At 35.5% G+C, this 53,648-nt stretch overlaps 4 protein-coding genes and 1 long non-coding RNA gene across 5 annotated transcripts in view; 1 reads left to right on the top strand and 4 right to left on the bottom strand.

Annotated features, from left to right (window-relative positions):
• The window catches only part of LOC116207657 (FRIGIDA-like protein 4a), a 3,621-nt gene extending 2,190 nt beyond the window's left edge, over positions 1-1,431 (bottom strand). Inside the window, exon 1 of the mRNA XM_031540707.1 lies at positions 386-1,431. Within this exon, the coding sequence (XP_031396567.1) occupies positions 386-1,304 (919 nt within the window). The 5' untranslated portion in view covers positions 1,305-1,431. The remainder of the gene's footprint in view (positions 1-385) is intronic.
• Positions 1,432-17,450: 16,019 nt separating this feature from the next.
• Positions 17,451-25,478, bottom strand: LOC116207589. The gene is made up of 3 exons (XM_031540601.1): positions 24,596-25,478; positions 20,259-20,566; positions 17,451-18,038 (listed from the first exon to the last, which is right to left on the bottom strand). The coding sequence occupies exons 1-3, from the start codon at positions 25,396-25,398 to the stop codon at positions 17,686-17,688; spliced, it is 1,464 nt and encodes a 487-aa protein (XP_031396461.1). The 5' UTR covers positions 25,399-25,478; the 3' UTR covers positions 17,451-17,685.
• A 9,238-nt stretch (positions 25,479-34,716) lies between these two features.
• On the bottom strand, positions 34,717-37,336 carry LOC116209715 (imidazoleglycerol-phosphate dehydratase 1, chloroplastic). Its single transcript, XM_031543449.1, has 8 exons — positions 37,070-37,336; positions 36,862-36,986; positions 36,296-36,400; positions 36,044-36,136; positions 35,826-35,900; positions 35,557-35,619; positions 35,331-35,440; positions 34,717-35,175 (listed from the first exon to the last, which is right to left on the bottom strand). The coding sequence occupies exons 1-8, from the start codon at positions 37,296-37,298 to the stop codon at positions 35,148-35,150; spliced, it is 828 nt and encodes a 275-aa protein (XP_031399309.1). The 5' UTR covers positions 37,299-37,336; the 3' UTR covers positions 34,717-35,147.
• A 1,856-nt stretch (positions 37,337-39,192) lies between these two features.
• Positions 39,193-40,725, top strand: LOC116207244. The gene is made up of 2 exons (XR_004156892.1): positions 39,193-40,009; positions 40,105-40,725. It is a non-coding gene; the product is annotated as an uncharacterized LOC116207244 (long non-coding RNA).
• A 3,985-nt stretch (positions 40,726-44,710) lies between these two features.
• LOC116207759 (probable serine/threonine-protein kinase WNK9) lies at positions 44,711-49,013 on the bottom strand. The gene is made up of 7 exons (XM_031540845.1): positions 48,651-49,013; positions 48,503-48,540; positions 47,793-48,020; positions 47,446-47,666; positions 46,902-47,059; positions 46,280-46,691; positions 44,711-45,900 (listed from the first exon to the last, which is right to left on the bottom strand). Exons 1-7 carry the CDS (start codon positions 48,711-48,713, stop codon positions 44,978-44,980), a joined length of 2,043 nt encoding a protein of 680 aa, XP_031396705.1. The 5' UTR covers positions 48,714-49,013; the 3' UTR covers positions 44,711-44,977.
• Positions 49,014-53,648: the final 4,635 nt, after the last annotated feature.

Here is a 53,648-nt window from a genome sequence, read left to right as displayed (position 1 = left end):
ATGGAAAAGAGATGCTAATTACGGATTGATATAGCACAAGCAAGTCATCTTCTATCCTGCCTAACTTTCCAGCTTGAAAACGCGCCTAAACTCATTTCGTTATATCAATGGCTCCCAAAAATTCCACACTAGGAGCCCCTACTGTCGACAGAAAATCTCTGCTTGCTCTCCAATTCAGTGTAGACGAATACTCCCCATCAATTTTAACACACTTAGCAAAATCCTCTCAATAACGGGCCAGAAAACCAAGCTGACAATTGTCGGGTACTAACCGAACATCGCTAAATCTTAGCCCAAGTACTTTCAGCTAAAATTGATACACTGACATCAAGACTCCATCGAAAGTAGGGAACATAAGAGATGAAGAAGAAGTGAAATGACATACCGGGCATCTTATCACCTAAACCGAGGGAGACCGCAAGCTTGGGCATCTGCTTGCGCCAAGCAGACCCGATCACGAGTTTCCGGTAGAAGTCCACATCCTCCTTCTTCACAATTCCGAATGTCACCAAATGCTGCAGGAAAGTATGGACATCGGGCGTCTTCACGTTCTCAATCCCTCCTCTCTCATCCAAGCTCGCCTTCCATGTCTCTGCAATCTCCTTTGCCCTCTCCTTCACACTCGGAGTCACCAGCAGCCTCGATTTCCCGATCACGGGATCAACCACTACCGGTATGAGCGACTCGAGAATCAGGACACAGGCCCACCCCAGATCATTCCCCCTATCGCTCTTGTCCCGGTCTCCTCTCTTATCGAGCGGGAAGACCTCCGATATAGACTCCAGCACGAACCTCGCTGGATCAACGCAGTCCACCAGAGAGAGAGGCATCTTCTCCCTCAGAAGGTCCAGCTCCTTCTTCTTGCCAGTGACGAAGCTCCAGAACCCCCTGGCGTCCATCTTCAGGCAGAAGAACCTCAGCCTCGCCAGCAGGCCGTCGCCGTCGTCGACCTCGCCGGGGGAGTCCTCCGAGTCGGCCTCGGAGTCCCGCTCGAGGGCGGTGAGCGCGGCCTCCTTGCTCTTATCGACTTTCTTGAGGGCGATCTCCACACTGCCGTCGATGGTCGTCTCACGCTTCTCGAGGACAGTGAGGGACTGCTTGGTCTGCTCGTCGAGGGCCCGGAGCTTGTGCTTGAGAGCCTCGGACTTGCGCATGAGGTTCTGCTCCAGCGAGGTGAAGTGGTCGGAGAGCTCCTTCCACAGTAGAGTGCAGCTCGTCATGAGCGAGGTCTGCCTCTGGAACTCGTCGAAGCTCGGCTGAGTCAACTCATGAGTCAACTCGCCCGGATCGGGGATCGACCCCATGGCCGGCTGCTTCTGCTGCTCTCCTTCACCGCTGCCGTGACTCAGTGACTCAGTGGCGGAAAGGTACGGGGAGGAGGGAAGGGGGAGGGGGACGATGGACGGGGAGGGAGGGGAGGGATTGAAACCCTAGAATCGTAGAAAGTGGGAGAAGATAAAGATCAGAGAGGGGAGGAGAGAGAAAGCAACCTGTGTGGGTGACGTGGACGACTCTGACAGCGACACGCGCAGTTCTGTCTGAGGAAAAGTTGCTGGCGGCTTTGTCTCGGATACGCCCGGGGTGCGCAGGTTAAGGGGGCACTGGAATGTGCTAAAGTGAACAGTGGCGTGACTAACTGCGCACGCAGGATAAGAAATGGGGGCTTAGTACTTCTGCAAATATTTGCAGTTTAGCCCCTCATTTATTAGAGTCGAACAAATTACGTTTGTTATTCTCAGAAAGGACCAAATTCTGACAACTCGCATCATTTTTCTCTCTCTTTCTTTGCGTATATTCATATATACATACATATATATACATATATATACATGTTAACAGAAACTTTCACGTACTTTGTGGAAGGGAAACAGCGGCTGGGCTGAGCTCATTGATGGAACATCACCACAGCACAAGATTCGTTTTTACAATTGATTAATTATTTATTGCTTATTTATTTTCATTTATTAATTTAATTATTTATTTTATAATAAAGAGCATTCGGATTACTACCGACTAATCAGTAATTTACGTGACCATTTTACAGACTTACGGGACAAGTAAGTCCCGTCACACATGCTATATGCAGGCAATTAAGAGAGTATTTGTCCCATATAATTTCACGGTAATTGGAATTTAAATCTTTACGAGACAAGCCGCGCCGTTTAACTAACATGCCGACTTATTGGGTGTATTTATTTATATTTATCTGTAAAAATACACAATAGCAATCCAATTCAACCCGGGAAAAAACAGAAAGAAAGAAAGAAAGAGAGAGCTCAGGCAAATTTCTCTGCTCAAAAGGGGCAACACATGATGGTAGTTCTTGGTTTTGTTCGATGCATCTTGACATTTTCCCCGTAGCTTCTCTTAAACGAAAAATAATAATAATAAAATATATTCTAAGCGATAGATATAAATGGTAATTGAAGTTCTAATCCTAATATATGCACATCCACATATATATATATATATATATATATAAATTTTTCTCCATATGGCAACTCGTCCATGGACAGTTTACGTAGCTTATCAAACATATACTACGAGCGAAATAGGAACGTTTCGCATCATGAAAATGTTGTTTAGCTTGTACTTTCAATAAAACAGCTTCATCTTACTAATTTGAAAAGTTATCCTATAGATCGCAACCCGACCAACTATCTAACGAGTAAACTATATATTTGGGTGTCCGATACTTGGAAGTTAATGGTGATGTTATATGAATAGTATAACAAATTACTATTACTAGATCGAAACTCGCATTGTGCCACGAAATTTATGGAACTTATTATTACCTTAAAAGATCCATTATATATTTTACGACCTTGATTACCTTAAATTATATATTATTCATTACTTTATATTATCTATTATAGATGTACCATGTGTATAGTATGTTATGTACGTATTTGTATAACTAAATATATATATATATATATATATATTCGGAAACTATGTATGTACCATTTAGATTCATTTTACTTGTTATGCATGAAATAAGTTAATTTAATGTTCTTAAGGTTACTTGACAGAGGATATATTGTTTTAAGATAAATAGTAGATTGGAAGTATTAAAAGAAGTTCAGGAACGGTGTAAAACATATATACAGTACATTGAATAATTACAATTCAGCTTTTTTGACAGCATAAATAGCACTGCCGATCAAAGAGTATAGTAATGACGTATATTTTCTTTTGATAATCAAAATATTTCATCGTTATGGGATTATCGTATCACTTTATTAGCTATTATGCTTGTTATATTATTATATTATAGTCATGAACTACTTTTGTAATCAGAAAAAATAACATTGCTATGTTATAGAATTAATTATTAGGAAGATGTGTTGAAAAAGTTTATAAAGTGAAATATCGTATAATTTGTAGAAATTTTTGAAAATATAGAAAAATTTGAGAAAATTACAGAAAGAAATAAAAATAAAAATAAAAATAAAAATAAAGAAATTTTGTGAAGATACGTGCCCCCACAAGGTTCTGACGGACCTGTTTTAGTTTCTTTAGTTATAATCATAGTTATAGTTAAAGTTGACAGTTAATAATTAATAGTTAGTGGGTTTTAGATGATTGTTTGCGGAAGCGAACATAATGTATTCGCTGGTTTCTTATCCAGTATTTTTTATTAAGATAACAATTATGTCCGTATTGCTATATTAATTATGTTTTCCATGATAATGTAACGTATTGACTGATTGGCATTTAATCCAACAACATATTGTTGATGGTTATATCAACAAGACACCGTGATCAACAACAAATGTCTTTGCGAAATCATGTTAGCTTATTATTTCACAATTGTAAGTTCACAAACTCGAAATAGCATCAACCAAACGTATTCTCTTCAATGAGTAAGAATGATGATTATGTGACGTATATATTGATTAGGTTCAGTGCTTCTAATTTACGTACAATTGTCTTGCAAAACTTGAGTGTCGCATGTGTAGATTTTCCCTACAAATTTGCCTCGTATATATGTCTACAAATAGTGAATGAGACTTAACTATACCCTCTACAAAACAACGCTATTCTATAAATGACTCATTGTAAAATAAAATAACATATATAAAAACATATTAGATACTACAACCGTCTGATTTAAAAGGTTAATATTGTTAGATACGGTGTGGTTTGTATATTTATTATTCAATACTCCCATTCACGCATGGGCTAGATTAGTTTTGAAGGTCATTCGCCTGGAATTAATTAAATGGGGGCAAACGCTTGCGTGGCGTATCGAACTTACGCTGTGATATCATATTAATGCGTCATTTGAGAGTGCGGTGGCGATTGAATAAGTGTTTATTTTATTGAATTTTAAGCAGAAGCAGTGCTTATAAAAACTACATCTATTTATTCTCTATTTAAGCATTAATTTTAATTTCAACAGTCTCAAATTATTACCTCTCAAATGCTTTTACTTATTCTAAAATTAACATTTATTTTTCAGTAATTATATTTCAATACTTTTTATTTTAGCAACAACACTCCCAAATCAAGCCTAAATTTTCAATGGGCTTATACGGATATAGGTATATTTCCACTTAAAAGTTTAAGCTGATAAATGATGGTACTCATACCACATATAGACTCGTGATTTTCGTCTTCATTTTATAATGTGGGATAATAATTCCTTACACATAAAAAGGAGAGATGGAAGTAGAGGAAGTAGAAATAACGAGAGGAAATACAAGATTGTGCTTTGCCTATGAAACTAAAAAATGGAAAGAGATATAATACACGTAAGAAATACGAATAGTAGTTTATCTCATACGTTGCACGGCTTTGTTTTCATATGTTAATTATAATTTTTATTGTAACTATTCACATTTTCAAAGACGAAACATTCATTAAAATTTAAAAAATTATTAATTTTAAAATTCAAATAATCAGTTTCAATAAATTATAGCAATATGTCCGGTAATAATTTTACAATTATGTCCCATTTGCTATAAATAACACATTCATTTAATTGTTAATCCAGAACTATCATGTATATTTAACTCAAATTAACAAAGAAAAATTATTTTTTCTATTTTTTAAATAGTGATTGTGACATTATTATGTTTAAGTACATATTATATAAAACCATAAGTTCGTAGTGACTAGTGATAAGTTTTATTTTTTCATCAAGATAATAGATTTTGGTAATTTATTTGAAAATTCTACATATGATTATTGTCTTTTTATTTCTATCCTTTGCATTGGATGAATTCGTAATCTTACTTTTATATTATTTTTATAATAATTATTAGGTTCTTGGAAATTATATATATACTTCTTAATAACAATAGAAATTTTTAGTGGTTCATTTCAAATTTCAAACAATAGTTGTAATCATGTGAGACTAATTTGAACCATCTATTAATTATTTTGCAAACTAGCAATAATCATTATCTTGTATAAAATATATTATTAAGATGAATTTATAACATATATTCAATTCAAAACTGCTTTAGACGTTGCTCTCCCAAAGAGTTGCTCTTAATCATTATCTCTGTCTCTCTCTCTTCGCCCTCTACATCGGAATCAAAACCAAGAGCTACTCCTCCCATGTGTTCTATCCTCCCTTAATTAAATATGACCTAGATTAAGTTTATATTTGTTTGGACTTAATTTTAAGTGTTAAAAATTAAGTACTGAAATTTTAAGCATTTAATCAAATAAGTGTTTAATTGATTAAGGAAAAATTGTTTGATAAAGTTAAGTGTTTAAAGTCTAGAGTTTTTTGTGCAGTACTTACATATCAGCTCACTATTTTCTTTCTTTTCACTTTTTACCCATATCTTTACTATTATTTTATTTTTATAATTTCTCAAAATAATAAAAATAACTTAATTTTAGAAAAAAAGAGACAGCAAATCGGGATTTGAGGAACGGGTGGTGGTGCCATCGATTCTGACCACCACCGCTACCAGTATCTTAAAATGGACCCCACTTGAGTGAATTAAGTGAAGAAATAAGTAGAAATTTTCTACTTAATTGATTAAGTCATGATCCATAGAATTTTTTACTTAACTTAATCAATTAAGTCAATTTGAATTGCATTTACCAAACAAAGTGAATTGAATTAAGTGCTAAAAAATTAATTTCAATATTTAATTTTGATTATCAAACATAGCCTAAGTCAGAGTTAAGTCGAAAATGGCCATATTTAAGCCAAGATGTTGCTCTACCAAGAGGATGGAGGGGCGCCAGTCCACAACAAATCAAGGGCCCTTCCGTTGGATTTGGATAGGACTGAAGAAAATTTATCTCCTCGTGTTCAGCAAATTTTATATTTTACTAAAAACTACCATTCAACACAAAAGTTTTTTCATCGGGAAAATGAGAAAATATTTACTGGATATAATTCGACGATATATATATATATATATAGAGAGAGAGAAGCACTACACACGCATGTCATATGAACACACAAACGCGCTCATACACATCATGCACGTAACATTATCATATCAACACATCTGAGATTTGGTTATAGAATAAATCGTTGTATAAACACACGATCGCACTCTCACACACATGTTGCACGTAACGTAGAACATATGGATTGCTGGTAATTCTCAAAAAGAGCTTCCCATATTTTGGATGGTCGGTTCTAACCTTTGTGCTACAAGTTGAATGCTAAAATCTAGCACCGCATGAGAATGGGAAACGCTAGGTATGTTCTCTCTCTCTTAACAGTCAATCGCAGCCTAAATCCTAATCCTTGCATATTGGTCCAACTCCAAGCATATTATCTTGCCATACTCAGTTACTTCCCTAAAATTTAAACCCAATCCGTCAAAGAAGAAGAATAAACACTCTTTAACATATAATTCCACTCATCGGAAGAAAAATAACACTCTTTAACATATAATTCAACTCAGCATCATCATCATCATCGCCATCATCATTATTTTGCTTGAATGGTTAAGTAGATTCATTAAAAGTCCACAACAAAATAGATATAGGAGGAAAATGCCCAATATGATATTACGATAGTGGAATAAAACGATTTATCCGTTAGGCAAACAACAAAAAATAATAAATGAAAAAAAAACATTTCAAAGAATAATAGATAAAATTGTCATTTGTTGCCATCTTGAAACCATAATTTTGGTCACGATCTACTCTTATTATTAATTAGGGGTCTTTTCTTCTAACAAACATATATGTAAATCAGGAGGCATGGTACCGTTGACAAATTGCGTTATCGATCAATGGACTGATTTTACTTGTATATTTTTTTTGGCAGACCCAAAGGTGCCTAGGCTTCGCCCGATTAATTCCTAGGGCTCCGTGAATTTCCAGTGGCGTGCACAGTGGTTAATCACGCCCTAATAGCCCCAAAGGGTTTTGAAACCGAGATCTGATGAATACATGAGCTCCTCTTTAACCGTTAGAGTAAACCCCTTGAGATTGATTTTTGCCGGTCGCATTCTAGTTACTAGAAGCATTTTCGGGCTAGATCATATAAAACTTTAAAATGGACTTAATCTTAATAAATAAAATATGAGAATAACTCATCTTTTAAAAAAAGAAAAACTATATGCAAGTAAAAACAATGATGGGAGAGAGAAACTATCTATCTGTCTGTCTATTTATCTATCTATCTAAAACTCCAGCCTTGCAAGGTCTATTTTTATTCCTTTCTAAGAAATTGCGTGCAAACATTTTTGAGTCTTTTTTTTAATATAATTAAACTGTAGTTTGGCTTTCCAAGGTAGCGAGTATTATAATATCGAAATAGAACTTCAAAGACTCCTCCTTAGGAATTTGAAAACGTTAGTACCATTCTGATTGCCGGACTAATATGTACAGTTGTCGGAAACCCCAAAACAACCCACCGGCCCCCTCCCCCCTCTCTATCAGAGTCTCATACCTCCATTATTCTTATGTGCTTGATTTTAAAGTTAAGTAAAGTTAAATTTTAATTTTAATTGAGTTGTAATGATTATGTTGTTGAATTATGAGAAAAAGTAATGAATATTTGAGAGAAAATAATTATTGTGTAGTATTTTGAAAAAAAGTAATGAATAGTTAAGAGAAAGTAATGATTAGTTGAGAAAAAGTAATGATTTGTATTGTTAAATTATTGAAAAAGTAATGAATAGTTGAGAGAAAGTAATTATTATATTATTAAATTGAAGATAAATGGAATTAAGTGGAGTAGAGTTAAAATTAAAATTAAAATCTATTTGTAAAACCAAACAAAACACTTGTATGTTTGGTTTTAGAGTTAAGTAGAGTTGAGTTTTGATTTTAATTGGGTTGTAATGATTATGTTGTTGAATTATAAAAAAAAGGTGAAAAAGTAATGAATAGTTGAGAAATGATAATGATTGTGTTGTTGAATTGTGGAAAAAATAATGGATAATTGATATAATTTAATATTAAAAATTGAATTGACTGTTTAAAATATTGAAGAAAAAAATAAAAGTAATAATGGTATTGTTGATTTTTATTGTGTAGTAAGTATAGTTAAAATTAGAGTTAAAATTTTAAAAATATTATTGTAAAACCAAAGGGAGTTAATTCTTTTGAATAAGGCTTAAATCTCTATTCCAGTCAATACCGATTAAATCAAAATACCTTAACTTACAGATGTAGGTAGGGAAGTTGGTATCGATGTAATAATACTTCGTCACACTTGAAATAATGATCCGTCCATATGATTTCCCTCTGCCCTTTATCCTTATTTGTCTTATAATTAAGACCCACTAGCCCTAGAATTACCCCTTCAAGCAAAGAAAAACTTGCCGTAAAGAATATAGACACCTCATCCACCCTCAAAAGTATCACCTTAGGGACTCACAGTAAGTTCTCTTAACCACCTAACTTCGTATCACCCATATTTGACCATGATTTTATATAATAGTTCTTTTCGGCTATAAAAGAGGTCTAGAAGGCATAAATATATAGAAAAGGAAAAGAAAAGAAAAGAAAAGTAAAGAAGTGCGAAAATTTCACTGATGAGATTTGAATCAAAACCTCTCCAAATTGAAGTCGACACCGCTACATCAAATTCCGTTTCTCCATATATGTTAGTTTAACCTAATCTTCTACCATGAGTTATCAGGAAAAAAAACCTAATCTTCTACCATCATTATTAGATCATACTTTATGCAAACAAAGATTAGCTTACGCATGTTACCAAACAAGACATAGCTCATATGAGGGTGTAATTTTCAAATGATTTGGACCTGCACTTTTTACCTAATCTTTATATATATATATTGTCATAAGAGTAAAAATAATAACGTCGTAGGGTTAGAAATGTCATCTAAATAAATAAATATATATATAATTAAATACGAGATAATCAATAATGGCATAATAGTAAATTTAGATAGCCTTAGAATTAAATTAGTTAATGTATATAAATTATTAAATTCTTAATATTTTAATATGCAAGCACATTCTGGATTTTGAAAAAAAAAAGAATTTCTCAAAACTTATTTATAAAAATTCAATTTCTGAAAGTTACATATTTATAGAAAACTTTTTTTTACATAATTAGTAATTAAAAAATTACTAATATACAATAATCATATTCAAATATTGAGTACCTTTGAATAGTAAAAGATAAATTTATTTTTAAAAAAATTAAATTATGAATTTGTAAAAAGAATTTATGATATTATATTATTTGCATTTCTCTTGTTGCAAAATACATGAAAATTATCTATTACAATATGTTATCTAATTAATATCATTTTGTTCATGCATATTTGATATTATAATTCACTTGAATACGTTATTGTATGAACTAATATTTGAATTGTTTCAATTTAAGAATGTATGATGTCAAATTTTTAAAAATCCCCCTAAAAATAACAACTCTAGCAAAAAAAAACCCATGTATAGTATGGGTCAACAATTATTTACTCTTCGTTTTCTCAAAATGAAAAGTCTCCTGCTAAAGAGGAAAATGTTTGGTACAGTGGCATATTTCTAGTCGAGTGAGACTCTCATGCCCCTCCATTTCTCTTATGTCTACCTCTTCTAGGGATATATGGGCTCATTTGTAACTCGAGAGAAAAAAAAAAAAAGCCCCCTGCTAGATGGGGTTATTAGTAAAAAATATTTCAAAATTATTACATTTTAACGATTTTAGTATGAACTTTTTTTCTTTAACCAATTAAATCATAAACTACCGATTAAATAACAATGTTAGCACACCATCAATTTCTCCGTTGATTTTAACCCGAATTACTGTACATGACTGTACCACGTATCTCATAGTGATTGGCCGAGTAAATCCCATGTTTTTTTAAAAATAAATAATATTCTGAAAATTTTAAAAAATAACAAAAATGGAAAAAGAAAAAAAAGGAAAAAAAAAGGCATGTAAGGCTGAAGTGAGGAAGAGGGGAGGTGGCAGGCGGTGGGGGTCTCGATGCCGGCCACCACCCCCCGAATTGGGGTCGCCGGCGACCTCTGCTCTGGCGACCCCATATGGGGCAGTGAAGGCCAACATCGAGGCTCCCACCGCCAGCCACCTCCTCTCCTCCTCACTTTTGCCTCACCTGGCCTTTTTTTTTATTTATTTTTTAAATTTCAGGATATTATTTATTTTTAAAAATGTGGGACCTGCTTGACCAATAACCGTGAGACACGTGGCACCGTCATGTATTAATCAGCAATTCTAGTTAAAATCAACGAAGAAATTGATGGTATGTGAATATTATTATTTAATCGGTAGTTTTTTATTTAATTATTTAAAGAAAAAATCGTACTAAAATCTTTAACATTGTTTGGGATTTTTTTTGTTATTAACCCCTACTAGATGTAATTTTAAGTTGTGTTTCTTTCAACTTAATCAAATAAATATTTAAAAGTTAGTTATAAATTAATTATATAGAAAATGAATAGGAGGAGGAAAAAATGAAAAATGAGTAAGTCTATCACTTAATGAGTAAGTTAAAAAAAAAAAAAGGAGAGAACACATTTTACCCAGGGAAAAGGAAAAAAATGAAAGAAAGAAAAAGATAAATCCACCTCAACCCCTTAAAATGGCAGATTTTACGGGTCTCGTCACCCATGGTTTGAGTGCACATAGAATTTTTTGTGTTGCTGTCATATCTTCTATTATGTGGAAGGGACTTTCGGCGGAACCCGAAGATGAATCAGATTTCTATAGTGTATTTGGTTTTAGAGTTGAGTTGAATTTTGATTTTAATTGAATTGTAATTACTGTTTTGTTGAATTATGATAAAAGTGTGAAAAAGTAATGAATAGTTGATAGAATTTAATATTAAAAATTGAATTGAGTATAATAGAGGTGTATGTAAATTTATGTATGGGCCCCACCTTTTTGACTTTGAAGAGTTAATTTTTGTTGTGTAGTGAGTAAAGTTAAAGTTAGAGTTAAAATTTTAAAATCCGATTGCGAAATCAAACGGAGTACTAAGGTCGATTTCACTTTAGAAATTTTTTTTAACTCTACTCAACTTAACTCCACTTATTTTTAATTCAACAATATAATAATTATTATTATTTTAAATTTTTTAAATAATTTAATTCAATTTTTAATATTAAATGCTATCATCTATTCATTAATTTTTTCACAATTCAACAACACAATCATTACTTTCTCTCAACTATTTATTATTTTTTCTCATAATTTAACAACACAATCATTACAAACCAATTAATATTAAAATATAACCTTACTCAATTCTAAAACCAAATACAACCTAATATTTTAATAAAAAAAATTGAAAACGGTACAGTTAATGGCAAATTGAGCTGTTGGCGAATGAATCTTACCAGCATTGCTCCGATAAAGCATCTTACAGTCGTCAAAGTAACACTTCGGATTAGTTTCAACAACTCGAAATAAAATAGAAAAGCAAAAGTAGAAAAAAAAAAAAAGAATTTCAAAGGGGGGAGAGGGAGTGGGTGGGGATAAGTGGTGGGCCCCGGCCCACTGACCCCCACATGGGCCGAGACAGAAAAAAGTGAATACACTTGCCTCCCCCGTTGAATATCCATTTTTTTTCTTTTTCTTTTTGGCACCAAGATATTAATTTATCATTATATTATAATAATTGTTTACAGTGAGTAATGCATGTGGGCGAACATTGAGAAAAGTTGTGTCTTAGGTTTAGGCACGCCATGCTATTTGGAATTTTAATTCTTTTTCTAAATAAAAAAAATACTCAAAAAGTGTCAAAGTAATTTCATCCCTCAATCGAGCCAGAAAAGCTGAACCCTTTACTTTTCCCAATTTCTTTTTTCATAAATCATATATAACCCATAATCTGTTAAGTGAAATTTACTCCAAGTTACCACCCTGGTCAGGTAACATGGTAATAACACCATGGGACAGTGGCCTTGAGGTTCCAAGTTCAAGGGCTCTCCCATACGACTGCAGTTTTCGTAAGGTGAGACACCATGCGTACCACGAACATTTTGGTGTGCGACTGTATCGTATGAGAATGGTTATGCCGATCAAGTACCGGTGTCTATGGAAAGGGGGGAGGGGGCATGACTGCCCACTATTCTTAACAAACCCCACCCAAAAAAAAAAAAAACCTCCAAGTATTACATTTTTTTTTTGTAGAAATCTCACAGGTAACAATAATAAATCTACTTAAACTTTTTAAATTTTCTTTACTTGGAAGAAAAGGGAAAAAAATGATTTCCTCAAATGTTCTCCTCCTTTTGCTTGCTATTGCTATTGCTATTTAAAGTAACCCGTGATCGTGCAGTAGGAAGACTAGTAGTTGAAAGAAAATTTTTTAAATGATTGTACTTCATAATGATTTAATATGATGAAAAATCAATAAGATTGCTTCAATTAAAAATATTCATCATAATTAATCGAGTGATTAACACTTATTATTTAATTTATTATAATTTAATTGATTATTTCTCATGTCACGTGATGAGACATGATCACCGAATAATCAAATTATCCAATTAGACCAATGAACATGCACTTGACCTTTTCCCTTTTCAAGTGATTATATTAGCTTTTAAATATTCGAGTTTCCAACTTTCCATATAAAGCCCGAAACTTCTCAGTACAGGTTAGTTTTTAAAAAATAAAAATAAAAACTGTCGGTAATCCAAGGCGAATGAAAATTAAAATCTTCTTTGGTTTCTGAATATAATATAATCTTGATAAGTTCATAAACTGACTCGGTGAATCTAAAACCATGCGTTGTAAATCTCGGATTTTGCAAGTGAATTAAGATAAATGACAGATCTTGTCTTTGATTTTCTTGAATACGTGATGTTTTCCCATTTGCTATCACCAAGAAACAACTAGTCAATCATATTCTGGAAAAAAAAAAATATGAAGAATACAAGACGACACTACCCCACTAAAAGAACAACAGAAATTATCGCCCCGAACAGCTTCGAGGAGATGGTAGCTGAACAACGGATTTTTTTTGTTTGGTTTTATTTATTTTAGGAACCCATAAACCTATTTTGGATTTTAATAAAGTCATTGTCATTTGACAACATATGTGTGTCCATATATATATATATATATTCATTTAAATGGCTTATCCAAAAGCATCATCATGAAAGTAAGATCAATGGAAGAATAACACTTGGCATTTCGGAGACGCAAGCTACAAATTAAGATTTGTCTACTGGCAAAAGAACCAAAAGATTATTAAAAGGAAAATCAGCCTTTTAAGTTTAACGATACAATCATATGACATAAAGACATTAGAGAGTCCGATTCCACGATCTAGTTTTAGCTGTGGTTCCGAGCCCTGGACCACATCTAATATATATACATATATATATAGAGAGTAGGTTTCCGGGACGTGGCACTTCCATACGTCGCTTCGAGCTATTCCTCCGCTCGTGATCCTCAATCCGTGTAAGATCAATCCTTCGGGTGGGTGCCCCGCTAGTACAACATATATGAGGAATTTTTCGAATGTGTGCAATGAGGAGGAATCTACCCACCGAAGAATAATATGGAACAGTAACAATTAGAAATATGAATATTTATAGGAAAAATTGCAGAAAATCTATTTTGACGTTTCAATTGTTGTGATAAAAGGTCAAATGATTTTAAAAATTCTGCTAAAATGAGACTTGGATATTGTTTGCTTTCATTGATCACCAATCTATGCCAAGGTCATCGTCAAGGTCCACTGTATTCAAAATCCTTTTCCTAAGCTCCTATTGAACACTAATCTGCGATCTGTCTATTTGAACTCTGTAGATTATGAAATCGGTTACTACTCTTGATGATGATAATTTGAATCGATGAATAGTTCAATTTCTATAACTGATATTACTTAATTTATCCATAGTATTGCACGGTTCCAACTTTTAAAGAAGCTTGTAATCTCCGTTTTGTTTTATGATATTCTAGAGTGTGTGACCCGTGTTATGTGCGAAATAAATATAACTTTTATCAAATCTCGATTTTGATTTCACGAAAAATTTGTTAGATTTATGAAATTTATGATATATTTTTATAAGCATTTGGTAGTTTTGTAACTAATTAAGTGTGGTATGTTTTTTGAATAGAAAGAATGTGTTATAATTTTTAAGAATTTTATTTTTTTCCATAAAAATGGGAGAATAAATGTGAGTACGGTTTTGCAATGAAATCAAACTATAATAAAATTGAAGCTATTACAACACAAAACTCTCGTTTAAATACTAATAATGCCAAACAACATAAGATATATACGGTGTTATATTATTAAAATGCTGAGAAAAGTGGTAGGGATTGACAAAGGTCAACAAGGTTCCATATGTGCAAAAGATTTATAACCGGAGGCCTTCTTTTGTAACAAATAAGACGTCAGGATTACGCAATTATCTCTTGTTTATAAGATAATAGTTAAAAAAGAAGGTGTGACGCAATGAGACACGTCCTCGCCTGTTGATTTAGAAATCGCACGTTGAATACCTAGTTGAACTGTCTGTATCCCTTTATTAGTTATTTAAGATTTTTCTTTGATTATATTAGACCTAGAGCCTCTTTTATAATGAAAAAAAGAAGACATGAGATAATATGCAACGTCTGTGCGACAAAAGGGCTACGGCTCTGTTTGGTTTCAGAGTTATATTTTAGAATCACAATTCTAACTTAATTCTACCCACTACAAAACAAAATAACTCATACAAAGTCAAAGAGTGGGTCCCATTTATATTACTTTTTTCCACAACAAAACAACATAACTCTTACAAAGTCAAAGGGTAGACCCCATTTATACCACTCAAAATCAAAATCAAAATCACAATTCTAAAATCCTACTATGAAACCAAACACCACCTACATACTGGAGTTTCTAGTTCTGGGAACCGGGGACCTCTCTGCGAGTTCATGCACAACTTTGGTTTCCATAAGCTATAGCATGTCAATGTCACGATAGGATGGATGCGGATTTTATACGTAACGAGAATACGACATGCCATTGCATAGAATCGACCGGGATCAGCACGGCCGAACACGTCGATGGAGTTGGCGCGGTCCCCACGCAACTAGTGGACCGGGGAACAGGGGACTCAAATAATGGAAGGGAGGCGGCCCATCCGAATTTTAATCAAAGATTCATTTCATATAAATAAACCATAACAAAAGGTTGTCCCCATAAAGAGAGTGGGGTTGTGGGTTCGGTCCACAGATACGTCGGACCTTTGACAAGGATTTAAATATGAGTAATGATGGAGATTGAAGTCCATGCAGAATTTTTTTTTTCTTTTTTCTTTTATTTTGGGTTAAAGTCCATGGAAATTGTCTCTCATAATGCATGTTTGAATAATATAAATTCATAAAAACAAAGTTTATATATATATATATATATATATATATTTGAACGGCAATAAGGTGGCATCAGTGCTAACATGCACAAACAGTATTAATCCATTCACTTTCTCGATGAATCAAAAGCACGTCATCAAAGATTATAAATATACTCCTCAGGAATTTAAATATTATCTTGAGAGACAAAGATTGTGATGTATCCGCGTCCCACAATCATGACGTAACAGAAATGCTAAAATGCAGCAATGCAATCAATGTTGCTTAGCTTCCTACCTCTAGGTTTAATCAATTCAACCCCCCTGCCTTTGAAATCATGTTACCCATAAAACACCTTCGATTATTATTATTATTATTATTATTATTATTAAAATATAAGTTAGGGAAGAAATAATCGAGCCCCGATCTCGACTGGCAGTCATGGTGCATAAGTCGGGTTTGAGGGTGACCGCCCGGGCTGAAGTCTTCCATTGTTACGTAATCTTCCCAACAACAAAACCGTCGCGAGGCAGCAAATTCAACATATGCAGAAAGAGCAATTCAACATATGACGGTCAATACGGTCAAGGATGCATTCGTACATTGCATCTAGAAAATGAATGGCCCATCAAGTGGCCAAAAACTATATATATAGGCTATCAAAGAACTGATCCATATGAATCGTTTCTCCTGTTTTCTTCCTATTACCTAGGGGAGGAAGAAATAAAGGGACAACAGCACAAGCGCCTTGAACCAGTACAAATTTGAACTCAACAACAGAATGAATATTCCGAAAACTAATGCTCGGAGTTCATCTCAGCACCGGAGGAAAGCCAACATATCTTCAATAAATCAAGTCCGGATATTCACCGCCACCCTCTCTGAGAAACTATAAGGATTTCAATGCATTGCTTCTCTCAGAACGGACTGGCTCGCTAAAATCTCTCTCTCTCTCTCTCTCTCTCTCACACACACACACACAAAATGAAAACACGATGTAAAGAAGAGCTGCTATCGCAGCTTCTCGTACCCATCAATATTCCCTTTATACAGAGCAGCCGGTTTTATGAGCAAGCAGTTCCTATTCCTCTCCTTGAAAAATCCAGGACAGAAGTCTATGACACTGTTTTCCTACGAATGCTTGGCCTAGATGAAATGGTAGCGATTCATTTAAACTGTCGAGACATACTAATCTCGTACTCTTAGCAGAAATATCTGTAAGTTAAACTGGTGAAAATCCTACACTTACAACTCCCTTCCCAGTGCAACTAGACTCCATCAAGAAACGAAGAAATTTGCACTAAATACCCGTCAACTGGCTCAAAAATATCATAGTATAAATCATTTAATCGATGAGCAAACCGAGAGACAAGTGACTTAGACAAATTTAACATATGATTATTACTTGCAGCACGTAGGAAAATATCCATTAAAAAGTATCAAAGAGCAAAAGATATAATAAAAATTTGTTTATACATATTAACTACGGCCACGCTGCCATACCCTCGCTTCGATATATACGCGTATATATTTATATCTATAGTTTAAAACTTAGAAGAAAGCCACAAAGTCCCAAGGGGAGAGAAGGAAGACTTCTCTCTTATCATTTTTCTTTTTCATTTTTTTTCTCCCACTAAATTCTACCACATGCATTTTCTCTTATATATTTCGAGAGGTTTCATACGCATAACTCGGACAACAAGCCTAAAGGCAAAGCAGCTTGGCATCCAAATAAGATACTCTACTACCCAAAGGGGAAAAAATAAAAAATAAAAAAATAACATGCTGAAAGCCACTTAATATCGACAACCATCATCAGGTGGAAAGAAATAATATTTCATCTAAACCAAGCACTATGAAATAATCTTCTATGAAAACAAAGGGGTTAACACATTCTTTGGCTAAATCACGGAAAAGAAAATGAAGAATACCTTGTTTTGCTATCCAAATAGATACTATGAAGAAAGATGGTCCTCTCGACTCTCTATTGTGACCTTCTTTCTTGTATCAAAGTCCAACTTATCCAAGTCAGCTACTATTCCAAGATAACCGTAAAAGATCCTCCTTTTATCTCCTGTTCTCCCGTCCACTCTGACGAGGTTTGGGTTGCTCTCATCGTCCTTGCCCAAAGTCACAGGATGTAGGCGGGCCCAGCCCTTGCGCCCATGATTCTCCTTCTCAAAATGTTCTGCTAGCTTCATGGCCTCTCTGAGGCCTGATTCGTTGGCAGCAAACTTAATGAGAGTGATACCTAGGAGGCCGTCTCTTCCGTACAAGGACTTTGACTTGCCACCCGGAAATCCAAGTTCTGGAAATCATTAACAATGAGTGAAAGGAACGTTAAAACAAAGATCACAAATCTCAGGTTGAAATCACTGGGGATGGCAGAACTCCTATAGGACTGATTTCCATAATAGCAACATTAAAGGGAGATCCTATCAGGAGGAGTCATTAGGGCCATAACCACAAAAGAGATCAGGATCCTGAATTAGATAGAGGACCTTGGAGGAGCAAATAAGGGGAGACAATGTGAAATTGTGGAGAGGACTTGGACAATCTGCTAACATTTGAGAGGCATAAAAGTTGCATCACTTTTTACCGAGAAATAAAATTTCAGGGGTCTCTCAATCTTAACCTCCAATGATGCTCAAATCTAGAAATCATCTGAAAATAGGAACACAATTTTTCCATTTTTAGACATCTAAGAAATTATTTGAAGAGATGAACATAGTTTTTGGCAATTTGAGACAATCGACTTGAAGGTACCCTTTGGTGTGAGAACTCACAGCCAGATGAATTTTTCTCTGAAGAAATACTAATCAAGAATAACTTGCCTCTACTCCCAAAATGGCCAACCATCTCCCATGTTATACAAAAAAATCATGCTATATTGCTATGTCTAGTGGATTGTCCCTTAAAAGATTGAGAAAATCAGTTTCTGAAATCCGAATAGTAGCAAACAATATATAGATGAAGCTTAAACAAATTTCTATTTGCCCCTTAAAATGTTGATAATGCTCATTGGCAAGATTTCTCTGAACCCCATATACACACATTCAAGAAAAGATTTATATACTTTTATGTATAAACCATATGGAATTCAGCTGGACCATTTAAAATGCTCTGATATGGATATATCTGGATGAACTTATGATGATTATTTCATCTTGGAACATATAGATGATGATCTCTGCTGACCAAGCCATTCTACAAAATTGTATATTCTTCAACTGCCAAGGCACTGCATTTCCCTGTGAAGGAGCACTTAATCCTAAAGTCATCTTTAGACATGACTAGAATGAATATTGAGAGCCAGCAAGTCAGACAGCACTATCCACCACATCTTATCACCTAAAATTAACCCAAACTGCAGCATCATAAATGCCCAAAGATGCAGCCGTTTTAAGATGAGATCCCAGTATTTGGTCAAAACATTAAAATCAATTATTTATTTGAGAACTAAATCCTAACCTCATGCTAATGGAAGATAACAATGACTCGTTACCACCTATCCAACAAATTCAGATGCATCTCTGGATGAAAACTAGGAAATGCTTAACAGTTCACAATGGTCGAAGAATAATGGAACAAACTATTTCTAGAAGGTAGACATTACCAAGTGGAGATACTAAATAATGCATACCAGTAAAAGTTATTGCTGCGCTTGCTAATGATCTCACTTCTGGTACCGATCTACTCAGCAAGGAGAGATCCTATTATACATACTAAGGAAAACTATTGATTCTGTTTCCATTGATCTCATTTGTGGTACCCAATTACACCCAGATGCAAGCACTGAATTAGAGTTCTAAAAACAAATTCTAAAGCAAAGCTACAGATCATGGGACTGGGTGTGGAGTAAAGGAGGAAATTTCCAGAGTCATAGAAACCCAAACAACCATAAAGGCCAGAACAAATCATAGAAAGACTAATAGTGGACTTCAATCTATCAGGAAAACATGCACCTGTGCTCTTGTAACTTAGAAAGCTGTTTCAACATAAATCCATGATAAGTTCTCCTACTTAGGGTAGAATTGCCCATAAGAAAAAAGAATAGGGAGGAAGACCAGAACATTGTTCTCCTGATTTCATTTCCCCTTGTCCTTTTAACTGAGAAAGCTCATACATCAGTTCATAGAATCAATTCAATCAATATCAATTACGTAATGGAAATAACTGGAAGCTTTTCTGCACATTCTTTGTCACACTGTAAATTATATGTAACATCTTCCAGAAATTTTCTCCTGATAATATGATGTCAATGTTTAATATCATAGTTTCACTCCTTAAGTGTAATCCAAACCTTAGACTTTCAATATCAAAAGAATGAGACCTTTCAAAACTTCATCCAACTATCCCTGGTCATATCCCATAGATATCCTGCTAGATAAGGGCTCTGACTCAAAGAACAAAAATTAGCAAAGCAAGAAAGAAATTGCCTCAGTGGAAATATAGACACCAGACAGTAAATATTATGGAACATAAGAACCATAAAAAATGATAAAGCATAACTGGCTGCATAATATACCTCTAACTATATTATCCATCGCTTTGATCCCCAAACCTTCCATGCGCCCTTCTTTACCCTTCCCTGTAATTGTATTATGAATAATCACTGTGGGAGGCCACATGATGAGATCCTCCTGATTAGCTGCTGCTTCACTAGCGGATAATGACTGATACATCCTTGAGTTATCAGGAGGTTTCGAGTAGTTCCAACCCATTAAGACACAAAGAGCTTTATGCAACCCCAAGTGATCCACAAGAGAATCGGCATTGTCTGAGTTGTAAGTGTGTAAGACAAGACTATGCGTGTCAGGAAAATCTTTGGAGGACCTGTATTACCATTTAAGAGGAATTGAAAAATAACTCCTCAGGTTGTCTTGCATCATTATAAGCAATAACTGTGAACACAAAGGCAAATACACCAATCCATGCATATGACTATGGTCATCTCAACAAGATGAAAGTTCAGTAATTTGAGAATGTAAATACTGCTAGTGCAGAAGGTTATCAAGAAACAGCCGTAAATGCATCTCTTAAATATTCCAATTCCATATTTTGAAAAGGATAGGTTCCCTATAGGCACTCAAGTTTTTCAATAGGAACCAAATCATAGTAGCTTTTATGTAGCACAGTAGAGGCAAACTAATGAGGCAATTCCGTTAAATTTTCCACTTAGGATCTAATAATATAGATCTGGGCCTTCAGAGACCCTTCCATCATCTATATTTCTGTTCAACTTTTTACTAAGAAAGCAGGCTTTGGCACCGTAGTTGGTGGAACGAGAGATAGAGCCAACACAATATTCAATCACTCACCCATAATTATGCTTTACAAAGCAAGAGATAATCCCAACTAATTCAACTCATGTTATAATTTGATAGTAACATTACATCAGACCAGACGATCTGAAAGAAGACGCGTCTAGGACAAGAGAAGAGGAAAATACTATCTACATAAATGTATATTTGAAACATTAAGTGGAAGCAATCACACTTCATTAAGAATTTAAAAGGAGAGTTAGGCGGTATTTAATAAGACTTAATTGATGAAGTGCTAAAAGGTCAGGTAGTATTTTATTACAAATTTGATAAAGAAAGAATTGAATGGGCAAGGAGGAAAAGTGAAGATGAGAAGAAATATTATGAGATTAAGTCAAATAATCACATATGATTATTTGATTATGTCAATTCCCATTTACTGGCTCAATAAATGGTTCCTGACTTAGTAAGTAGATTTTCCCTTATCTTCTCCCTCTCTCTCTCTCTCGCTCCCATTCAATTTTCCTCATGATAAACTTCTAACTAAATTTTAATCACTTGCTTAATCAATTAATCTATCATTGGTAAAGGACTTACTTTTCCTCTCTTATTCTCAAAGCGACAAAGATGGACCAACATTAAATTACTCAACAACTAATAAAGCTATGAAAACCAAGTCAACCCAGATCCTCGGCTGACAGTCAGAAACACCCAGAGATAGAAAGACAATTCAAATAACTGATTAGCCTTACAGTAAACAAGATGTAGTGTAACCCAATGTCAGCTATGAACCAATCAACACGAAATCTATAAGGGCTTCAAGTTATCACTACAGCAAGTAAAATAAACAATTGAAGCTATTATTATATGCGAGCACCAGCACAGACCCAACCCTACTATAGAAACAGATATCACGGTTCACAAAACTTAGCACACCATCGAAAATCATTCAATCTCTGGGGATTGGGGTGTGCAGGGGAATAGCCAACCCCCAATGATTAGAAACAAGCATGCCGAAAAATGCTAGAGGTCATGCATTCAAATCCCAATCAGTGCATGTAGCCCTAATTGAGGTCACAAACATTTGCAGGCACATGGACTCGTGTATCATGGGATTGTGGTGTTTTCCATTAGCTCGGGATTGACTACGAATAAGTGGTGCCCCCGCGTGTGCAGTGGATAGAGAGGGACAGAAAGAATGTACAAAACCACTTGTCTTTGATGGTGATATCGACGGTTTTCTACCAATTAACATTGATAGGCATACTGTAGAAACACTAAGATCTACCAGTATTCTCTGTACAAATATTGCACACCTAAAAACATAAATAGAAACATACTGAACTATAATGAGACTTCAATTTTTGTGAGAAGCAAAGAGAATATACCACAATAAACTTGATGGGGGGTAAAGATACTTATTAAGCTCATGCTCATTGTTAGTGAGCTACCAACAAAGGTGTCTCCAAAAGGATATATTCCCCTAGAGATTGCATGCATATATTCAGTGGATGCGATTAAGGGAATCATCATTTAGGCAATTCCCTTCAGAATATCTATCATTAAAGCAATCATACCAAGCGCCAGGAGTACCACGTGCTTTCCACTGACTAGATCTTTATAACATAGTTTTGAAAGCAAAAAAATTCCCATTAACACCCAAACTTCTCAAAAGAGCAAGAGAGATTTATGGCACTATATGCCAATGGACACTTACTAAAAGAAGATTACCTTTCGCCAATGAAATCAACTAGAGTTGAGATTACTTGGCCACAAACTAATGATAGCTACCAGCGAACCATTAGGGAATCTAGAACACAGGACAATTGATAGCAGGTAACAAGCTTCCATCCTCAGTAAGATCAAAAAACCTAAAGCTTAAGTTTGTTTGCTAACATAAGTTTTAGAAAGGGCACAATTTCAACTCATACGGTTAAATATATAGATGGGGAATGAAAACTACTACTACATAACTAGTTAAGCATCTATAGGTCAAGTACATTATCCCTTCTTACATGGCTTGTTACTCATCTGCATTTATCTGCATGTGCTACTTCAAAGCATGATGTGTCATCCTGATGCAGGAGGCTACATTACATAACACTAATACACATGCACTGACACAATCTTGCCCTCACACAGACGCACAACATAATGTCATAACCACTAATCTAGGAGGACAGAGGGGTTTTGAGACAAAGTGGAGGAAAATCGATTCATGGCTGTGCATAATTGGAAACTTTGCCAAGCAATTTAAGGTAATTTCATGTACCGAAGGTTACATATCACGTCAGCTCTCTCTCATGTGATTGCATGGGGCAGCTGTCAAAAATCCATGGATATTTAAAATAGATAAATCTAATCATAACAAAGAGGCAACTTAACTCTCAGAATTCACTCAATAAGGCCGTCTGAGACTAAAGAATCGTATGTAGAGGTGCTCAGGACATCAAAACTATGAAATGAGCAGGAAATTAAGCCCATTGGCCAGTTTGAGTCTTGATATCTTCAGATCCAGTCAGTAAACATCTTGCTCCATCATAATACTAATGTATTGGGAAGAAAAATATGTGAACAAATAACAGTAAACAAATGGTTAATCCAACAAATAAATGCCATTGCTACCAACAAAGATCATGGACCGCCAAAATGCAAAATATACATCAGCTTAAATTTTATGTCCAATATAAAACACAATTACTACCATTGAGCTTGTACATCTATAGCTTGTTGAAGTAGCTGGGAGCAAAAAATCTAGCAGTTAACCAGCACTGTGTAAAAAAGCCAGAAAGGAACAGAAGAAACCAGAGGCCCATTTGGCATGTTAAAGTGGAACGGGAATGCAATTGAACATTTTACAATATGTATGCCATTTATTTGAGAAACATTCCACTGCAACAAACGGGCCACTAGAGAAGAAGCCTATCACAATCTACTTCAAAAAAATAAGCAGTGGGAAAACCCCACTGACAACTCATTTACGTACAAGACAATCTCAAGACACATTGATATTGCTATGCCGGACAAAGTAATGCAGGAACAGCCAAATTGTGCAAAATGTCGTCCCAGACTTGCCAAAGCCCCTACTCTTACTGCAGTATTGGCACATAATAAGAAGCTAGTAAATGCGAGCATAAAAAAAGCTTTATGGCTATGACTAAAGAGAACTTCAGAGCAATGACTGCCAAATGATTGCCTATACTTTATATACATACAAGCTAGCATCATATTTCCAAGTGGGTGAAGCAACGGACACCGCCCGTCCACATGCCAGAAATGAAACTATAAGGGACTTGCAGAATTTTTCCGTATTAGCTCAATTCAGAGAAGTCTAGATTCAGACCTGCCTTAGCAGCCAGCAACACCAAAAGCTGCGAGAACCACACGACACTTACGGAGTAATCACAAAACAATACTTCGCATTGGTATCAACAACAACATCCCAGGCGAAAATTTAAGTTCTTCCAGTAACAGATTATACCCATCTATTAATTCGAAATAATATGATCACCAGCATCAAAACAGCCTCCAAGCAATCAATATTAAAGAGCGAACTACCAACAGGAAAATCGCATATAATAGCCTGATGAATGGATCAAACCTGCTACAGGCAACACATTTAAGGAATCCACTCCTCCCGTTCTCCAAGTAATTCTTTTTCTGGTGAGGGTTCTCATTAAGCGCTTTCACAAAGTGCAAGAATGCCTTTTTAAGCTCCCTCTGATCGACATCGAGGTGCTTTAACCTCGCATTTCCACTCGGGTACTTCCCGTCTCGAGAAAATGGGAACGGCTCACCCCCATCCCTGCTCGGGCCGGCAAGCTGGTGTCTTTTCCTGTCTGGGTGTTCCATAGCCCGGTCATCCCCAAACTTCCGCTTCCCAGGGCCATCCGATGGCCTGGGCCTGCCCGAGTCGAGCCCAAGGGAGCTCCAGTAGTCCTGTGGCATACCGAGCTCAGGCCGTGGAGGGAGGAACCGGTTGGGAAAGTCCTGGTAGTCGAGAGGGAGGGCGAAGTAAGACCGGACACTGCCGTCAGCGAGGACGATGGTGCGGCGATCCAGCATATGGAAACCATACGACGGCGGTGGTGGGGGGCCGAGAGCTGCCATGGGGTCGGGGAAGGTCGGGGGATGGGGGCTGGAGGGGCCAGCGGCGAAGGGTGGTCTGGGGGACGGGCCGGGCCTAGGAGAGGGTTTGGCGACGGGATGGGCAGCGGGGGAGGGTTTGGAGTCGGCGGGTCTCTTGAGGTCGGAGGGCAGACGCGGGTGCGACTGCTGCGCCGGGGGGTTGTGATTCGATTTGCGGTAAGAGGAGGAGGAGGAGGAGGAGTGGGGAAAGGAGGGTCTGGTGGTGTGGGAGGAGGGCCGCTGGTGGTGGTTGTGATGGTGGCCGCCACCGGCCATCCCACCGAGAGAGAGAGAGAGGGACAGAGGACTCCGATCGGAAGAGGAGCAAAGGACAGGATGAAGTGCTTCAAAATTTTGCTTGTCTTAATAAAAAATAGATGAATAACCTCATGATAATTTTTTTTAACTATTGTGATGGAAAAAAAATTATAAATTCATGATTTTATAGAGAATATCACTCAATTTAAGTGCGTTTTTTCTAAACTTTACCTAATTGATATTCTCATTTGGTTTCATCTTTTACCTTATTTAATTTCGTATATATTTTCATTAAAGAAAAAACTTTGTATTCAGGGAGTTCAATATCAATTAGCATAGAAATTTGCATGTTGCTTGTAGGGTGTGCACGGGTACTGGATATACTCGGAACCGATCGGAACCTACCCGTTAAGATATGGTCCGGGTAGCTCGTATTAAAAATAGAGTAGGTTCCGAGTATTAAAATCAGGAACCCGTGAAAATCGATTCCGATTCCTACTTACAAGATACCCGGAATTGGTTATTTATTAAAAAAAAGATGAAAGAGTAAAGTTACCGTCTCCTCTAATGAATCAGAACAGAGGCACTTTGTTGCGTGGGATCGTATTATAGATGTTTAATTTTATCGATGGATTGATGAGACATTATTTTTTTTGTGAATTAATCTAAATTTTGTTGATATTCTATTTGGCGTGATTACTGATTATGTATGTGATATTTTCGGTTTTATTTAGCGAGAGAAAAAAATTTACAAGTTCCAACAGGGTACCCGAAACCTATGATATAATACAGGTTTCGAATCCATGATTCAATAGGGTATGATCCGATTCCAAAATCTTAGAAACTGTCCCTTACAAGATAGGGTCCGAGTATCGTGAAAAATACAGAATATCCGGAACCGGTCACCCCTAGTTGCCTATGATTTATTTTTACTTTTAGATTTATTTAAGATATTTTTTTATTGCTTCCCAGAGTCTCACTGGACATCATTTATTTACATTAATGTTATGTCTTGGTCTCAACAAAGATTAATTATTATTTAAAAAACTTATCATATCTATACAGTCATTAGGGGTGTGCACAGATACCGAATATACCCGGAATTGGTCGGACCCTACCCGTTAAAGTAGGGCCTGGAACCTCTGATAGCTCATATTGAAAATATAGTAGAGTCTGAATATTAAAATAAGAAACTAGTGAAAATAAGTTTCGGTTTTGGTTTCTGCATATAGGGTACCCAGAACCGGAACCGATACGTAGACCCGATAATAATTTCTCTTAATTATATTCAGATATATTTCTCTCTTTTACTTTACCTTCTTCCCCTCTCTATCTCTATGTCTCTGTCTTTGTTTCTCTCTTTCTCTCTCTCTCGGTGGAAGTTTCGCATTCCTTATCATCAGCAGCTTTGCTCCGACGACCTCAGTGTGTCCTCGATGATGCTTGATGGTATTACGAATGTTTAGTTTTGTGAATTGATTGATGAGATATATTACTCTTTGTTGATGTATTGTTGATTAATCTAAATTTCTGTCGATATTCTATTTTGTGTTATTACTGATAACAGATGAGATATTTTCGGTTTTATTTAGTGAGACAAAAAAATTTACAGGTTTTAACAGAGTATCCGAAACTTGTGATATAATACAGGTTCCGATTCCATTACTCAATAGTATAGGGTCCGAATATCGTGAAAAAAATAGAATACCCGGACCCGAACACCCTTAATAGTTATAATTTAGATTAACAAGAATGTTCTTTTACCAATAAAGTCCTCCATCTATAGAAGTAATAATTAATACAAAAGGAACAATATTATCGATCTAAGGGTTGAAGAAAAAGAAAATCATAATATTTATTTTTATATGCAATTTTTTATAAAATTAATTGTCTTCCGGAAGAAACTTTGTTATAATAATCAGAAATAGTAAATGTATAAGGTAGTCATTAATTCTAAATATTAGGGTAAGCAATCGATAATCACATAGAAATAAATTATGAAATATACCTCTAGAATATATATTATAATATACAAATGAAAATTTTCTAATTTATAGTTATTATTTATATATTATCACTTAATATTAAGTACTATCAATATGTCAAGCATGTTATGTTCTTAAGAAGATAAATAATTGTTTAGCATTCTTTATTGTTTTGGTGATATTATTTTCTTGGGGCAAGAATTGATGGTTTTCATATCTTTTACTTATATTTACTTTTTATTATTTCGTATTTTTCATTTATGAATCGTTCCTAATTTAAATTGTAAATAAATATTAAACATGATTTGAATAAGTTAAAAATTCAAAGTCATTGAATCATCTGGAATAACTTTTAAAATTTACCTAAATGAATTACTTTGATTTATTGAGTTTTAATTAAATTTTTTTTTACAGATATTCTAATTTAAAAATTACTTTCTCATAATCTTAAATTTTGAAATTTATTTTTTGTTTTTTCCCTAATGGAATATATTTTCTTTAATGTTACTTATCAATTTGCGATTTTTTTATTATGAAATTGAGAGGGAGAAAATTTTATAAAATAGAATTTGACTTGTGATAAGTAATCCAATATTAGTTAAACTTTTCGCAAGTTGACTATAAATTTTGAGTTTATAATAATGTGGTAGAATATTTAGAAACTTATTTTAAATTTTAACAAAAAATTATTATTTAATGATGAAAGTTTAATAAAAAATCAACAACATTAAGTGTATTTGACGTTAATATCAAGACTGTAATTAAAAGGGAAAATTATGAAAAAAATTTATTCTCATATACTTGTCTAATATATCCCATATTAAAATCCAATATTTTTTCTTAATTATGAAATTACTTTTTTTCAAATACTCCTTTTTATTTCTATTCTTTTTACTAATAATTAATTTGAAAATATATTAACATGATGAATTGCTAAATCTTTTTCTAACAAATATTCTACCTTAAAAAGGTCACTTTCTCACAATCTTAAATTTAAAATCTATTTTTTATTTTTATTTTCATTATTAGAATAGTTGTTTTAACTATTACTCATTAATGAGTGGTTTATTTTTATTATGAAAAAATTTGAGGAGAAAAATTTGTAAAATAAGAACTTTGACTTGTGTTTTGTGTACATTTTTACTAATGCAATAATATATTGTTATTATTATATATAACTAGTCGGATGGCCATGTGCGTTGCACGCGGTGAGCATAATTACATGTACTCTATATACGTACTTTTTTTTTAAATGAGAATGCAATACAATAGATAAATATTTGCTTTGATATGTTTGCGGTATTTCATTGGCCACTGACAATCGAAGCAATGAAAGCACAATGCTCGAGTTACAGATATTTCAAACTTAAATATAAAATATAGGATGGGAAAAAAATCAAGCATCTGAGTTACAACACAACAAACAAAATCTAACAAAAATTTTTAAGTTTAAAAAATTTAGCAAATTATAAGAATTCAATACAGCATCCAGCTTAGGAAATGGAAGCAACTCTTGTACGAACTTCTCCAATAAAATGATGATGTGCGATTGCAGCACCTTCTGCTAACCTTTTAACTTGGAGTTCCTACAATTGTTTCCTTTTACAGGACAAGCAATCGATCCTTGAGGGCCTTTAACATGAGTTTGAAAAGTCACCACCAAGGTGATAGCCCAGCTGGTAGCGGACTGTATATTCCAAAGGGGAGGTCAAGGGGTAGAAACTCGACTTAAACACGAAAACGCTTGCGTTAGTAGACCCTTGTCCTCTACCCAATGAGAACTATTCTGGTTCACTGTGCGCTTTGCTGGGGTCATGGTGACCTAAGTAGGCTATGTCTCATCGAGCTCTTTACCCATTCGAGCGAATGGAACATTTCATGGTGGCTATGAAGCCCCTCTGGTCTCCACAGGGGGTTGCTACGCTGGTCTCTCCCTCCCGGCTTTTTTGCTTATAAAAAAAATGAGTTTGAAAAGTCCTAATTATTCAAGGTTTATTAAGATGCTTATATTATGACAATAAAATGATTATTGGAATAGGAGATAAACGAATCCCGTTACATGTTTTCTGAATAGGAACGAGAGGGCAACCTTTAATTTTTACTGGCCTGAAGAGTATGTTGTCTAAAGTAGAATCTTCAGCATCAATTTTACCTTCAAATCACTTGCATGATTTGCACTGAGATTATCCACTTTCATTTCAGCGTTATAGTTTTCAAGACGTACAAATGTATTACCATTTACCAAGATTAGAGATTTGAACAGTAATGAAGCAACTCATACAGAAAACCAAACAAATTACCTTTGTTGTGGCCATTTCAACAGGCCCAAGGTGAGTTACAACATCAAAGACCATTAACAATTACAAAGAATGAGAAGACATAAAGATGGTCGGTGGTTTCAACTTGAAAAGCATTATTCATGTGTGGAACATGTGCTTAAAAAATAAAAAAAAAACCCCGTAACAACAATCATATTTATGCTGTGTTTGGTTTGTAAGTAACATTTTAAAATCAGATTTTGAAAAAGAATTGTATAAATTGTTATATATGGGGCCCACCCTTTGACTTTGTATGAGCTATTTTGTTTTGTTGTAGAAAAAAAGTGGTATAAATGGAATCCACCCTTTAACTTTGTATGACCACCGGTGCAATTATCCCAAATATTAATGCAAAATTTTGAAAAGCTAATATTTTTCCAAAGATTGGCTTGTTTGATTTCAAAGTATGATTTTAAAATCATACTTTAACTTTATTCTACTCACAACAAAACAAAATAACTCATACAAAATCAAATGGTGGATCCCATTTATACCACTATTTTTTCTACAACAAAACAAAATAGCTCATGCAAAGTCAAATGGTGGCCCCATACATAACCATTTATACCACTCTTTTTTAAAATCAAAATTTGATTTTAAAATTCTACTTTGAAACCAAACGCAGCATAGCTTTGTTTGGTTTGTTAGTGTAATTTTAAAATCACACTTTAACTTAATTTTACCCACAATAAAACAAAATAACTCATACAAAGTCAAATGGTGGGTCTCATTTATACCATTTTTTTCACAAAAAAACAAAAAAACTCATACAAAGTCAAAAGATGGGCCCCATACATAACAATTTATACAATTATTTTTCAAAATCAAAATATAATTTTAAAATGTTATTTACAAACCAAATGCAGCATTAGTTTCAGACTGCACTCAAATGGAAGTGGTTGAGATGATATATGCAGTAAACTGGGAAGGGAAAAAGAAAGGTAAGCAAGCAAAAGAATCTTTGTACAAATCCAAAATGCATGAACATTTTGTATTATGGCATTGCAGTCCTAATGCACTTGCATTCCTTATCTCATTTAGCTAAAGATGATATGTTGCAGTTCTAGCACTCTAAATACTAATTCAAAGTTTGAGACTACAGCCATTATAAGCAATAAGATGAGAGAGATGTTTTTACAGATATACTCACAAAATGATAGAGACGGTCTTATATATATATGTATATAATTATATATTTGTACAAATTGAACCCTATAAGGCCGCAACTGACAACACAACCCCATATATGTTTTGGATTTGGACTTTCTTGAAATTGAATGTGTTCTTTCGTGGTGATTGAACTATGTTTAGGCCTTTGTATGATTGAAAATTCATCTACACTTATATGTATTGATCGCGATTTCGGGCCAACGGGCCGGGCCGACCCATCCATTAATTTTGAAGGGCTAGCCCTGGACCTGAGTTTCATGGCCCAATATTATTTTGGGCTGGGCCGGACCGGCCCATTTTGCCCGCCCCACTCAAGGGAGGTTCGTATTTTTTATTAGAGATATAAATATAGATAATAGATATACAAATATACTTGTAGTCGTACTTCTCCCTTTTGATGTTGGGTAAGAATTTGTCAAATGGAGATGTTATTATCATTACTACTAACATCAAGATTGTAATTAAAAGGAAAAATTATGAAAAAACTTTTATTCTTATGTTATTGTCTGATATATTCCTATATTAAAATGAATTATATATTTTTTAATTATGAAATTACCTTTTTTCAAATAATCCTTTTTATTTCTATTTTTTTAGTAATAATTAATTAATTTGAAATTATAGTAATGTGATGAATTGCTAAATTTTTTTGTGACAAATATTCTACTTTTAAAAAGTCATTTTTCTCACAATCTTAAATTTAAAATCTATTTTCGCTTTTATCACTATCAGAATAGTTGTTGTAACTATTACTCATTAATTAGTGGTTATTTTTATTATGAAAAAATTGAGGAGAAAAATTTGTAAAAAATAAGAACTTTGACTCGTGTTTTGTGTGAACTTTTGCTATTATACTAATATATATTCTTATTATTATTATTATATATAGTAATAGATATACATGTATGTACTGGTATTTGTACTTCTCCCTTTTCCCTTTGGGTAAGGGTTCGCCGAATGGAGATGTTATTATCATTACTATTAACTAAGTTTCTTCTTTTTTTTTTTTTGGAAGTTACGTAAACTTGTTACATTTGGCATACGAAAAATCAGTGAATTTGAAACTCTCATTTTAATTAAATATTTTACATAATCTCACTAAAATAGAGCAATAAATAAATAATTGCAACACAATTATTTTATACCCGAACATAAATATTTGTTTGTGATTTTATATATGGTTTTTTTTAATATGCTTGCGAGGATGTGTGTATGTGAGAGAGGAAAAGGTCTTGTGTGCAACGGTGGTATCACATAAAATTATGACACAAGACACATAAAAAAATATTATTTTCGACAATCCATTTTTGTTAACAATTTTTTGTTTACATACTAAAAACCAAATCAAATTCTTATTGGCTTGTGACATTGCTATATAATACTACTGTTGCATACAAGATTTTCTGATGAGAGAGAGAAAGATGTGGCAGAGAGGAAGAATGAGAGGCGTGAGAGGGAGGGAGAGAGGAGGGAGGAAGGGAAAGAGAAGAATGTGGAGAGTGGTAGTTATTTGCAATATTAATTTACTATTATACCCCAAATCTAAAGGTCATTAATAAATAAAAATTAAATATAAGGGTAAATATAGAAAGAAAAAGTGAGACGAAGAGTTTAATCTCTTTTTATATATTAGTGTAGATTAGTATAAATATATAGATAGATAGATGGATATATACATTAGGTGACTAAGTAGACTATTTTTTGTTTAAATTCAGTTTTGCTAGTTCGTGTATGTGATAACATTTAAACCGGATTTTTTTTGTTGATGCAGATTAACTTTTTTACTAATGATGTAATTAAGTAGAAGATATATCCTCACACAGACATCTCTCAACTATATATATTCATATATTCTTAAATAAAATTGACATAATTAACTACAAGATACATACTTATATAAACATCTCTCAACTATATATTCATAGATTCATAAATGGATTCACTACATAAGCATTTATCAATCACATTATTTTTTTGGGTAGTAACAAAGTATTATTATTGCATATAGCACATTCAACCAATATATATGAGAATTATTCATAAAACAAAACTTTCTTAAAATAAACGTCTGATATATATATATATATCATAAAAAATATCACGTATAAAAATCTCAAACTTTTCAAATTTTGACGATTTTAACATGAACTTTCTTTTGCACAAAATATAAAAAATTATCGATTTGATAACAATATTAGCATAACGTCAATATCTTAGTTAATTTTAACTGAAATTGCTGATGTGTACTTGATGGCGTCACGTAGCTCATTGTGATTTTTTGATTGATAGATATATGAGAATTATTCATCAAATAAAACTTTCTTAAAATAGATGACTGCTACATATATATATATATATATACATATCGCATAAAAAATATCACGAATAAAAATCTCAAACTTTTAAAATTTTAATGATTTTAGCATGAACTTCTTTCTTTTACACAAAAAATAAAAAAAAACTATCGATTTAATAACAATATTAGCATAACGTCAATATCTCTGTTAATTTTAACTGAAATTGCTAATGTGTACTTGATGGCGTCACGTGGCTCATCTGATTTTTTGAGTGAGTCCCAAATATTTTGAAAATAAAAATTATTTTGAAAATTTAAAAAAAATATATATGAGGATCAAGGGAGGTGGTCGGCGTTGTGGGCCTCGACGCCGACCGCCAGCCAACTCCCCCTTCCCTTTAATTGGGGTTGCCGACAATCTTTTGTTGTCTCCAGTAACTCCAATTCGAGGGGTGATGGCCGACAAAATCGAAAAATCCCCAATAGAGACCCCGATTAGGCGGTGGAGGTCGGCGTAGAGGCCCCACTGGTCGAAATTAAAGAACGCCTTCTTCAATTTCGGCCAGTGGAGGCCTCGACGTCGGTCACTGACCCCCTTCCTCCCTTAGGATTTTTTTTTTCATTTTTAGAATAATTTTTATTTGAGAAAACATTTGAGACCCCCTCGACCAATCACCGTAAACTATATTGCCCTATTAAGTACACGTTAGCAATTTTGATTTAAATTAAGGGATATATTGAGGTTGTGTTAACGTTATTATCAAATCGATAGTTTGTGATTTTTTATATAAAAAAAAATTCGTGCTAAAATCGTTAAATATAAAAATTTTGGGTTTTTTATTATTGTTTTTTATTTAGTTAATTTTAGAAAGTTTTCAACAGATTTTTGTCAAAAATATTTTCCAACAAAATTCAGTCAAAAAATTCCATCATAAACTTTGAAATTGATTTCCGACTGAATTCCATCAATCAATGAATTTCCTGAAATGTCCCTTTTGAAACAACCCGATTTTTAGAGTTCAGAAAATGCACCAAATCCTGCAGAACAACTCCAAATCTATATTTATCTATATATATATAAATCGAAAGCATTTCATTCGGTTTTCATACTCTCGAATTTCTCTTTTATTTTTTTTAAATACAGATAAATTAATGTAAATATAAATATTACTTAACCATGGAGTAAGTAATAATAATAATATAAAATAACATCATCAAATAATAATGTAATGTAATGTATGGTTATAAAGTATTTAAATAGGGATTGTTACTTATGGAACTTGAATAAACCAACAATATTATGGATAAGATGCATTAATATAACGACATAATAAGGATCAGTCGAAAAAAACATCATATATTTTTAATAATGATATTAAATTGTCAAAATTTTCAAATGTTTTATAATGATTGTATTAAATTGAAGTATAATTTAACTATAAAGCAAGCAACATATGTTTTCCATCATATATATATATATATATATTGTGCGTGATTTTATTTATTAGTTTTCCCGACCCCACTAGTCTATATATAAAGCCAAGTAAGAATGCAAAGAGGCATATAATGGAGCAAATATAAAGACGAGCCAACAACTTCAGAGCATGAAATACTCATTGTCAAAACATTTCCAGCACAACATGAGATCCCAAAGTACAGTACACATGTTAATACTCAAATTACAGAAATGTCTTCCTGGAGAATCTCTAATACAGGCCTAAACCATAAAAACTCTTGGCTAAGTGAAGATCTTGTTGATTTATCTAATGTTGATAGCAACATGAGCAGGCATGCAGCAAATGATCATAAGAAATAGAAACCAGTCTCGTTCAGTGATGTATATCGAAAAAGAGTTGCCATCTCCCTCTGCTTGCTTCCCCTTTCTGGGGATTCGAAATGTATCTCTAGGTAAATGGCGAGACAACATACCATGTAACGAAGTCATGAAGCTTGTTGGGAATAACATGGCATAATTTTGGTTTGAATACGAGTTACCCATCAAGATCGTGATAAAACCCCTTTTGAGCTGCACAAATCGAACCACAAAGGGATTGAGCTCGGGCCAGTAATATCATTTGACCATCATGTTTTGAATTTAGTCCAGAAACCAAAATCTTCGTTTGAATATCGTACAAAATTGAAGGCTAGAATTACTCCTAATGCAAAAGACGAGATGCAAACCTGGGAATTGTCCCAAGGCGCCTTGGATCATACTCAGTAGCTTGTCGAAGAGCCCTCGCAAAAGCTTTAAATGTTGCTTCAATAATGTGATGCGAATTTTTTCCAGCTAGCTGCAATTAACAGATGTTGAACTATTCTAGTCACGGCACAAGAAGAATCCAGATTAAAATCATAGCACGGTTTTTAGAGATTAAGCAGAAAACAAGGATTAAAAGAATATAGTTACCTGTCTTATATGAAGGGTCATACCCGAGGTATTTACCAGAGACTGAAAGAAGTGCTCTACCAACTACAGATATAATAGTTTTAGTGAGATATGTAGTAATGTTCATGACCGGAAATAAAGTGGAATCTGATATTCAGTAGAGTAATCAACACATATATACCAGGGAAAATACAATCCAGAATGCAGTCTTCATCGCTAAATTTGGTCCCAAGACTCAAATATACCAAGCTAATGTAATTCTTTAGAGGGAAATAAATGGAGGAGAATACCTGAGTATCGTATGTTCCAACCCTCTGAGTGGGTATCTGTAAATCAAAACTTAAATGTGGCCGCCCTGATAAATCCTGAAGAGTAAAAACAGAAGATTATCTCCGTTAGAATTCATCAGTAATAGACTAAACAAGTACCAGTTTTACCCTTATATCCTAAAGAAAGACTATGATAACAAATTAGGACACTCGAAAATCCAGAAAAATCTAGAACATGCCAGTGCAACATGTACGAGGGCTTCATCAAGTGGAGCCGAGAAATCACCGAAGCGGTTAATTCCTTTCCTGTCTCCAAGTGCTTGCAATATAGCCTGTCAACCGAGCAAAACAAATGTTAAACAAACAAAGACCAGCATATCATGCACCAAAACCGTTTCAAAAAAAGAGCAAAAAGGCCCATTTGGCTGCCATAGCCTTTCCACAGGAAGCTAAAAATTCATATTCCTAGTAGGTAGAGCAAAGATGCTTACTGTTCCAATGGCAAGAGCGACATCCTCATTCGTATGATGATCATCGATGTGAATGTCACCAGTGGCCCTTAAGTGCACATCAAACAACCCGTGCGAAGCAAGTTGCTGATATGATCAGAAAGGCAATAATACAAGTCAAACAGAATACGTGAGTTGTGACAAGTCGAACTTAGAAATTGGATATGCCATGAAAAATACACATGATAGCATATTATTGCCTCGCTGATATGATCAGAAAGACAATAATACAAGTCAAACAGAACATGGGAGTCATGACAAGTTGAACTTAGAAATTGGTTATGCCATGAAAAATACACATGATAGCATATTATCTAATTGTCCCAAGCACTAAACTTTATGCCTTCCGTTAGGACTTTAACCTTCCAATGACAAGCTAAATCCGATAAAGATAATTAAGTTCTTCAGGAAACAAATCTAAAAGCCAATGTCAGACACAATCCTAGCCAACTTTAAAATGTGATTCTACTAAATATTGATTGAAAGCTAAAGTTTCTTCACTAATGAACTGCTGAAGAGCAATTACAAGCTAAGCTGCAAAGACTTACATCCAACATGTGATCTAGAAAAGGGATTCCAGTGCTGCTATCGGCAACACCGGTGCCGTCGAGATGGATCCTCACCGCCACGTCCGTCTCCTTAGTGACCCTCTTCACCTCTCCGACTCTGCCCACTGAGAAAACCAATTCATCAGACTCCCGAAAATCACAACACCAAATTCGAAATAGTAAGTACCTAGCAGGACTTTCGACTCACCGGAGCTGACCGGTGAAGGGGACGCTGTCGCCGGGGGCCCGTTGTTCTGAACGGAGGAGGAGCACGAGATCGGCTTCAGATGGTGGGAACCCATCTTATGAGAGGAGAAGCGGTAAATGGAGCATCTGGGGGAGAGGAGAGTTCTGAGAGAAACCCTAGCGGTGGGCTTTGGGGGCTGAGCGGAGGTCGGGGAGATGCCGACAGGCCAAGAAGGGGCTGAGAGCTTCATTTGCGTGCACAGTGTAGTCGAGAACGAAGGTCGCAGGATCATCGTACTTGTCAGATCTTAATTCGTGTTGTTGGTCCCCTAATTTCCGATTGTTAAGAATTCATCCCTATACTCAGGTTCTTATTACCAAAAGGCCCATATTTCCGCTTTTTGCTTAAGTGGAGTGGAACCTTCAGCTCTTTTACTAACACCGGTATTAGTAATCGAGGATTCGAGATGGTTCGTATGACATTCGGGGAGGAGGATGATGATCTGCCAATATTCCATCTCAACGGACAATGATAATGTAGTATTTTATGAGATTAGTATCCATGCATGTATATGTATATACTTAATGCATTCAATCTGATGTCTAATTAGAAGATGTGAATATATTTAATGAGACTGCCCATTTTTATGATCATATGGTATTCGTAAGCGTCAAATCAGCATTGACTATATTATGATATGCTATGTCCTCATTTTCCATTCATAAGATTCACTTCAACTATTTCTTTTAGTAAAAAGGAAAGTATTACTTTCAACAATTATCTATACTCCCAACAATATTCAACCAAAGACCCTCAATGGACAATTGGTATGACACCCAATTGACGATTAGCAAATCGAAAATCCTCTTCATCTTCCATGTAATTAATCAGAGCATCACCTAATTGATAATTATCTTTCTATACAATCACAAACTCCTTTGAAATAAAGTTGTTTACTTCTAGGTTGATTAGTGTCTGCATCGCTTGGGGTGTACTTTAAGTACCTTGACATCCTTACAAATTTAAATATGAATATGAGCTTTCGAACGGTTACCCCTCTCTATCCGAACGCCATCTGCATAGAAGAATCCCTCACATATAAAACGGTTGGACGCTCCAATGTCAGGGAGTCATTTCTGCTGTGGTTGTACCGAGAAGTTACGGAATCGACATAAATCAAGCTTACGGAGCAAGAAATATATATATACATAAGAAAAGTACCGATTTGGGCAATTACATTTGCATATGCTTTTCCTTTTAAGAGATTGCACTGAATATTTTTGTCTAAATAAGAACCTTATGTTTCGTTGAATGTCCGAGGCCTTTAATATATTTATCCAATTTCAAAAATTAAATCATGATTTTAGAAATATAAAAAAATAACGTTTAAAAAAAAAAGTTTGGAAGTCGAGAGAGAGAAGGGACGGTGGTGGTTGCTGCCATCCACCGCTGCCTAGGTAGGTTATTGGTGACCTATGAGGCATCTGACGACTTGTCTTGGGACAGTGTTGGTTGGTGGCATCCACCAATGCCCTTCTTCTCTCTCAGTTCTTTTTGCATTTCTTTTTGGAGAGAGAGATGAGGCATGAGCAGGACAGTGGTGGATGCACCGATCTTCACCTTTCCAGGCTAAGGCAACAAAGTTATTTGTTACATTTCCGGCAATTTTGTCAACGGCAGTGGTGACCGACTAGCCACCACCACCCCTGCTCGTGCCCCCCCTTTTTGTTTTCAGTAAACAAATGAGCTGATTAGCATAACCTTCATTGATGCAATAACCTTACATATATACAGGATTACCTAAAACAGAAAGTATCGACAAATCCCTATGTAAAGCAATATCTCTAACTGCCTCAATTGAGAATATCCTACAGCTATATTACAGAGATACTATAACCCGTAATACACCCCTCAAGTTGGAGCATGTAAGTCACAAATGCCCAACTTGCATAGTAGAAATAAGAATTGATCTCGACTTAGAGCCTTGATGAATATGTCAGCAAGCCGAAAACGTGTGGAAACATGGGCAGTTGGGACGGCACGAGACTGAATATGTTGTCGTAGGAAGTGAAGTGAAAATCTATTTCGATATGTTTTGCCCGCTTATGAAAGACCGGGTTGGCGGCAATATGTTGTGCTTTCTGGTTATCACAATAGAGTTGCATTGGTTGCCGAACATGGATCCCCAAATCGGCTAACTCGCTGGTGGCATCAACCATGGCCCGGTACTCCACCTTGACAGAAGAACGAGAAATAGTGGTCAGTTTCTTAGTCCTCCATGAAATAGGGCTTCCTCCTAACAATACAAAATAACCTGCAAGGGACCGTCGAGTCAAAGGACACGCAGCCCAATCTGAGTCGCACTACGCTGTCAAGTGTAATGAGCAGGGCTGCAAAAGAATTCCTTGGCTCGATGCATGTTTGAGACAGAGCAAAACTCGAAGACCTGCGTCCCAATGAGATTGTCGCGAACTCTGCATAAATTGAGATAGTATATGCACCGAGTAACAGAGATCAGGCCGAGTAATTGTCAAGTATATAAGATGTCCCACGAGCCTGCGATACTGTCCTAGATCAAAAAAGAGATCACCCAAGTCCTCTGATAACTTGAGTTGCTGCTCCATCGGAAATAAAACAGGTCTACATCTGAGCATGTTGCATTCTTCTAGGATGTCAAGAACATACTTGCGCTGGTTCAAAAAGTGACCCGAAGAAGTTTTAGCAACTTCAATCCCAGGAAAGTACTTCAGAGACCCAAGCTCATTTATTAACACGAGCTCTATCTATTTATCTGTAAATGAATGAAATGCGTTTGATTGATTTTACTAATTTATGTCTCTTTCTCTTCCTTGCACGATGGCACGATGGTGAAGGGGGGAAAGCTTTGTCATGTGCTTTCATCATGGGCATGCTTACAAACTTTGACAGTATGGATTTGGTAGAATTCACAATAACCTCATGGTAATGGTTGATCTGTTGGATTCTCTACTTATTTACGGTTTGTTTTGGGAGTTTTTCTTACTAAAGCTTTTCTTTGCACCCCGAACTTTTGGCAGATGCTTCCTGTGAATCCTTGTGAAAAATCCTTTCAACGATTGCAAAGCTTGCTATTTGGAGTAGTCTCTGACAGGAAGCTGGAGGTGGAGATGGGGTCAAGGCATGAAGGAATAAAGATGCATCGAACTTGAATGCCAAACGACTCGGGAACTGAAGTCGTAAGATCCCCTTCTCTCTGGGTAGTCAACGAAAGATAACCCTTTACAGAATCCTTCTCATCGTAGAAAAGAGATAAACGGAAAAAGTACGAAGATTGCTTAGGAGAATATTTGCATGGATTCTGGATATGCAGACAATAATTAAATTCAGTCATTCTATGCGGAGTTCATCCTCCGTTAGGATGAAAAGTGATGAGAAAGATCTTCAGAGAAGAGCATGTGCTCCTCCATTGGCTACAATTGCAGGCTTGGGTATGAAGATTCGAGAACGAGCCTTCTTGAACGTCGACATAGATGTCTCGGCACTTCTATTTATTGCTACTTAAGTTCAGCGAATTCCAGGTTGTATAAGTATTGGGTCTCATATATGTATATATTGAATCCTGTGTAAACGGATGATCGATACTATTGTTTTTTACTTGGGATATAAGGTGAATTCTACACTGATGGAATTTCGTTCTATACATGATATTGGAAAGGCAACTGTAAAACATGTCTTGAGAAAAAAATCATGGAGGTTTTATACTATTAGGATTATAAACGTTGTGATGAGATTGCTCTGAACCATCAAGTTGATAGTGTTCATGTAATTATTATACACAACCTCTCGCTCAATTACATTCATTTATGGAGTATCGTATTTCAATTCTCCATTACAGAGGGCCTTACTCAAGAATCTAATAGTATTAGATAAATGAAATTTTGATATTTTTACTGATTACAATATTCTAAGATCAATCTTATTGTAATATAATAGAAATTGCAAAACTTCATAAATCATCAAAACTCCATAAAATAATGTCTAAGCAAATTGCTAGGCCCCTTGCATGTGGCGGTGCTTCTTACCAATTTATGATCAAATGATCTGAACGAATCTCGTGATCCTTTGCGACGTTTTCTTCATTTTCTCCTCCTTCCTATTGTTCTAATTCATCGATTAATTTGTACGACTATCGGGGAAACCTTTTGCTATTAAACTATGAAATGAAAGACTAAAATATGTGGTTGTTAATCTCATCGAGTTGCTCATAGATGCGAGAGCCATGAGTTGATTCTTTTATCATATATACTGGCTCTCATGCACGCGCGAAACGTATGCGCCATTGGTCTTGGATTTTGGAGCAAACTCAATTTGTCTTTCACAGTCCAACCCAGAGCGACACTACATTTTGTATTCAAATACCTACACCCTTCTTACTACAAAAGGATACATATTTACTATGCGGAATTGCGACCTGCACTTTGTTTGTTTGTTTTTTTTTTTTTTGGGTTGTACTAGTTAAAAATGTTATATTGTGCAAGTTGCCTTCTACCTAGCATATATTTATTCTTTTGCACTAGCCCTCACGCACATGCTTCATGCATGCGCGATTGCTTTTAGGCTTTGGAGCAAACTTGGATATTGATTAAACAGTTCAAATCATTGTTCTGGAGCCTACGAACAAACTCGATTATTGGATCAACAATACAAAATATTACAATATTCCCTTTCACAATTAATAGCATCCTAAGTTTGAACGGAAATTCTTGAATAAATTGCTAGTCTCCATAGCGGCCTGCAACATATTTTGTGATTCTATAAGATTATATCAAATAGTGATGTTGCTATGGAGCCTAGCAATTTATTCATGAATTTCCGTTCAAACATAGGATGCTGTTAATTGTGAAAGGAAATATTGTTTTATTTTGTACTGTTGATCCAATAATCGAGTTTGTTCATAGGCTCCCGAAACAATGATTTGGACTATTTAATCAATATTCAAGTTTGCTCCCAAGCCCGAAAGCAATAGCGCAAAGCGCGTGCATGAGGGCTAATAATATATATATATATATAATTCATATATAATATATTTTGTTGTGTATATATATTATGCGGCCAAGGCCGAAAATTGTGCACTCCAGTAACTCCAACACTTCCCTTTTTTGAGAAAAAAATTGAAAGAAATTCATAATCACAAATTCACAAACCCTAATCCTCACTCGTCAGTCCTCTATGTCTCCTCTTCTTCTTCGTCCCTTCAACATAATCCACCGTTTGTTTACAAAACCTAGTAACTCCAGTGCTTCCCGTTTTCTGTAATTGAAACATGCAGAAATTTGATAAATATGTAATCGAATGTGTCTGTTTGTTTATGCTTTTTTTATTTTTTATTGCACTCTTGAGTCCTATAGAACTCAGACTTTATAAATTTAGATCTAATATTAATTTTCTTGCTTCGGGAGTCGGGACAGTTCAGTTGATCGAGCCGAAAAAATGATTTATTTTGTGGATAGTTTTATGATTATAATATGGTTCGGGATCGGTTTCGGTTAGAAAAATCTCATTCCTTAAAATTCGGGATGGTTACGATTAGCAACGATAACCGAACCGTTCCGTCATGTGCCCACTTCTACTTCTATATCTTGACTCTACGTCTCTCCTCTCTCTCTCCCCTCTCTCTTTCTTCTTCTCTCCCTGTGTAGAGCCGCCACCAATTTTCACCCAGAAGCTACAACATTTTTCCCTACTACCATTAAATTTTATGAATTTTCCCTATATTTTTTTAAATACTTTTAATAAAAAATTCTTTATTATTCTTCATAAGTAAATCTATTCATATTTTCAAATTCTTTCTAATTAAGTCGCTTGAATGTTATGATCATTTTATTTTCATTATGTACAATCTTTCAAGGTGAGGAAATAAATATACAAACAAAACTTTATTTAAATTTTGTGAGTACGTGCGTAGCACGGACGCAAGATCTAACAATAAGAATATACAGAAGTAAGCAAGAGGGTCAAACCATAAAACAGCAAACGGAAACAGGATAATATATCTAAAGAAAAGATAAATAATAAGCGAGAGTCGATTCAAGTGGTTCAACAATTGGTCTTTTTAAATAAAGTTTCAGATTCGAGTATTATGAATAGAAAAAATTCACAATTGATAGAGATTTTTACCCTTTAATGACTAATCCCACTTGAAACTGATTAGGCAGGCCCATAAAACTTTTAGATACTATTTGGATCAAAGTTCAAACAGAGTAAATGCATTTTTTTTCCCTTCCCGAATATAATAAAAAGAAACATAAAATTAAATAAAGGGATAGAAATTGTCGATAGGCAAGAATTAAACTCAAAACCTTTTGATTCTCAAACTATTATGCATATCATTGCATCTCAAACTATTATGCATATCATTGCACCAAAACTTCTTTCTTAAACAAATTTGCTCGAAGTGTACGGTAATCTTTTTCATCGATAAAAAGGAAAAGAAAAGATGGCAAGATAGATGCCATGCCGACGTGTGTTTTTGGTTTTTTGCACAATTGGGGATGTCCCACGACACGACACAGCCTCTCCATGCGACTCTTTGGCTAACACTAGCTTTCTCAAAAGTTGAAAGTTACAATTCATCACGCAGCACTAACCATTCAGAGTTGACAAAAGGAGTATTTTGACAAGGGCTGACAAAGAACTCATCATCCTAGTAACATGTCGACACACCCATCTCGATCGATGGACGGACGCATTTACACGTAGTATGCGTTCGAGATGAAATGCAAATTAACAGAACAGACACTGTTGCCATGCCTTCTCCTTTATTTGGTTGAAGCTAATGTTGATGAGATCTAAACCCAAGTTGGGCAACTTGAGTCTTGAGCTGAGCAGAAAAAGAAAATCACATGATGTTCTGCCCTTCCCCGTATCTGCATATACATGTAGGGTGGATCTAGGAATTTTGTCCAAGAAAGCAAAGTTCAAAGGAATTTTATATCGTAAAATCAAGGGGGCGAAATATGATAAATTCATTGAATAATTAATAAAATTGAGACATTCTAATAGAAATTTTGTAATTTTCTCGAGTCCAAGGGGGCACTAATTCCCGCCCTGGCCCCCCTAAATCCATCCCTTATTACACACACACACACACATATATATATATATATACACACACACATACACAGCTATGTATTCATATTTACGAACATGTAGCTCTCTGGACCAATCTACCCTCAGGCCTTACGACTTTCAGTGTTTACTTGTGACCCTGTAAAAGGCAGGATGTGAGAGATGTCAAAGACGGAGTAATAGGAAGAATGTGAGTCCTGTGAAATGGAAATGGTTGATGGAACCTATTGACCCTTTGATCGAATAGGTCGACATCTACTCGTAAATGCACCATAGATGCCGGTTTGGAATTGACAGTTATCGAACAGGCTCCGTTCTTGGAGCATTTCAAAATTAAAGAAAGTGAAGTTACGAGGTCATATGAAGTGGTTGGGGATTCATGTGGGTAGGAAAAGACAGAGCAGAAAGTGAGACAAACAGCAAAAGGAGAAAGGAAACATTGACACTGTTTCATGGACGGCTATTGTGTGCGTCCCCTTTAATCATTTGACAAATAATTGGGACGATATATTCGGTATGGTACTGCAGAGAACATAAAATATAATCGCAATGTAATACGCTAATATTTTGTAATTTGATTCCATTTCATTTTCTTTCCATGGTCCCACAACGAACATGCACTAGTACGAGAATTCCCACTCATCGGAAGTAAGAAAACTTGGTATAGCACTGTACTGCATTTCAGTATATCATAAGATCAGAGAGTAATGTACATGAACTAATTTCACCTCACCCAAGTGCCCCCTCAGGGAAATTCCCGACAATATCTGCCACTAAACTGAATATTTCTTTTGTTATTTCGAGCCTTTTAAATTAGGTGTTTCAGAAGTCGACAGCATCGACTGGAAGGGAAGTTGCCCGGTTAAGTGGCTGAGGAAGTAGAGCACCCGTAAAGAAGCTCTTGGCTGTGGTCATACAGTCGGGGCTGAAGGACTCACTAGCCATAGCATTTGCACACCTGCCCTTGGGATTGAAATTTAAACTCATAGGCTTATCTTGACTAAGAGACTTCAAGATCCGGCCGTTGTTGTTGGCTGCTCGATTCAATCGGGCCGGACGTGATGAACGTGATGGATCTCCTAACTGTTGGTCTCTGATCTCCCTCAGCTGCATTTGGTACTTCGCCTTGAGCCATCTCAGTTCCCGCCTGATCTCATTCTCGTAATCTTCCAACATTGGTGACTGAGGGTCTATGGAATAAGAGGACTTCCTGACACTATAACTTGACTCACTCTGATCATCCACGGTAATGATCTTCTCATCATCATTCTCAAGCGATAGTTTCTCGATCATCTTGTGGGTGTCATCGCAGTAGATTATTCTTGAACTAGATGATTCATGCTGGGCCCGTACATCGGTGTGATGGGCACCATCTGTTCGGCTAGACGGGACCCGACCGTCCTGGTATGTGATCTCCTCGAAACGTCCATGGACTTCTGCACAACCATGATGCGAGGCCTCAAGGACTTGAAGGTTCTTTGAATTCGAAGCACTCACATAATCGGACGTTGACCCGGTTGAAGCACAAGTATAGTGGAGATTCCCAGAATCGGGATGCCAATCATCCTCTACCACGGGTCCTGCCTTCCACTCAGGTACCAAAGTGGCAATCTCACCGTCAATCATCTCCGCTATTTTATTCACATCTTGATCTGTGATATCGAGCTCTGCCACCATTTCGGTTGCAACACTCAGAGGAGTGTCTGACTCAATATCGAAAGGGAAGTATATGTTCCTGATTCGGCCTGAAAATGGAAGGATCAGAATCAGATTACATATTCAATGCATATTCTACAGAAATAATTACACTCAAGAAATTTAACCGCAAATTCATGAAAAAGACCGGAAGGCAGTTGGTATTTCATTTTATTTAATTTTCCTAAAAGTGTAAATCTTATTAAATGATGGTGGCTGTGTCATGTGTTATTAAACATATGAAAAGCTACTGAAGCTTCAAGCTCCTTACGTAACGTAGAACTTGCATTCGATACTTATCCCTTTGGATATGGCAAGTATAGTACTGCTCTTATTCGTTTAACCTCTCGATCTGCACTTTAAGGTAATTTTAGAAAAATGGAGGATACAAACTTTAAGAAGATGCAATTAAGAGCAGAAAATCCTGACCTTCACCATCTGCAATTCTGAGTCTTAAGAAAATTCCATCGTCTTCCCTCCTTCCCTTGACAGTGATGCCAACACCTACCGAATCTTCATCCTCTTGATAAGTGAAAAGATCGATTTCACCCCCTTCAAACTCATGTTCGGGTTGACCATCATCGAGATAATTGTGAGAGCAGCCGTTCATCAATGCTTCATAATTGTGATGGTTTCCATGGTAGGGAAGTCTCAGAAGAGGGCCCACTTCCCCAAATTCCTCTGACGGATATAGATCAGACCCGATATCATCAACTTGGAGAAAAGGGTCCTTCAAAAGTTCCTTAGCAGGTAACCTAAGGGACGCCGTTGCTAGGCATTTCTCAACAAACTGCCTCACCTCAGGATCTTTAACTTTGTAGAGAGCTTCCGGTTTTCTCCCCTAGAAACAACTTGCTGTCAGAAAAGAGGAACATAAGGGCTAATTGAAAGAAAAACCCACGTTTGGCAAAAAGGAACGGAAACAGAATGGAAGGTAAACAGTAACACCATATAAATTATCGCAATATATAGGGTGATTCCATTCAGCCTCCTTTCCTTTTTTTTGCGAACGTGATATAAGAACTCAGGATCGAGAGTGCTTAGTTCCTACAGAAACAACTCTTCTGTAGATTTGAGCTGGATGATTGCACTCGCTGTAAGGATATTCGAACGTAACCATCTCCAACATGCACATCCCAAAAGAGTAAATGTCAACAAGTTCATTGTATTCCTCCTTGTACACCTCAGGAGCCATGAACTCGGGAGTTCCTGAAATACCACAGACCATCCAGTAAACATTAACTAATTACTGAAAGAAAAATCTCTATTTGGAGCCACTTAGTCATCAAATATAACGTGTACATCTTTCGAGATTCCATACGGTTTTGGAAAATTGGAAAACGTTTTTCCTGTTTTCAAAATTCCCTAGAAACAGGCTTATGGAATAATGCATTGCCTCTACTTCGCAGTTTCATGACTTAACATGTCTTTCCACTGAAAACTGCAAGGCGTTCCTATTAGATTGCCGGTCAGGACGAGAACCAGGTCTTTCCAAAGTATGATCTTCAATATCAAATGTGGACTCTCTGTATGTCTCCAATTTTCTGGATACATCCGTTCTGTTAATGTGAAAAAAAAAAAAAACTAATTTATACCTACGCAACGGACAGCATGAGATTTCCGAAGGATTGCAGCGAGCCCGAGATCACCGATTTTAACCTGCCCTTGATTCCCATTGATGAAGATGTTGTCACATTTGAGGTCTCTATGGATTACTGGGGGGTTATGGCTATGAAGATAGAGCAGGCCTTTGAGAATCTGCCTGCACCAATGCTTCACTGCCCTGATGTTCACTTTCCGGTGTTTCAACCTATACCTGTCCCAAAAAATACAATCATCTATAAATCAATTAAATACATCTCGGTTATCAAGATCAGAAGAAAAGCAAATATCGGGCTGATAATCATCAGAAGAGCACAAGAGCCAGAGAAGCAAGACTTACTGCCTGAGAGTGCCGGAGGTGAACATCTCGGTAACAAAGTTGATGTTCCTGTTGGCAGTGTCAACCCAAGAAGTATAGAACTTCATTATGTTGGGGTGTTTCAAGGTCTTAAGAAGGTGAATCTCACAGTAGAGCCTCTCAAGGTCCTCGGGGCTCTGCAGGAAATCGTAAAGCTTCACCTGGTTCCATGCTACTTCAATTCCTTCATACTCATCAAAGGCTCTATAACTGTACTCAAAAAAAAAAAGTACAAATTCAACATTGATAACTTGTTTAATCAATCAATTTCCTCCAAAAACATCACTAATGTCAAAAAATGTCACATTTATCCATCCGCGCTGGCCCGACGGTATGACTAAGACTCGACACGGGTAAATACAAAAGAAGGCAGATATGCGGTTGGAAGTTACTCGCTCGGATACCATGTGAATCACAAAGCCCGTCTTCGACTTACAGTTTTCCCACCTCCCCGAATTTCCGTTAAATTCTCAAACTAACTTAACTCCTACCTCTCGAATTTCATCCGATCTTTTCTTGACCTTTGCCTAACCTGTAACAATCCTCCCTGGTCAAACCAATTGTTTCAAAAGGCTAATCGATTAAGCCGATGCCAGTGATGTAAGTTTGTGCCTTTTAATCAGCACTTGCCAACTACTAAGCAAGAATATCAAAGAGGGCAGGCAGCAAGATTAGAGAGCAGAGCCTCGTACACTGTTTTGGAGGCCCCTTTGCCGAGAACTTCATCGTACTGCGAGGAATCACAAAACCAAGAAATGGGAAATGCATCAGGACATCAACCGGACATAGCAATAAAGGCCGCAAAGAACCACAGAGAGAGAGAGAGAGAGAGAGAGTTACTCTTCCGTATCTGCCAGTAGGGTCGACTTCCACGAACTCGGAGTGGTCTGAAACACCATTCATCCCTGCTCTCGGTTTTTCACAGGCTCCGAGGTTTCAAGTCGTTATGGCTGTTGGAGCTGCAATGCGCTCTGAATCTCGAGCAGATGAGCTAGAGAGGGGCCGACAGAGTGGGAGGGAGACAGGAAAAGGAAGGAGGGGTCATGGGTTTTGTAGAGGACAAATGCCCAGAAAGCGAGCGAGGGAGGTTGGATTAAATGCCAAGCATTTCTGTGGAGGAAGAGCACGGAGAGACGAAGAGAGAGAGAGAGAGGCCTCAGTTAGATGATCACAATGGCGAAGCCAATTGCCAACTGACCTCAGAGACACGACAAGACAACAACCTACGCAGTATAAACCTTCCCTTGAAAAAAGAGCCCCCAAATGGAAAGTTTATTACAAAATTACCTCTATAATATCTACTGTCAACCATACTACGATTAATGAATTGAGTTTGGTGCACTAGAGCAAGTTTTTCACTGCAAACATGAGGTATCGGGTTAGATTCTCGTCAATAAAATATATGTATCTTTTTTATTTAAAGTTCTTTATTTTTATACTATGTAATGAGTCTCCTTAATAATGAAAAAAATACAGTAAAATTCGAAGAAGACCAAATTGACGTTTGCTTGAGGATTTGTCTCAAAAATATAACAAAAGGTTTCTTTAAGCCAACACACTAAGGACACCTAATACTTTCTCGAAAAAAATCCGCGAGAAAATTCTATACTCACTTTAATATATGGCAATACTGGACTTCGACCTGTAATTCACTAAAAAAAAATTATTGGTGCGTTTGGTTTTAAAATTAAAGTAACTTTAATTTTGATTATAGAAAAAGATAAATGATTATGTAGTGTGTTGAATTAAAGTTAAAGTTAAAATTTTAGTTATTTTAATTGCGAAACCAAACGAAACATATATAACTACCATCACCGTCAGCCTAAAGGGTATTCGTGTGGGATTTTCCTGGAACAAATAGAAGAGCGATGTTATCATCGTAGCAAGCTAGTAAGCGCAATTGATCTAGCGAATAGTAAGAGTGTACGTTGATTTCTAGTTCGAGATAATAATATATTACGATGAAATGGAGCACACTTTCTCCAAAATTGATAGAGATGAAGATGTCGAGATCCGAATTCTAGCAAACTATTCTTTCTTTTTTTTTTTGTATGATGAATATTCTTGTAAACTATTCATGTGCAAATGGAAATGCTCCATGTCAGGCTAAACCCTAGACTAAGATCATTACATCATGCTAATCTTTTTTTGGAAATGCTAATCTTTTTACCTTTTTATTCTTGGAACAGTCAATACCTCCTCGGTCCAGCGTAATCCCTCCCCAACAAGTCATTTACGCCGAATCTAATACATTCATATAAATTATTTCCCATAATCTCTCGATAAGAGATTTGAATTTAAGACCTCAAGAATGAAACTCTCTTACCGCATTAGAGTCCACATGTTGACGATTGCTATTTACTTTTCAAGGTTATGAAAATTTCATGGTGAGAAATTCTAAAAATTTCTTGAAAAATAAAATTCACGACCGAGAGAGTTCTAATTCTAATATACTAATTTAGTTTGAATTAAATTAGTCGAATCCGTTGAATTTTCGTATAGTCGTTGGACGCTGAGACAGTTTCTCGAGAGAGTGCGCGTGCGTGCTTTTTTTTTTTTTTTTTTTTTAAATTTTTTTGCCCTCTTTGGAAGGGTAGAGAAATTTCATATGAATGGTTTGCAGGCAGAAACAGTGGACATAACATGACAAAAACGGCTCTCTCTGTCTTCTCGTTCCTCTTTTGGACGTTTCTGCTTTTTCAATCTCATCACGAGCTGTAAATTTTTGCCTTTAAGTTGACAGAGCACACACGGATACATAAAATAAAAGACATACTCGGTGGATGGGAGGGGAAGTCGGGCAGCCTGCGGAGAACGGACCAACCAAATTTATTACTATTTTTCTGTCTGACTTGCACCCAAATGGCCCTCTCCAATCGGGTCACAAATTCCAACGAAGAAAGTCCGAAATTTTTTTACATTATTTTCTAAACTATAAACAAAACGTATTACATTTTTTCTTAAAAGAATTGTGAAAAAAAGACCCTTTTTATTTTAAATCCTTGATGGTTTTATCATTTTCGACCTAAATTTATTTATTTATTTATTTATATCTATCATCCTTATCCTCAGTCTCTCTCTTTCTTACCACTTGGTGCCGCACCGCCGATTTTCTTGTATCAAAGCTGTTTTTTTCCATAAAAACATCTTTTTGAATATCTAAAATTAAAATAAAACAAATGAAGTTAAAAATAATTTAAAAAAAGAGCTGAGAAGGGGGGTGGGGGCATCCTCTCCTGCCACCACCCCTTCGACTAAGGTCATCAACTAGGTCTGACCCCACGGATGACCTCGGTTAGAGGGGACGCCCCCCACCGAGTGTCTTCTTCCGCGTCCACCACTCCCTTCTTCTCTCTGTTTTTTTTTTTGGATTTATTTGTTTTATTTTAATTTTATGCCCTAAAAAAATACTTTTATTAAGAACTTGCCATGTCAGATTTTTTTAAACGAAAAATATGGCGCCTAAACCAAAGTGGCAAAAATAGGAAATGTTGAGATAAGAATAATAAAAAATATATATAGGTTTAGAATGAAAATGGTAAAAATGACAAAAGTTGAGGATCAAAAGACTATTTAAAAAATATATATATTATATTTTTAAATGAATATTGTATAATAACAGACACTTTTAAAAAAAAAATTTTACTATATCGCGAAGCTTTTTTCATCTTGGGAGAAAAAAAGAAGTACTGATTTACTTTTTACTAAATCGAATTAGCTGATGGGCTATATCATAGGTAATTGATATGGACCACGCTTGGTCAGTCCAATCGCCCACATCAGCGTATCGATTTCGCGTCATTGTTCGTCCACACTGTGGAGGTATAGAATAATCCAGTACCTGATATAAGCGGGTGCGTAGATCACATTTTGTTGATTCGCTCTCCAATCTCAAGTTATTCGGATAATATACGCTATATCATCGAGCCTCTTTATCAATTCCAAGTCAATAACCGGCTGCTGGACTATCCTAAGGTATATGATCTAGCCAGGCAAGGGTCATGCTAAATCCCACAGTCCATGATGCATGCCTTGGCAATACAATAGTTCCTCGAGGCACCTAATCTGCAATTTTATTTTATTTTTTTATTTTCAATTATAAAAAAGGCCATTAAAAAAAATAAAATAAGAGACACGATAAGTTTTATTAATGAGATTGAACTCAAAACATCTTAATTATATACTGAGAATAAATGCCACCGCATTGAATCTGATTCATATAATTTTCTTATTGTTGGTCAATTCATCCTCCTAGGCTGGACATTCCAATAAGAGTCGTACACATGGGCAATTGCTCTTACTATTCTTTCGAATAAAGATATAATCACAGATTCTCTTGGCTAAGAAAAGGAAGGAAATTTTCTTACTTTCCAATCATTTCAATCCTGCATACCTCATAGCTTCACAAGCGTTCCATCCTGTCTTTCATGGTTTGGCTAGGGAGTGCAATAACAGTTGTATAAGTGCCTTTTTGTTGATCTTTAATTGGAAACAGTGTCTAATAAATTATTTTAAAATCATCATTTCATTGATTTTTAACGGTTGGAAACGTTGAGTTAATAGGTGTTTATAGGCTGATTATTCTCTATTTTAGCATTAATTTTAATTTTAGTAGTTTTAACTTATCATCTCTCAAATACTTTTACTCATTCTAAAATCAGTACTTATTTTTTTAACAATTATATTTCAGCAATAACACTTACTGTGCCTAAATTCTACTCACCAAATCAAATAAGACCAACATGTATACATCATCTATAACCCTCTGTTTCGTGTTGATCATTTCTACCATATAAGCTCGCTTCCCGAGATGAGGTAATGATGATATGGACCAATCACGACATGCCAAGCTGTCATGGCTAGCTTGTATTGCTCCCTTGCACAAACAAATTTTTATCCATTTCAAGATTGAACTGTTCAGATCAGCTCAATATCAAACGAAATATTGCAGTTGTTCAACTTATAACGCGAGTCACTCCATTCTAAACCGGAAACCACCGTCAATTACTGGCAAACGTAGCTCCGAGCGTAGAAGAACTCGCCTAATTCATAAGGATTTTATTTCTGGCGTAATTATTGAATGCAAAGCAAAAAAATCTCCATCGGAAGCAGCTATTGTACCAAAAGGCCATGCATTACTTTAGAAAAAGGGCGACGTCCCTTATGGAATTATTGCCAGACTATAAAGATAAAGTTGAGCAAATTTGACTATAATAAAGAAAAACCTTTATTAAATAATAAAGTACACTTATATTATCTTTATACATAGAACACATGTGTGGTCGTTGTTCCTTAGAGGTTTCAATGACAGGTATACATATAGACATAGTGGGGACTTTGAACAGCAAATCCATCGTCGAAAAAGATTGACAGGTCGTTGTTCCTTTGGAGATTGCTGGCAAGTCAACTGTCCTACTCGAGCCTAAGCATTTAGGCAAAGGGTCTTTCAATTAGCTAAACATGCAAAGAGAAAACGCAAAAAAGCAGGGAGTTATCCGAACTTTTTCTTTTTTAATATAAGAGAGATCTATAACTTATTATTAATATAAGAAGTGAAGCTAAATAAGGGTATAGAATTCTTATGGATGAGAAGTGAATCGGGACCTCAAGATTTTGGATTGGCGATTTGTACTACTCCACCAATTTCCTTCTACGAACAATATTATTTTCAATGTTTTGGAACATGATTTGATATGATTGGGAAGTCATCTGAGTTTCGCATTTTTTTCTTTTCTTTTTATATTTAAATATTAAGTGGTGAAGAATATATGTTTTGGATGCTGCACCTTCTATTTTCTTTTGTATTAAAACTATTATTCACTTAAAGGCGAAAAAAAT

Source organism: Punica granatum, chromosome 5 (assembly GCF_007655135.1).
Source record: "Punica granatum isolate Tunisia-2019 chromosome 5, ASM765513v2, whole genome shotgun sequence".
Classification (NCBI taxonomy): domain Eukaryota; kingdom Viridiplantae; phylum Streptophyta; class Magnoliopsida; order Myrtales; family Lythraceae; genus Punica; species Punica granatum.
Note: the sequence above shows the minus strand (reverse complement) of the source record. Positions and strands in the feature narration are given on the sequence as shown.

Bases quoted from the DNA above. Each gene is read 5' to 3' on its own strand.
- LOC116207589 (XM_031540601.1), bottom strand. From the start codon at position 25,398: ATGGCCGGTGGCGGCCACCATCACAACCACCACCAGCGGCCCTCCTCC. The intron at 20,567-24,595 runs GTTTGATCCATT...ATGGTAATACAG, and splicing joins AAATGTGTTGCCTGTAGCAG to GTCCTCCAAAGATTTTCCTG. The intron at 18,039-20,258 runs GTATATTATGCA...AATGATTTCCAG, and splicing joins GATGGATAATATAGTTAGAG to AACTTGGATTTCCGGGTGGC.
- LOC116207759 (XM_031540845.1), bottom strand. From the start codon at position 48,713: ATGAATGGTGTTTCAGACCACTCCGAGTTCGTGGAAGTCGACCCTACT. The intron at 48,021-48,502 runs GTACGAGGCTCT...TTTTGAGTACAG, and splicing joins AAAGGGGCCTCCAAAACAGT to TTATAGAGCCTTTGATGAGT. The intron at 47,667-47,792 runs GTAAGTCTTGCT...TTTTTGGGACAG, and splicing joins ACCTCCGGCACTCTCAGGCA to GTATAGGTTGAAACACCGGA.
- LOC116209715 (XM_031543449.1), bottom strand. From the start codon at position 37,298: ATGAAGCTCTCAGCCCCTTCTTGGCCTGTCGGCATCTCCCCGACCTCC. The intron at 35,620-35,825 runs GTATTCTCCTCC...TTATATCTGTAG, and splicing joins TTGGAACATACGATACTCAG to TTGGTAGAGCACTTCTTTCA. The intron at 35,176-35,330 runs GTTTGCATCTCG...CGATTTGTGCAG, and splicing joins CGCCTTGGGACAATTCCCAG to CTCAAAAGGGGTTTTATCAC.